This window comes from Capsicum annuum, chromosome 12, assembly GCF_002878395.1.
Source record: "Capsicum annuum cultivar UCD-10X-F1 chromosome 12, UCD10Xv1.1, whole genome shotgun sequence".
Classification (NCBI taxonomy): domain Eukaryota; kingdom Viridiplantae; phylum Streptophyta; class Magnoliopsida; order Solanales; family Solanaceae; genus Capsicum; species Capsicum annuum.
Window position 1 is genome coordinate 31938008 of NC_061122.1, and position 72089 is coordinate 32010096.

Below are 72089 nucleotides of genomic sequence, written 5' to 3' on the forward strand. Positions count from 1 at the left end.
AAATTCTTCATGAGGTAAGTTTCTTCCATCTTCTTCTTCATTATTCAATCCTTAAACATCCTTGAATCATTAGAGCAATATTTAATGGTGAAATTCTTGAAAATTGAACCCTAAGTTCATGATATTTAAAAAAACTCCGCGTTGGATTAATATCATCTAGAATCACTTCTGAATTGTTAATTAACAATTTCTAGTGTGAATTAGTGATTCTAAGATATGAAAATGGATAGTTGGGGGATCTTGAATTTAATAAATGTAAAACCTTTAGCCTAAAAACTTCATTAATGAAGTTGGGTTGAGCGTGAAGGAACTATTTTAATGCCTAATTAACCCTTGGGTAATGTTGTAGACCATAAATAAGGGTAGAATTAGTGGGTTTGAAGTCCCAAGGCGTTTATTTTAAGAATAGCTTATTAATCACACATATAGTTGTTATTATTATATGATTTAGCCTTTTAAAATATGAATAAGAAGGAAGATCATCCGTGACATAACTTACTTGTTGCAACAGCTTGACATCCAGGTAGATTATGATTTATGAGTAGTAGACTGTGGATAGTAATCACATTTATAATGTAGATTTGATTGGAGAAAACATGATTAGGCCTGCGGGCACGAAGTTTCAGGATATAAAACATGGAGTTAATGTAATAAAGGCTTAATTGTATATTATTAGTTGTGTATGAATCCTTTATGGGTGTTGTATGTTTGTATGACTCAATGATGGATTGTAATGTGAATTATGTGCATATAAATGATGATAAGGAGATCGCATGAGCTTATAATCTAGGGAAACCATAAAGAGGGTGAACTTGATATTATTTAGGTTGAATATGGAATAATCTTGCTTAAAGTTAGTGACGAGAACTGATTATAGCATGAGGAGGTTGTGACATAACTTAAGAGCCGAAACTCAAGTTGGGCTAAGGATTAGGAAGTAAAAGGTATAAAGGTGTATCACTAAAACTAGTTTGTAAGTCAAATAGAATTGAATGATTGGCTAAGGAAGTAGGTCTTGAACCTAGTAATTCCTTGAATGTAAAGGTTGATAGATAATATTGAAACGGTACGAATAAAAGGGGATTAGATTAATGAATGAATTACTAGATTTTAGACTCTATTTGGTTGAACGTGTGGTCCTAGAATAACTACTTGAATTTAATGAATATGGTTTGATGATTCTTATTTGAATAAGTTGGGGTGTGGTCTTCGTGCATGCTATAATTTATGAAACCAATTAGTCATATCTACTTATGATTTAGTGTGTTAAAGTATGATTATTGTTTACATGAATTAATTAACTCGAGTTGATCAAGTATATATTTGATGGTTGTCTATTATTACAATGAATACTTAAGGAATGTAATTGTTAAATTATATCCAAAGTGTTAATCACATATAATGAGGTTATATTAAAGTCTTGTTGACTATACAACTATGATTGCTTATTTGTATTGTAGTTGTAAGTGTTGTGATATCAGTTATTATTATGGAATGTACCGTTATTTAGAAATCTTCAAGGGATTGGTTGATATGATTCATTGGTTGGCTTGAGTACCATGCCAGTATAGTACATGGATAAGAGTTTGTCTCCTGCTGTTCATGACTAGTGGACAACCATAAAACCCTTAGCATGTATGTACAAGATATGTATGAGTGTGACGGTTCCTTAAGTGGATTGGATATATGATTATTGTTATTATTTGTTTATACTAATTTTATGAGTGGGTCAAGTTATATTGTGGTTGTTGTATTAGTTTCTTGAGTGAATTAGATTATGATGTTGCTTGATATATTTGAGATTTTTGTGTGATCTGATTACTTGTCATATACTTAGATTCTAGTCTTACATGTCATATATGTTGCTTGTTGCTAATGTCATATATTAATGAAAAGATAAGTTTAGAGCTTACCAAAAATGATGAAGAAAACCTTAAAATTTGTCCTTTCCTACGCTTTCAAGTCTAAAATGGAGGAAAATCATGAAAATAAAGTTTATATATTATTTTGTAAACAGTATCTCGCAATCGTAGATCAAACCTTGCGATCATGAGGTTCAACGCTAACTTGGAAAATAAGTTAGCCTTTGTTTTGGGTCAAACCTTCATATCTGCAAGGGATGGTAACCAGGACTCATCGCGTTCGCGACGGTCTAATCGCATTTACAATTAGGAAAGAAACCTGACCCAGACCGATAACCCTTTATGATTATGGTTACTACCCTTACGGTCGCATTGAAGAAAAATTTACTTCTATGCTTTCATGGCCAATGAGTCTATCATGACCCAAAAATAAAGGTCATGATGGCACTTGTCGCGGCGTACCTTGACAAGTAAGCCTATCACCCAAAATGATACAAAAAGAGAAAAAAAGACAAATATTCCAAGGTAAGGCTTCTAGAATAAAGCCGAACCATATAAGTAATCATAACAATGCGGAAAGAATTTATCCAAAATACCAATCATGCCTAAAACCAGGTGTCAATAGTGTAAGAACTACTAATATAATTCAGGAGTCAAATACATCAGAAAAATAACCACAAAGGAATAATATCTATCTCTGAATAATAATAAAGACATAACTACTATAGAAAGATAGAGGTGAACTCCGGACGCATGAATGTCCAACCTCTCCCTTGGAAGTTCCAACAATAGCCCGAGTCAAGTAAGCTGAGGTACACTCGGTCTAGGACTTGCACCGAAAGGGGGTAGTAGGCATGAGTATAGTCCACTTGTACTCAGTAGGTATGGTCCACTTGTACTCAGTAGGTATCATAGGCTGACCAAGAAAAGTAGTAAATAAAGCGTACAAAAATACACTCAGGGCATGTCACCTGCAATAAAAAAATATCCTATAACGGTAGCCCACATCACTTGCACTAACAGTTCTATAATATCCATATATAATACAACAACATACACTATAGGGATACAAATATACACATTATCACATACATGTAGAATCACAGAGGGACATGTATAATCAAGATCATCAAGTACAATTAAAGGAAGATAGAACAATTAGACATTAACAAGTCAAGATATAGAACAAATAGGTAGATGACAAGTCAATATGGCAATTCAAACACAACATAAACACAATGAAGCGGGTGCAATGTATATGATTATGATGATAATGATAATGCATGGTATTGGCACACAACCTCAAGATCACTAATATCCACAACTCTTCTTTGGCATGATCCTTTGAAAATGGTACATAAAATCCAATATCTGATACCAATATCCAGTATTCCAGTGTTTCCAGTATTTTCAAAACACATAAATAACATAAGATATAAATCAAGTACACATACATGACAACAAGTATATATAAAGCAGTAAAACGAACAAGTGAAATAATGTGTATGATGACATGAGAATGACGATGCAATGTTCACAACCATTCAAACTGAGTATTTCCACAACCAATCCACATGATATATTTTCACCCCCAATCCACATGATGTATTTCCACAACCAACCATAATGTTACTATTCCACAATCACGTGAGCCCATATCCACTCATTACTTCCATTTCATTTATGAATTTCCACATATCTCATATACCAATAAGTATGGATATATCATAATATACCAATGAAACCACATAAGGCATTTCAACTACACAATACAATTATTCACATGTATTCAAGGCTATCAACACCACATAGGACCCCACACAGTCATACATATCACATCATATCTCAATTTCAACAATTACATCACATATAGGTCCCCACACGGGCACAAAACATAGATAGCCATTTTTTTTATAATTAGTTCTCACCCTTAACATATATTTTGTACTATCATTTACTACCCAACCCAGTCTGAAAGAGTTAAGCTATAACCTACCTCGAATATTGAAATCATCTGCTACACTTTGAACCCATGATCGTACTTTTCACGAACTATCCCAAACTCCATTAAAAACATCAAATATGAAATCTACGCGTTAAAACAAAACCAGCAACACCATATTGACTACTTTTGGTTAAGAGTTAAAACAGACCCCCGAAATGGATTTTCGAAAAAGAAGGGCAAAATCAAAAATTTACTTCAAAAATATGTTTCTCATATTTTCAGGAATCTGCAGCTGAAAATCCAAGTCAAACAAGTCAAAAACGAGGTTCAAATAGAAGAAAAACTATTTTTGTGCTTTACTGGGTAAAATCTAATCTGAGTTAAAATAAAAAATCGAGGTTGTTTTGAAGGTTAGATTGATGAAAAACTAGTAATTATAAGATAAAACATTATTCAAGTAAAAAAAAGTGAAATTGAGATTTAAAATCAAACACTAAGATTTTTGAGATTTTAAGAAATTTATCAAGAAATTACTAAGAAAATGTGAATTCTTACCTTAAATCCATAAAAAAAAAATCAATAAAGATATGTTAATCTAGCACCCTAAGCTCCTAGAAACTTCACTTTTAAGCTCTCACACTATTTTAGGGTTTAACTCTCAAGAGACAAGATAAAAAATGGGTAAAATAGGCCCCAAAATTGGTATAATAGTGCAGATTTTTCTGCACAACTTTTGCAAAAAAAGATGTTTTTTAGTCTAATCCAGACTTCGATGGGGTGTTCGATACATACAAATGAACTATGCAACCATATTAAATTTGACGTTCCAGATACGATGGGGATATCAGATTTTCAAAAAAAATATCATTTTCACAAAGTTGACCCCTAAAATCCGAAATTATAATTTTCTAAATCAAGGGTCGAAATGAGATTTAAAAGCCATAAAATTACACCAGCTATGCTAACACCCTAAAATCAACATTTTGGATCTGCTGGTAAAGTCGTATTTTCCATCTGAGATTGTTCAATCAAATGTAGGTCCCACACCCATATTTCTAATTTTTTAATTTTTCGATCAATAGATCGAAATGAGCTTGGGTGCATCGGGACCCAAACCAAAGGTCTACCTAGTGTAAAATCGATATTTTGGAACTGCTGGCATATTCTGTTTGGTTATTCATTGCACGGATCAAAAGATATCCACATAAGTCCAAAATAAGGCTCTCGAAGCCATCAAAAATCACAATATCACATAAATGATACCAAAATGCATCGAAAATCATGTCAATCACTCTCACACTCCAGAAATACCATAATGCAACTACGGGGAGGGATAAAATAGTTAAATCACACAAAATCATAAATTTCACATATTTCATCAAATTTTTAGGTCATTACAGAGTCGCATTCATGAAGAAGTATCATGCACCAGAAAATTGTGCATTAGCTAAAAACTACAACCTCTAAGTCTTCGAACGGACCCTCGAGAGTCTTCGAACGGACCCTCGAGACTCGTTTGGGATCTGGCATAACTAAATTATATTTGTTGCTGGGCTATTTTCGATGTTTTGGACACAATGGCAACGTTTAATTTAAAAAAAAAAGATCGTTTACAATATTTTATCCCCCGAAACTTCTATATTCAACTATTTTTTGAAGTAAGGATCAAAATATAAAATAAAAGCTCTGGGTCCAAACTACTCATAACACTAACGCAAAATCAATATTTTGAATCTAATGAAACTGTTCAAATTTCTATTCAGCATTCGAAATTCAAAATATTGACCGAAGTCAAACTAATGACTTTTAAAGCCTCAAATAGTCTCAAATTTCCCCAAATCTATTTCGAATGCATCGGAGACCGTGTCAACCAGTTTTACATTTTATAAATAGCATGTAACAACTACAGAGAAGGAAAAAATAATCAAAACATATAAAAACAATTACAAGGTTTTTACAATTTTCCTCTTTGAGGAATTTGACTATAAAGTAATCATAGCCCATAGATCTATAGTACTATATGTTTAGTTAGTTTTCACACACTAATTATTTTTTATTTGAGGTATTAAGGGAGTAAACCTATGATTTATGAATTCTATTCTTTTCCTCGTCTATTAAGTGGACTGAGTTTTTTATCGGTAATGATAGAATAGGGTCTATACAATCAATGCACGTCATGTAAAGAGGCTTATCTAGGGAATTAGGAAAAGGGTGTGTGGGTGCAGCTTTAAATGGACTGGTCTAGAAAAAAGGGAATTTGGGGAAAGGATTGATGTTTGTTGTTGATTAAATCTACCTTATTTTTATTGATATTCATAGAACGGAGTCGATCTTGTAGAAGTAGTTGGGGTCAGCAGTGGGTTCAGTTATAGCTTTTTGTGAAAAGTTGAGAAAAATCAAACTGATAAATTAAAACGGGGGGAGTAAATAATAAGCTCACCCGCTTATGGTGTACTTTTCTGTAATAATATGTAAGGTAACTAATTGTCAATAATGTTTTTACTCATGATTAACATGTCATGCTACCAAGCATACGCTTAATAATATTTAAGTCAATAATGTCCTTACTTGTTATATATTAATAGCAAACCCATGTAACAACATTACTTGCTCAAATTTTATATAACATTATATTGTTTGCTTGTTTGTTTATTTTAATTTGTAAAGTAACTTAACAAGTTTACATACCTTTTATTCTTTTTCAGAAACCACAAATCCTTCAGATTGTTTCATATAAGTTTCTTTCTTCAAATCTCCATTTCATAAGGTTGTTTTTATAACATCCGTTTGATGAACCTAAAGATTGTACATGACAGACAAAACTATTGGCACATGAATGGATGTGATTCTCGTTATTGACATATATGTGTTAAAATAATCAAGGACTTTTCATTATCTAAATTCTTTGTCAACAAGTCTTGTGTTATATTTGTTAATAGTGTCATCAACTTTCATCATTATTTTAAAAATTTATCTGTAAGGATTTGTATTCTGAAGAAAGATCAACCAATTCCCAAATATGATTATTTAATATAAATCCTATTTCACTAATGACTAATTTATTTTTAATACTGTGCTTTCGAGGAAGATACTATATCCTTAAATATTTAAGGCTCTTTTTTCACCATGAATGTCAAAAGTTTGGGACTAAAGAAAATAAATGCCGTATGATGTTTGTTGTATTTTAGATTCTCCTAGTTAGGAGTATTTTTGTCTTGTATCTTCCTGAGATCTAGATCTTTTATTAAATGGCTTACATTTCTTTTTATACAGATAAATATTTTTAAAAAAGCTCAGCATCATCTTATTCAATTATATTTTAACAAAATTTTTAGAATTTTTCTAATTTGCGAATCATAAAATGATATGCTTTCTTAAGAAAAGCTAATCAATAGTTTTCATTCCTATTTTAACCATTTAGGATTTAAGAACTTGCTCTTAGCTAAACATTCCACACTTTGAAATGTTTTAAATTGGACTTTCTTCTTTTTCATTTTTCATATGGAATGAATTTTATTTTTTATGAGAAATTCTATTAAGTATTTTGTTAGTTGTATGAATAGTTGTCCCCACATATTCTAGAATAAAACAAAACTTATCAGAAAAGTATTCATCATGTTCTTTTCGCTTTCTATTCTTTCTTTCTATCATATCATTAGATTGTGTCAAATACAAGGTCGTTGTTTGATGAATTATGTCATATTTCAAAAATATTTCTTCACAACAAGATTCATATTCACCATCCCTATCACTTCTTATCATTTAAATATTTTTATTAGATTATGCTTCACTTCACTTTTGTATTGCTTGAATGCATACTTTGATTCATCTTTATTAAAAAGTAAGTAAACATATCAATGTCACACTATATCATTAGTAACTGTTATGAACTACTTCTTTCCATCCCGAGATGGTATTCACTTCATATTGTAAATATTTGTATGAATTAAGTCTAAAGAATTTGAATTTTTTTTGAACTGATTTATAAGAATATTTGTATGAATTAAGTCTAAAGAATTTAAAATTTTTTAAAAACTGACTTAAGGTAGTTGAGGTCAGTGAGGCCACTCGCAAGATGTGGAGGGGCAGGACGATGGGGACCGACGAGATACTGGTAGATTTTTGGAAATTCTCTGACGGGTCAGGGTTGAAGTGACTGACCAACTTATTTAACAATATTTTCAAGTCAGCAAAGATTCCTGAGGCGTGGAGATGGAGCACGATGATCCCTGTTTATAAGAACAAGGGTGACATTTACAGTTGCAACAACTATCGGGGTATTAAGTTGTTGAGTCACACAATAAAGATTTGGGAGAGGGTGATGGAGCGGGGGTTGAGAAAGATTGTGTCTATCTCAGAGAATCAGTTTGGTTTTATGCCTGGTCGCTCCATGACTGAGGCAATTCACCTTGTGCGGAGACTGATAGAGCAGTAAAGAAAGAGGAAGAGGAATTTTCACTTGGTGTTTATTGACTTAGAAAAGACGTATGACAAGGTCTCTAGGGAGGTTCTTTGGAGATGCATGGAGGCAAGAGGGGTCCGATGGCGTACATCAGAGCGATTAAGAACATGTATGAGGGGGCGAAGACTCGGGTAAGGACAGTGGGAGAAGATTTTGAGCATTTTCTGGTCTTGACAGGGTTGCACCAGGGAACAACTCTTAGTCCATTTTTATTCGCTTTGGTGATAGATGTGTTGACGCGAAAAATACAATGTGAGGTGCCTTGGTGTATGCTTTTTGCAGATGATATAGTTTTGATTAATGAGTCACGACAAGGGGTTAATGATAAACTGGAGGTTTGGAGGCAAGCCCTGGAGTCTAAAGGTTTCAGATTGAGTAGGACCAAGACGGAGTACTTGGAGTGCAAGTTTAGTGACTCGAGGCAAGAGTAGGAGGTGTTAGTGAAGTTGGATTCCCAAGCGGTTTGTAAGAGGGAGAGTTTTAAGTATCTCGGGTCTACGATTCAGAAAAATGGAGAGATAGATGAGGATGTCTCCCACCGTATTGGGGCTGGTTGGTTGAAATGGAGGCTCACTTCAGGAATACTATGCGATAAGAAGGTGCCCCTCAAGATTAAAGGCAAATTCTTTAGAGTTGCAGTCTGGCCTACTATGTTGTATGGAGCGGAGTGTTGGCCGGTTAAGAATTCTCATATCCAAAAGCTGAAGGTGGCGAAAATGAGAATGTTGTGTTGGATGTTTGGATTCACTAGGGCTGACAAGGTTAGGAATGATATTATTCGGAAGAAGGTGGGAGTGGTGTCAGTGGAGGAAAAGATGCGGAAAGTGAGGTTGAGATGGTTTGGTCATGTGATGAGGAGGGGCACGGATGCCCCAGTTCGTAGGTATGAGCTGTTGGCCTTGGATGGTTTTAGCGGGGTAGGGACAGGCCGAAGAAATACTAGAGAGAAGTGATTAAACGTGACATGGAGCAGTTACAGTTGACTGAGGACATGACTCTGGATAGGAAGATATGGAGGAATAGCATTAGGATAGAGGGTTAAGGGTGTGGTTGAGGCGTTGTCAGTATTTAGGTGGACTTTGGGGTCTTGTGTTTGGCAACGTACAATTTTCTGTGGATGTCGTACCGTTGTTATTTTATTGTGTTCTAGGATTTTCATTCTTTTGTATGCTGTCTTCTAACTTGAGCTGAGGGTCTATCGAAAACAGCCTCTCTACCTCTTTAGAGGTAGTGGTATGGACTGCTTACACTCTACCCTCCCCAGATCCCACTATGTGGGAATATACTGGGTATGTTGTTGTTGTTTACTTATAAGAATATTTAACATACTTTGATTCACAACATATTTGACATTTTAGACTGTTGCAATTCAAAACTTAGGCAATTCTTTCAGATTAATGATCATTTACACAAGATTTTGTAATTTACATGACCATAAAAGTGCAATAAAGTAACCTTTTTCTGCTTACATTTCGTTCTTATTAACCACAATGTTGTCTGAAAGTGAAAGCATATTTTAAGTCATTTTTAACTAGAAGCAGTACAAGGACCAACTTTTTTTTACATTTCAGAACATGAAGGACATTATCACAATCTTACAAGATGTCCATTTCAAAGATATCTTGCCCATTTCTTCAATTTTGGAGTAGCAAATAAAAATAGTCTCGTCGAGTCCAGCAAAGAAAACAAAAATTTATCCTAAACCCACAATTTGCTCATGTGTCCTTAAAAAAATTAATCTTCTCATTGTTATCCAAGGTATACATATTAGTTTCTCCTAGGATAGATGGGATGGATATAAAAGTGACTTCAATTTATAAAACTTTGTTGAATTCAAATGACAAAGCAAATTACACATTGGATACTGACATTCTCGTTTGAAAAAAGATGCAGAATGCAAAAGAGGGGGGAGAGTTTTAGATAATTTTTGGCGCATTAAGATTTAAGAGTACAGATGGGCGAAAGGAAAGACTTTCTTCTCAACTTTCCGAGGGTTGTTTGGTAGAGTGGATTGGAAAGTTAATGCATATATTAGTTTAATGAGTATTAGTAATACCTTATTTGGTATATTTTTTTATTCTATGCTTTATTGTGTAAGTGTGCGTTACTAATACATTAAAATCCATGGTATTAGCAATACAATGGATCCAATACATGCATTAACAAAAAAAAAAAAATTTGCATCTTTTCCAACATATATATGGTGGGTATTGTGTAAAATTTTCTTTTTTCTAGAAATTATATAATTCATGTTATTTTTAATACATCAAATCAAACACTTCATAAAAAAAATATAAATATAACTAATACAAATATCACTAATACAAGTATTAACAATACACCATATTTTTCATAATTTTTATCTACTCTACCAAACTACCCCGGGAGTTAGAAGAAGTGAGTCTATATATAGCCCTATAATCTACCTCTTCCTATCCAATGAAGTATAAAGTTCTTATTTCATTTCCCTCCATTCCCTTTTCCGTCGATTTCTCATTAATGCTTTTTAACTTTAAAAAATCCAACAGCACCTTCACATATATCAGCCATGGCATCTCAAGACCAACACCCTTAAACCAATCAACAATCTAGGGTGCGCCTCTGACACCATTGAGATGCGATTTCTATTAACTTTCATTGAAGAGGTGGAGGACGAGGAACCAACGATGTTGGTGAGGAAGGGTTTAATCTCCACGATGAGTCCTCATCCTTTTGAAAGGGAGTAAATCTGGATCATTTCACATTGTTCAGGGCCAAATTAGCCTTTTTCTCTTCTAAAAAGTACTCATGTAATGGAAAGCTTCTGCTGTTACTGAATAAGGGTATATTTGGATCAACATTAAAATGACGAGGGTATATTTGACCCTACATATTAATGGAAGACAGATTTAGCCCATTTTACAAAGTTCAGGTATAAATTTAAACTTTTTTCCTTCATTAGATATAAACTGAATCAAAGATATATAAGTATACCAAATTATATACTATTTGTTAGATGTAAGGCTAAAATCAAAGGTATTGATGTGGAGCTTTAGAGTAACTGATAAAGTTGTTGTCATATGATTAGAAGATCACAGTTTCAAGTCTTGATAACAATCCCTTGCAGAAATGTGTGTTGAAGCTGTGTACAATAGACTTTGCAGTCGGGCCCTTCCCCGACCTTGCGCATATAGTACTCCCTCTGTTTAAAAAGGAATAATATACTTTGACGACACAAAATTTAAGAAAATAAAGAAGACTTCTGAATCTTGTGGCCTTAAATTAAAGTTGTGTTAAATGTACCAAAATATCTTTTAATCTTGTAGTCCTAACATGTCATGTGGAAAATTGAAATTAAAATATTGCCAAAAGGAAAGGTTATTCTTTTTTAAACGAATTAAAAAGAAAAGTAGTCATTCTTTTTTAAACGGAGAAAGTAATAAATAGTATACTTGACAAAAGCTCGAAAATAATACCGCTTCGTGCACGGGCTGCCTCTTTTAAAATCAAAGGTATACTGATATACTAAGCATATATATACTGTACTTGACAAAAGCTCGAAAATAATAACTCAAAGTTAAGTTTAAAACAACCTTACACATGTTCAACAGACTTGGATTTAATTAATGTAGTGGAGAAACATACATAACAGAAGTGTAAAATTGGAGAACTCTATATAAGTATCTCACAAAATGTTACCTATGGACATATATCAAAGCTGAAAATATCATCAAATGACTAACAACAAGATTGATCACTGAGATGCATACTACTCATTAGAAACAAAGCCAAAATTGCTTATTATATACCAGAAAGGGATGATGTTATGGTTTTTTTAGTCTTTATGGTTGGTGGTGAAGGGTGGAAAAAGGGATCATCTGTCCAATTCTTTTCACCCCAATGCTTCAGCATACCCTTCCAATTGCATAACCTGTCTGTGCATCTCTTGAGTCGTCGATCATTAATCTTGATTTTCCAATGGCCATCAGGATAGTTTGCTTTCTTAGCTTCCCTTCTGTCCCATTCCAATTGTGCCTTTTGCTTTGATCTTAGCAGGCAAAAGTCTTGCAGCTGCTCAGGCATTGCGTCGTGCACTTTCCACCACTTGTGGTGTGCAACATCACTCGCGAATTCTTGTAAGATGTCTACGTTCCAATTGCAATCATAGTCCCGGAAACACAACCATGGCTTGTATCCTAGGTAGTGAAGGACATAAAGAATCGGAGGATCAGCCCCGAAAAGATGTGTTTTCTTTGCTTTCACCACTTCATCATCACCAATCCAGAAGTTCTTCAAGAAGTTCATATGCTTTGGTATCCGATGCCACCAAGTGAATATTTCGTTTAGGTAGCCTTGATCACCTCCATTATAGGACTCAATCTCATTTATGTGATCCATCAGGAGCTGGAACGTGCAATTTGATGGCTCGATCACCATGACACCGGAATTAAAGAGCGTGCCATTGTTTCCCGTAGCTGAAATCTGTGGCATCCTAAATAAGATGTCTATGTTCCTAAGTATAAGCAAATCGGCATCAATGAAAATGATCTTGTCATAATCGGTCAGCTGCCATAGCCTGAATTTGCTGTAGTTCCATTCATTGTAGGCATCTTTCTCTGCTTTAGGATTTCTTATTCTCTGTATTGTCCTAACTTGCCAGCCTGCTGCCTCAAGTCCACTCCTATGATACTCACCAATCGAATCATCAACGAGAATCACGAGGTCCCTCGTGGACCCTACCATTCTAATGCTTTGTGCTGCTGCTATGGCTCCACATACATATACATGAGCAGAATGCAAGATTGTTGCATATGCCTCACGCCTTTTGTTCCCCGTATGTACTTCCTCTGTTACCATAACATAGACACTATCAATATTTGATATCTTTGCAAAAGCATTCACATCGAAAGAAGGAAAAAACAATAAAGTATATGTTACCTGTTGTACCAAAGGGTAGTGCAAGTTCACATGATCCTACAGGAAGTTGAACTTTTTCTCTTAGAACACTCAGATCGGGCTTGTACAACCAGGCATTACCTTTTCTAGCAATGAGCTCTTTGCACCTATAAAGATTCGGTATAGGGAAGCATTTGGTTATGAAAAGCAAATGCACAGGATGTTTACCCTTAGCAGAGGAAGCTAAACCAGCTGCAGCAAGTTGCAAGTGCAATCGCGCAACATCTCTAGACCAATTCCCTTCATTTCTACAAGGTAACTTGACAGCTATGAGATCGATTCGTGTCCTAGGAACTTCAAGTTTTGGCAAAGTAGGACAACTTTGAACTTCATCTTCTTGTTCTTCATCAATCCACTCTGGATACAAGGTGTCCCAAGTCACATTTTTTCCGGCGTAGTCCAGGTACAGGACTGTTTTATTCGCATTAGGAACAACTTGTGTCCATTTATTGATTTCATCTTTGTTGAAATTTAGAAGGCCAATGTTCTCAACAACTTTGTTTTGGTCAGGCAATTGATCCAAAACTTGAGATACTTCCTCCCAACTGATGTCTATATCTGATATGTATCTAGGATCTGAAGCACCCCATATCCATCTGTTCACAAAATGTTGCCTGCATTACATAATTTCTTTCCATTAATAAACAACTAATTAGCTATGAGGCCCTCTATTTTGAATTTCAAGCCAATACTTTATAAGAACCCCTTGAATGATTCATTCACTTTTATTAGTTTCTATCCATCCATTGCACACACACATACCTAAAAGAATTTAATGGTGGAATTTTACTAAACGTGCAATGACTAGGACTTTTCAAAACCGAGCCGTAACTATTAATCCAACCGCAAAATTAGTTTATTGGCTAATTGGTAATGGGTTATCGGATTAATGGTTGGAGAACGGATCAAAATTTTATAATTCATGGCTTGTTGGTGCGGAGATGGATTACTCAATTTTTTTATCGGGTAAACCGTTAACCCATTAAGAATTATTATAATTATATTTTTACCCTTAGATATATAAGTATCTTTTATCAATCCAACATATAAAACTTCATTTATTATTCTCTTCACTTCTTAGTTTAGAAAATAACATGCCACTTCTTGTGACATCTAACCATAAAGTTCAGTCAGACTCTCTAAAATGTAAAGAAAATCTGAAATTAATTCTTAAACCAAAACATAAATTATTCTTGACAACACAAAGGACTGCAATAAAAATGAAACAACCCAAATGTGTCCTTCACAAAGCTTGATATAAAACATAAAAATTCAAATAATATTAAAGTTTTAATTTTTTTTCTGTCAATCCAATAATTAAAAATGTTTCTACATACATTTTAGGTCTAGAAGAAAAAACTTACTTGATTCGATGTTTTAACCTATTAATTAACTACACAAACAAAACTCAAGAAGCCTAAAAGATTGATAAATAGATCAATCATAGTATAAAAATAACTTAGTCGGCGAAGAAACGGAGGAACTACCAATAATCGCTCGATATTTCATTCTCTCTTAAATTTATCTGTTACACCATCCGATAACCGTCCGTTAATTGCTAATCCAATACCGAACCAACCGTTATCTTATTGGGTGGCTAGTGGATTAGTATATTTAAAAACCGATAACCTATAAGTCGAACCGCTAAGCATAATTATCCAACTGATCCAACCGATAAACAGCCCTAGCAATGACATCGACTTAGTTATTGTTGTTTATAAAAGGGACCAAGCAAATATAGTTGGTGAACATGACTTGAGCAGCTTATATATTGAATGTATTGGTGCAGACAGACAGTAGTGTAGTCCCTGTTGAAGACCTAATAAAACATGTTTCGGAGAGGCACATTAGATAATCTCTTTAACTCTAAGGCACCCTCCCCATTTGACTATCATTTGTGGGAGGATCAATGAGAGAGATGTAGTGAAATGTTCTACACTTATGGAACATGCTTCCACGTTAATGAACAAGACGACTTAATATATACACGTCTTAATCTTGTTTTTTTATGGTGTGCTTAATTTATGCAATGCTATTGGACTAATACAAATTAACTATGTAACATTTAACATATAGACATTGGCAATGTAAATATTGTTTTCACTACATTTGTAATTTAAACTGTAGCGGGCTACCATATTTATTTTATAGGTAACTAGTTCCACATCAAAATTATTTTACACTGTTAATGTATAGAATTCAAACTCATATATATAGAAGAATAGAAGAAGTAGAGCATACCTTGAAATAGTGTCAGCTTTGTTATGTTGACAAATAGAAGGGGAAGAGAGAATGATGTAAAAAGTGCCAATCACAATGAGAAATAGGACAAGCTTTAGAGGATGAAACTTGCAATTTGTACTCTTCTCTTGAAAAGGGTTTTGGAGGGGCTTTATGCTTCCCACATCCTTCACTTTTATCTTTTGTAACCTTCTTTTGCATGCATCTTCTCTGTAAAATGACGTACAAAAAATAGGTTTACGTATTGAATTAAGAAAAATTATTAGTAAGTAATTTGTGTTAATTAGAATGATGATATCCTTGACACCTCTTTACATTGGCGGTTTGAATAAGGTTGACGCAGAGTCTAAACAAGGAATTTAAATTTATGAATTCTGAACTTCTAGAAAATCTATTTTCTTCTTGTCAATGACGATTTCATTTTTTGGACTCAAATCCTAAACCTCTAATTGAAGGTGAAAGAGTACCTACTCCGATCACAACCTTTAGTATATACGTAGTTGCAGTTTATTAATTTAAGATATATGATACTGCTTAGCTACTTCAACAACTAACTAACTAATCTGCCCTTCTACAAATGAGATTAAAAGGTTGAACAAATGTTAGAAATATTATAATTTTTGAAACCTAGGTTGAACAGTTGCAATTCTTTACCTACCACATGTTGGACCACAATAAACTAGTTAATTTAATAAATCTGTAACTAAAAGGTTGCTTTGTCTAATTAAAGTAAGATTTTAAAACTAAGAGATACAACTACTATACCATCCCCCAAACCAATAAATTTCCCTCTCATATATAGTTCTTATTAACCTTGACTTTGTGCTAAAATATTTTAGAGAACAGCTACTTTCAATTTTGCAGTTGGAAAGTATTACATATAGGTTATTAATTTAGTTGAAAAATGAATAACAGAACTAATTAGTTTAACTTATAAGTATGATACGTTTTCTAGTAAAACATGCTTTCTAAGTTTTGGGGTTCTTTACTCGAAAGGAACCAACAAATAAGCCTAATCTTTGTAAGTATATTTTAGTGTTAACTATAAATACGAAGCTTCTAATTTCACTTTATACGAAAACGTAATTTCTAAGCTCTCAACCAAAATTGTTTTCCTTTTGAAAATGACATGGACCTACAATTTTCAATTTTAGCTCATGGTTGAGCGGCTAACGGAGTCTGCAATAAAATAAGTAGAGGATTGAAACTAGTTTAGTTTCTTCTAGTTTCATATACAGTAGTACTTACTTTTTATGAAATTAACAGTATTATTTTGCACTCCCCTTTTTATTTTTAGTTGTCCCCTGTATCAAATATATACTTTTATTTTCACTTACCACTTTTTGTATATTATAAGAAAAAATAACTCACATTGATCGTCTAGCCTCCATGAGACCTCCAGCCTATTGAAAAGATGAAAATTAACCACGTAAAATCTGCCAAAACATATGAAGAAAATACATACACATTAATCCAACAAGGTCAATAAGAAATATTGCTACAGGGAAATAGTAATTTGCATCATTGCCTAAATGCCTACGAAAAAGATAAGTCAAAAAAGAAGATGGATTTGCAAAGTACACAAACTAAAAGGAAACCAATGATTACTTCATATATAAATGCTCTGTGCTCGCCTATCCAATAGAAAAAAAAACATATCATTCCATATTCATTATGTTCAAAATAAATAAAATCTTCTTATGTATACATTCTAATTTTTGTTATAAAATTAAAATTACGACTCAGACCCCTAAATTTGTTTATTTTTATATTACCTAGTTCCAACAGTAAACAGTTGATTTAGTTGAACCCACAGACATGTCCTTGATCCACCACCACTTTCGTATACTAGAAAAAACGATGAAATTACATTAATATATTGGTTTCAAAGGAAGATGACAAAATACACACACATTTTTTTTTTGTTTTCCAACAACAAGAAGAATAAGATACCTAAAGTAATTCTGCGAGTGGTTCGATGGAGGGTGATGTATATGCGGCCTTATTCCTATCTTATGAATATAGAAAGGTTGTCTCGAATGGACCTCGACTCAACTAATGAATATAAAAAACAGTATAAAAAGGAGATTGAACAAGCAAGGTGAACAAGAATCATGGCACAAACATTCAAAGTTACCTTTGCAAATACTAGGCAATGAGAAATTAATTACCACATTGAAAATAGATATTCTTGTTTTCTTCTTCTTCTTTGTTCTTTTATCTTTGGTGAATAGAAGATTTAGGTATTGAAGGTTATAAGTTTTGTATGAGAAAAGAAGAGGAAGAAAGAAAGGACACTCAAAAAATAAGAAACAACTTTTTCTCTTAATGAATTCTCCAAGTTTTTTCTAGATATATATATTTTCTTGAAGCTAGAATAAAATATTATGCTCTTTGAGGTGTCCAACTATTTTTTTGGTGACTTTACCAAAAAAAATATTAAGAAAATAAAAACAAATAATATGTCTTTTCAAGTCAATTGCAAGAACCAGTTTTTTCACCAACTTCTTTGCTTTCGAATTGTCTCTTCTTACAAATAATAAATAAGGAATTCTGGAATAACATTTTTGTTAATGCTTCACTTTTCCTAATTTCACTTTTTAGATTCTTTATTATTACAATATCTAAGTGCTCATTCCATAAAAGAAATTATATTGTCTTGGAAAATTTATTTAATCCTTTTCCACATCTTTGGACCCTTTTACTTTCTTGGAATATAATTTCAAAAGGATAATGTTTGTTAGCAAGGAAATTATTTTTGGAAAATAAGTCATTTTCCAACAATCAAACATTAAAAATTATTTTTTATTAAAAGAGTCATTTTTTAATTATAGTTTTCTCCGATACTCATCTGAAATATTTTATAAATTTTAGAGTATTTTAATAGAAAGACGAAGTTTCTTCAGAAAAATATTTTGCCTCATAACAAATGCATATTTAAGTCATATACACTTATTAAAGAAATATTTCTATATCATTAGTGCATAAAAGTTAATCTATTCTTAAATATATTTCTTGCTTTCAGTAATATAATCATTATTTCTATATGTCTATGTTCACTTATCAACTGTTAGACTTGAAAAGCCTATGAAAAATCACTTCAACTATAAGAACTGTATATTTTTATAAAGTTTAAATCTAGTGAAAAAGAAATTACTAAATGATATTGTATCCCCTTTGTAAAGAAATAGGAAGTGGTTAAATTTCAACCAATAGTAAATTTAAAAAAGTCTTATCTATAATTTTTGGAAGGAAGAATATATTAAGGTTGTCTATGTACATGTGTAGAAGGTAGCATAAGTATATTTACTTAAAAGGGAATAGTACTAGTAGCTGGATTAGGTCAATGAAAACAATGTGTTTTGTTAATGATGTGGAGTTGGTGATTAGGAAGTCATATCTAATTAATTAATGACTTATACCAAAAATTAATCATTTCAATTAGGTGAATTTTGGAATATATCACAATAATAAGTCCGTAGAAGCTGGTAAGTTTAATGCCTTTTGTAGATCTCAATTTGGTTTCTATTTGAAGCCATAATTGCAACTAGTGATTAATTTGATCAGAGCTTTAGTAAGAGTAGGTTTTGCCTGATTTTTTTGAATTTTGTTATTATTGGTCCATATTAATCATATAGTGAATCATTTGGTTGTAGGTTAATGTCTACTCAATAAAATTGGTCAAAAGGTGATGGATCATTTTGTGACATTTTCTTTCCTTTCCTTTTTAGTGAAACGTTACATAGAAAAAATTCTCTTCCTTTTATTACTTTTTGCCATGATATTTTTTTGGGGGGGGGGGGAGGGGATGAGTGGTGAATGCATCTGCTTATATTACTGTCTTAACAAGTTCACTGAATAATTTCTAATGACAAAAGAATAGTAGTAATGTAGTAATTAAGATTCCCCCACATTTATTTCATTTCTATTTAATTGCATCATGGAAAGGGCAAAAGTTACACCCCTTAATTGGATGTCAATTAAAGTATTTCCTAAAGTTGCTAAAATGGAGCTATCTTAATATGTTATACAATCTCGAACAATTTATCATTTAATTAAGACTTTAAGTGATATGTACTGTATGATATTTTTACATCAAAAGGCCAAGTTAACATACATATAATAACATGTATTTCTTCGTAGCAATTGTTCGATATATACGAAAAAAGTAGAGTAAATTACGTGCTGCAACTAATTATATAACATTAATTTTTTTTAAAATATTGTCAGTGCATATAATTCAATATTTTTTGATTAATTGGGAATTATGATGATGATTATTAACCACAGAGATAAAATATATATTGAGTTGGAAAGCTTGAGCGATGAGCAAAGAAACAGCTAGTGAAAATGAGATATGTGCTAAAGTAAGGAGAAGAAGCAATCTACTTGGCACATTGGTAACTACAAATGTCTTTGTTTGATACATACAAATAATATTGGTGAGTGAAACCTTGCACCTATCGCTACGTATTGCTTCACTTACCCTACCATGCATGTACATTTGTGTATTTAACATATATATACTTAACTAACTTCTATGAATATACAATTCAAGTACACAGTAGTTAGTATGTAATGTTCAAGGTTTGTGGTTAAGTCGTTAATGAAGTCAGAGAAGAATAAAGACAAATTCAAGATTTGAACTTTATGGATTTTGAATTTTAGAAGAGTGATCAGTGTGATCTCAAGTGCTAGTCATGTTTTAAATTCAATTTTTAACACATATATAGAGTTTCGACCAAAGCTATGGGTTCTAAAGCTTACGTCGCTTGCCTTGAGAAGAATTATGAGGTCTCGAGTTCAAGTTCAACCGGATGAAAACATTTACTTGGAGATTTCTTTTAAATTGGACCTAGTTAGTATAACAAGTTGAACCTCAAGAATAGTTTAAAACTATACCATCAACATGTATAACTTAAATTCTAAATATTTAAAGCTCTTTAACTTTTTCACACAAAAAGATCAATTGCTTAAAATAGAGTCCAGAGCTAAAAGAGCACTTTTTCAAGTCTAGAAATTAAAATGGACTATCCTTATTTTTTTATTTATCAAAACGGACAGTTTGCCCAAAACAACTAACACCGTCTTGGATGCTAGGGGAGGAAAAAAATGTTAAGAAGGTTTGTCCAAAAATGGGCAAACTACATTTTTATAAATCTTTTTTTTAATAGTTTGCCCATTTGTTGGAAAACTATTTTTATTTGGACAAACTATGATTCTTTTACTGAGAGATTCGACTGATAACTGATTAAACATCACACTGTTAATATTCTTGAACATTTTATCACTTCAATTTTTGAGAAATGGTACAACTTTTTCACTTATAAAATATGTGTTGTTGTTCACTCAATTTTATCTCATTCATCACGAGCAACATTGTTTGAACACTATCTTTTTTCACAAATAGTTGTTCATTTAAATTTCTTATAAGGAAAAAAATAATGAGTGACATCGTTAGGTTAGTTTATTTTGGGGTGTAGAAATTTTATAGAAAGGTGGTTCGATTAAATATAGTCTTCCTGCAAAAACAGTTCAAGTGGTTTCAATGACACTCAAATATGATCGTCTTATATGTCTTTTTTGGAGTAAAATAAAGGTACATGATTCTAAATTTTCTATTCTTATCACTGATCGATATCCCATATGAATTATGGGTAATAGTCATATAATTTTTTAGGAGACTCGAATTTGGAATGATAACTCTTTATCAGCCTTTCTTTGTAGTCCTGAGATTTTTCGCAATCAAATGCGTTTAGCAACACTTGATATGTATGTTAAAACTCAAGGAGATATTTAGGATGAAGAATCATCTGATAATAAATTTGATATTTAAAATAGTACATGTTTTACTAGTTTCAATGTTGGTTGACCAAGCAATTCTATTCAACAACAAACACTAGTAGGATTTGATAGCCAAAATGACAATTTGCCTTCACTAAATCAACACACTGGACATTGGAGCTCTCAAAATTGTGAATTTGGAGAACCGAGCAATCAAGAACCCACTAATTTATACTGTCACACTCCAATTGAGTCAATGAATAAATAAAGACATTATATTTTTTTTTCTATTCTTTAAGGATCGTTATAACATATTTGAATAATAAAAATTATAATTCAATTATTTTTGAGATGTAACGTCTTTCCAAACAATCCTACATTGATTTAGTTCAGAGAAATTGTGAACAACAATGAGCTAGCTAATGACATAGTTGATTATGAGTGGGATAGCTAATGACGGTGTCACTCATTATTTTTTTCCTTATAATAAATTTAAATGAACAATATTTGTGAAAAATAAAGCATTCCATGAATAATGAATATTGCTCAAGATGAATGAGATAAAATGGAGTGAACAACAACACATATTTTATAAGTTAAAAAGTTGTATCATTTCTCAAAATTTGAAGTGACAAAACATTCAGGAATATTAACAGTTTGATGTTTAATCAATTATTAGTCGAATCTCTCAGTGGAAGAATCATAGTTTGCCCAAATAAAAGTAGTTTACCAACAAATGTGCAAAGTATTAGAAAAAGATTTATGAAAATGTGGTTTGCCCATTTTTGGGCAAATCCTATTAATATTTTTTTTCAACCCCAAACGTTTACAGACGGCGTTAATTGTAGTTTGCCCATTTTTGAATAAACTGTCCGTTCTGGTACATAAAAAAGGACTATCCATTTTGACTCCTAGACTTGATAAAGTGTCCCTTTTAGCTCTGAACTCCTTAAAATATGTAAGCTATGTATGTGCAAAAAATATTACTCCCTTCATTTAAAAAAGAATGACATGTTTTTTTTCTTCATATATTTCAAAAGAACGATCCCTTTTCTTTTATGGTAACACTTTAATTTGAGATTCTTTGTTAAATGTCATTTTCAAGTTGTCTTTTTAATTAAATAGACTACATTTTTGTTTTTGGGAAATGACCTATTTTTGTGTTGAGATTTACTTTTCTTCTATTTTATGATTTTCATAAATGATCGAATATTTTTATTTTCTCTTTTTTAGTCTAAGAATATTTTACATTATTTACTTCCTATAAAGTCTAGGGTTAATTAATTGCAAAATATTTAGTCTAATAGCTATAAGAAAAATATCATATTTTTCTTATTTATTTTATTTGGTTTCTTATCAATAAAGATGTATTCTTCCATTTAAATCAATGAAAATAATCAATATCAAGAGTTATCATTCAGTCTCTATTTAATTTTCTTTTTGTCTCTTTCATTCCATAATAGTGGTATCAAGAGTCTTCATCAATCCTCATGGATCTGTGAATTTATTGAAGAAAAAAAACTTTCAACCACTTTAATCCACACCTATTTTCAACCTACTTTTATTTTTACCATAGGACTATTTTTTACCCTTACATTTATTTTTAACATAGGGCTATTTTTAATTTATTTTTAATCTATATTATTTTAAATCTTATTTTTCAAACCATGACAAGCAATACTCTCTCTTTCAATGCCCCACAAATCTTCACTAGTGAAAATTATCAAATTTGGGCAGTTAAGATGCAATTTTTTCTTGAAGCTTATGATTTGTGAAAAGTTGTAAAGGTAGACAAACCTATACAACTACTTCCTGGAAATCCTTCTGCTGCCGAAATCAAACTTCACTCAGAAGAAAAATCGTAAAAATATAAAGCAAAAATTGTAATTCAAAATTCAGTTGCTGATTCAATTTTTTCTAAAATCATTGCATATGAAACAACAAAAGAAGTTTGGAAAAATCTTGAAAAGGAGTAGCAAGGAACTGAACGAGGCAGACAAAATCAAATTCTGAATTTGAAAAGAGATTTTGAATCTCTTAGGATGCAAGAAGGTGAGACAATTACTATGTATTATGACAGAATTTCTTTGATTGTCAATAAAATCAGGTTGCTCGGCGAAGATTTTAAAGATAATAGAATAGTTGAAAAATTTTTGGTGACTATTTCTGAGAGATTTGAGTCTAAAATCTCTGCTTTGAAAGAGTCTAAAGATCTATCTGTCATCTCTCTTGCTGAACTGATAAGCTCTCTTCAAGCACCAGAGCAAAGAAAAACTTACAGGGAAGAAAAAGTTGTTGAGGGTATTTTTTATGTGAACCATTAAAAAAGAAAAGTTGATTATCCACCTTACAAATATTGCAAAAAGAAAACTCACTAAGAATAGTTTTGCTGGTGGAGATCCAATGTATTATGTGGAAGTTGTAAACAAAAAGGGCATGCCACAAAAGTATGCAACTTCAAAGAAACTCAAGATAATTCAAAAGCACTACTTGTGGAAGAACATGAACACGAGGAAGATCAATTTTTTTAGATTATTGCAACAAAATAAGAAAAATGCATTTTTCAAGAATAATTAAGTGTTCAAACTCAAGTTGGATACACCAACTTGAGTTTGGTGGGGAATAGTGAGATTTACCTTCCTTCTATTTTATGATTTTTATTAATGCTATAATATTTTTATCTTCTCCTTTTTAGTTAAGAATATTTTACATTATTTACTTTCTTTTAAGTCTAGGGTTTATTAATTGCAGAATATTTAGTCTAATAACTATAAGGAAAAGATATTTTCCTTATTTATTTTATTTAGTTTCTTATAAATAAAGATATACTCTTCTATTTGAATAAATGAAAAGAATCAATATCTGTAATGCCTCGAGAGTACACCCTAGACGTTACACGGTGCTTACAACCTCGAAGGACCACAAGCTAACCCATGACTGATACCTGCTATGAGCACTGAATAATAATCAGGAAACGTATGCGGAAGTAAAGTTGAAAACTCCATAAGGTTCATAAAACTGAAATCAATACTGAGTACATCTGTGGAATAACTACTAACTAAAAGTGTCTGAAAACCTCTAAACATATGAAATAAAAGAGTTGATGGGACAGGCCCCAACTAACACCCAGTTGTTGTCTGAAAATAACTGAAATACTGAAAATACTGTTACAATGACTAAATAAATATCACATCCTCAATGGATGAGGACTTACTACTGTAAATAAGGCTGATAGATTGACCTGACTATGTACAGTCAGGAACCCGAGCGTCCGAACCTATGATATGAGACATCATAGTGCAAAGAAGAGTATGCATCAATACTTTGAATATACTGGTACATTGGGTAAGGTTAGGCTAATATGCATGGGTTCATGTGCATGTATAATAATAACTCAATACCATGAAGCAACTAGATGAGAGTATATGCAAGACTAGGACTACTGATAGTTCTGACATGCAATACCAAGCATATAACGTCTGTCTGAATTAGACTGAAACTAAAGTACTAAGTTTTTTGATAACTGAAAGTTTAGACTAAAACTGAAGTACTGAATTTCTGATAACTAGATAACTGATAATTGTAAGTCATGATCGTGTAGAACTAAATTAAGTTCTATACTGAATACTGAAACTGAGACTATGGGAGCTATCATCTAACCGACATGTCCCAATATGAATTAATTGGGTTCCAACCTGTAACCCCAGTTGGAAGGGTGTTAGTACCTACCACGGGTACTAACACTGGTTGTGAGTCACCCTAACTGGAAGAAGACTCATACGAGATATGTCCACCCTTATCTGGCAGGAAGATATCTCAACCTACACTGGCTACGTAGTTCTATAACTTAGGGATTTCTACTAAGGGTCACACCCTAAACTGGCAGAAATGCCCCCATCCCTGGGTTCGCTTAGTGCTGAATCATACTCCCAACTGAAAGACACCGATACTAAGTTAAACTAAGCTTAACTGAGCCAACAACTGAATATGATACTGATCACTTGACTAGTCTAAGTTGTACTGAACTCGCACTGACCATGTTAACTGACCGAGTATTACTGCTAATGATACAACTAGGGGGCCCTTCTGAAACTACTGAAAACTAAGTAAATAGCTAAATTTTGGGTATCACAACCCCCTAGACTTGATATCATTGACAATAGGACCATACCACAACTTTAAACACATAACAATAGAACACAATGACATTTTGTGCAATACCCCAAAAATCCAAACCAATGTTAGCGTCTTGTTTCAAGCTTATGCATAGTAACTTATAGATCCTTGGTAGTGTTATGAGTTAGTTTGGTGTATATTAAGGCCTCAAATAACTCCCAGCTATTAGACAAATCAAAATAATCCTTACCGATTGAATTTTTATTAAGAATATTGCTTTGGTCAACTTCAAATAAGCATATCTATTGCTCTATAGAGAATTTTATATCTCAAGACCCACCAAATTGTAGAAAATTGAATTATCTTTCCAATAATATAAATTTTGCCCAAATTTGATACTCAGGTGAGGAGTTATGGCATTTTAGTGCAAAATAATTGCCCAACGCGATAAGGCCGCGTCGCACCAAGGGGCATTTTTGCATTTGTCATTTTTCAGTGAGGCACCAGGATTAGTACCGCGTTACGCTAATGTGCTATTTTGCGTTCATCCATTTTCAGTGGATCATCGCAATAACGTTGCTCACACTAAGGGCCAAATTCGCATTCAGTGAGGTACCGTGATGGCGTCGCGTCACGCAAAGATTCCAGTTCGGGATGGCCCCTTTTCCAGTGGCCCAACGCGATTACACCGGGTGTCAAAATTAAAATTTCCAGTCTGCAACTTAATTTTCCAAGGACCATTTGGTCAATTCCCAAAGCATCAAATTCATCCAAAACACGTAATTAAAGCCCTAAAGAGGCAATATATTCCCCATTACTCACAAATCCTCTTCAAGTAACTATTCTCATATAGAGAACAAAAGCCTTAGCCTTCAAAATTCAAGATCAAATCTCAAGAATTCACCATCAATCCTCACGAATTCATTAACCCAGGTATGTTAAGTGTTAATCCATGGGTTCCTTTTACCCATGGAGTCCAAGTATCCAATTTTAAATTCAAGGATGCAATTATTACAAGTTATTATGATTTTGAATTGTGACTTTAACCATGAATCTCCATGAATCGTGATTTTATATCATGTTCACATGAAATTATTATTGTTATCAACCCCCACATGTTTTAATATTGTTATTTCTTGAATTAAATCATGATTAAGTGTTCTTGATTTTGAAATCATGCTATTACTCTAAGTTTTTATACTATTCCCATACTTATCTTAAACTATGCATTACAAGTGTTTGATGAAATGCCTACAAGAGGAAATTTTGAATAAATGCTTTCATATTTTGTCCCCAAAGTTTTAGTACTATTTTGCTAATAATGCTATCAAGTCCTGGGGGTTATGAATACCCGAAATCATAGATGTTTACATCATATCAATATCTTCAGAATAGTTCTAGAATATGTTATGAGCATTATCAGTTTAGTCAGTCATCAAAATCAGTTAAACTTAGTACAATTCAGTATTTTAAATCAGTTCAATTAGGAGTAGGATTTAGCACCGAGCGAGTTTAGGGATGATGGATTCCCCATCAGATAGGCAGAGTCGTTAATAGCAGTCCCTATACTCCAGAACTACGTAGCCAGCATAGTATATGAGGAGTCACCCGTCAGTTTAGGCTTGACTACCTCGCAAGGGTCACCCGTTAGTTTAAGCTTGATAACCTTAGTCCTTCGGGATAGCATATTAGTGGATATACACAGCCAGTGTTTGAATCTATGGAGTTATACTGACACTCTTCCGACTGGGGTTACAGATTGGACCCTAATTAGCTCAGATTGGGGTATGTCGGTTAGATGATAGCTCCCACAGTCTTAGTTCAGTCATCAGTTCAGTGATTCAATTTTAGATTTGCTTGACCATAGCATACAGATATCAGTTAATCAGTTATCAGTATTCAGTATTTCAGATTTTAAATTTATATTCAGAATATGTTTGTGCTTGGTCAAGCATCTTTAACACTTATAGTTTTCATGTATTTCATTCAGTATGTCATGCTATGTATATATTCAGACAATTATTACTCATGAACATAAAACTATGCATATCAGCCTACCTTATTTAGCATACCAGTACATTCAAAGTACTGATTGCATACTTATTTTTTGCGCTATGATGTATTATATCATAGGTTCAAACACTCAATTTCCGGATTATGCATAGACTTTCCTGATTATCAGCCGTAGTAGTGGTGAGTCCTTATATTTTGAGGACAGACTATGTTTATTTTCATACTTTCAGTTTAGTAGTTAGATTGAGTTAGTTGGGGCCTATCCCATCAACTCTTATTCAGTCAGTCAGTAGAGGCTTTTGCAGACTAGTACAGACAGCTAGCTAGTTTTTTGATTTTAGTTATCGTTGTCAGGCGTTTTTCTCAATATTATCAGTTCTGTATTACAGACTTTATCAGATACATGACTTAAAAACTTATGGAATTATACAGTTAATTTTGTATAGGATATTTTGCTATTAGTTTTATTCAGTGCTCACAGCTGGTACCAGCTCATGGGTTAGCTTGTGGTCCATCCGGACTGTAAGCACTATGTGGTGCCCAGGGTGTACTCTCGGGGTGTTACAAACTTGGTATCAGAGCCTAACATTTTAAAGTGTCCTAGGAAGTCTGAAAGCTGCATCGAGTAAAGTCTTGTGCATGTGTGTGATGCACGCCACACTTTTGGACAAACGGCTACCAAATGTTTAGGAAAAGTTTCCCTTCTTTCAGTGATCATATCATGTGAATGAGCAGAATATCAAGTTAAACTCTCTTTCTAATTCCACTTTTCCTTCTGTTTACAGAACAAGCCTCCCAAAAAGACAAACAAAAGAAGGAACGAAAACTAGCCATCACCTCCGCCTGTTCAAGAAGATCCCCTAAACGAGCATGTTTCTTATGTAGAGTTTAGAGCTTCATTCACTACTCTAGCTCACTCTGTAGTAGCTCAGAATATTTGACCATCTTCTATTTCAGCCAACCTAGTGGCCAATACTGTTGCAGCTAAGATTCCAGTTTTTACCCAAATAAACCCTCTTTTATTTTTGGGATCCAAATCTGAAGAGAACCCACAGGAATTATTAGACATAGTGCAGAAGGTAACAGATATTATGGGGGTAACTTCTAGTGAGAGTGCTATATTGGTTTCTTACTAGCTACAGGATGTAGCCCATACCTGGTTTAAGAAGTGGAAGGTAGATAGAGGCGCAGATATAGGGCCTATAGAATGGGAGAAGTTTGCTACAACCTTTTTAGATAGATTCTTTCCATTGGAGTTGAGAGAGGCCAAAGTGTTAAAGTTTATCAACTTGAGTCAGGGCAACATGAGTGTGAAAGAGTATTCGCTTAAGTTTACTTAGTTGTCTAGGTATGCTTCTCATATGGTAGCTGATAGTAGATCTAAGATGAGCAAGTTTGTGTCTGGTGTATCTGACAGTGTGGTCAAGGAGTGTAGGACTGCAATGCTGATTAAGGAGATGGACTTGTCTAGATCCATGCTCAATAGATTGAGGAGCAAAAGACTAAGCAGAAAGAGAGGGAGAGCAAGAGGGCTAGAACAGGTAGTTTAATTTCAATCAGTCAAGGTCAGAAGGTGGTAATCGTCCTCAGTTTTGTCAAAAATTTTTAGTCCTAGCTCCATCTTCAGCTAGTACCCCAGTACCCAAATTCAAAAATGATAATCGGGATAGGGTGCTAGGCTTTAAGTCCCAAGGCAGTGTTAACAGTGGTCGTACAAATCCTCTTTGCAAGAAATATAGTAGAAACCATCAGGAAAAGTGTAGAGCCGACAGTGATGTATACTTTAGGTATGGCAAGCCAGGCCATTGGATTCGGAAGTGTTGGGTAGTTTCTAAAAAAGGTAGGGATTTGCGCCAATAGGGCCAGTCCCATCAGTCATCAGTTCCAGTCGGCTGCTCGAATCAGCAAGGTGCCGCTTCCAGTGCTATCAGTGGTCAGTGTCTAAATAAATTGTATGCCCTTCAATACCGACAGGATCAGGAAAATTCTCCTGATGTGGTTACTGTACGTTACAAGTCTTTTATTTATACGTTTATGCTTTATTAGACCTTGGAGTTTCTCTTTCTTTTGTAACCCCTTATATAGCCTTCAATTTTAGAGTTAGTCTTAAAATCTTAGTAGATCCTTTTTCAGTGTCTACCTCAGTAGGTGTCTCTATTGTAGCCCGACGGGTATACAGGAACTGCTTGGTTACAATGCCTCAGAAAGTCACTTTAGTTGATCTTGTGGAGTTAAAAATGACAGATTTTGACTCATTCTCGGCATGAATTGGCCCCACACATGCTATGCTTCAGTTGATTATAGAAATAGAGTTGTTTATTTTTAAATTTTGAATGAACCAGTCCTTGAATGGAGGGGTATTATTATAGCGCTTAGGGGTTAGCTTATTTCGTATATAAGAGCGAGAAAGATAATATTCAAGGGGTGTATTTACCATCTTTTCTGAGTTAAAGACTCTAATTCTGAGACTCCCAACCTTGATTGAGTTTCAGTGGTGAGGGAATTTCCAGATGTGTTTCCTGAAGATCTTTCCAGATTTTCTCCTGAAAGGGAAATTGACTTCAGAATAGACCTTCTTCTAGATACTTAGTCTATCTCTATTTTACCATACAGAATGGCCTATCCAAACTAAAAGTATTGAAAGAACAGTTGAAAGATTTCCTAGATAAGGGATTCATCAAGCCTAGTGTTTCCCCATGGGGCGTACCCATCTTATTCGTGCGTAAGAAAGATGATTCTCTTAGAATGTGTATTGACTAGTCAGTTGAACAAAGTCACATTTAAAATAAGTACCCACTTCCCAGAATCGATGACTTGTTCAACCAACTTTAGGGTACCAGTTATTTTTCTAAGATAGACCTCAGATACGGCTATCATAACTCAGATTTAGAGAATGTGACATTTCAAAAATAGCTTTCAAAACTTAATATGGTCACTTCAAGTTTCTATTCATATCCTTTGGTCTCACTAATTCCCCAGCAGCCTTTATGAACTTGATGAACCGAGTGTTCAAGTATTACTTGGACATGTTCATTATAGTCTTCATTTATGACATCCTTGTCTACTCCCATGATAAAAATGATCATACAAACCACCTCAAAATAGTATTGGAGACTCTTAGAGCCTATCAGTTGTTCTCTAAATTCAGTAAGTGCAAATTTTGGCTAACATCAGTAGCTTTCCTTGTCCATATTATTTCCAGTGATGACATTAGAGTTGATCCTCAAAAGACCGAAGCAGTGAGAAACTGGCCCTGACCTATTTCTCTACCAGATATTAGGAGTTTCTTGGGTTTGGATGGCTATTACCCGTGGTTTGTTTAAGGAATTTTGTCTATTGTATCCCTCATGTCTAGATTGACTCAAAAGAAAGTTAAGTTTCAGTGGTTAGATTCTTGTGAGAAGAGTTTTCAGGAGTTGAAGAATCGACTCACTGCAGCCCAGTTTGACGTTGCTAGATGGTTCAAATGGCTTTTTTGTGTACTGTGATGCTTCCAGAGTTGGTTTGGGTGTGTTTAATTCAGAAGGGTAAAGTTGTGGCCTATGGCTTTATAAAACTTAAGCCCCATGAAAAGAATTATCCTACTTATGATCTTTAGTTAGCAGCTGATGTACTTGCCTTGAAAATTTGGAGGCACTATTTGTATGGGGTGCATGTTGATATGTTCGCAGATCACAAAACCCTGCAGTATGTGTTTTCATAGAAGGATTTAAGTCTGCCCCAGAGGAGATGGTTTGAATTGTTGAAAAATTATGATATGAGTGTTTTGTATCACCCGGGTAAGGCCAATGTAGCGGCAGATGCCCTAAGTAGATTGTCTATGGGTTGTGTTGCTCATGTTGACAGTGGTAAGAAGGATTTAGTTGGAGAAGTTCATCAGCTTGCCAGGTTAGGTGTTCGTTTGGTTGGTTCAACTGAGGGTAGCGTATAGGTTCAAAATGATTCAGAATTATCTTTTGTTGCCGAAATAAAATAAAAGCAGGATAGGGATCCTTGTTTAGTTAAATTAAAAGAGTCAGTCGGAGATCAGAAAGTACAGGTTTTCTCCTATAGGGGAGATGGCGCGTTGCGTTGCCAGGGTAGATTGTGTGTGCTATGTGTTGATGAGTTGAGATAGCGAATTCTTGCAGAAGCGCATGGTGTGCATTACTTGATTCATATAGGGGCCACAAAGATGTTCCGTGATCTACGAGAAATCTATTGACGGAGAAGGATGAAGAAGGATATTACAGAGTTTGTGGCTAAGTGCTCCACGTGTTAGCAGGTTAAGATTGAACATCAGAAGCCTAGTGGGTCTATGCAGGAGTTCAATATTCCCAATTGGAAGTGAGATAAAGTGAACATGGATTTTGTGACAGGTTTCCCTCGTACTCATCAGCAGCATAATTCTATTTGGATTATTATGGATAGGATGACCAAATCAGCCCATTTCTTTCCAGTCCATACTTCTTATTCAACCGAGGAATATGTCAATCTCTATCCCAGAGAGTTGGTTAGGTTGCACGGTGTTTCGTTGTCTATCATTTCATATCGAGGTACTCAGTTTACCTCTTATTTTTGGAAAGCTTTTTAGAAGGGTCTTGGTACTCAAGTTTACCTCAGTACAACCTTCCACCCTCAGAAAGATGGTCAGGAAGAAAGGACCATTCAGACCCTTGAGGATGACCACTTTCCTTTAATTGAATTCACGCATAATAACAACTATCATTCCAATATTCAGATGGCTCCATTTGAGGCTCTCTATGGTAGGAGATATAGATATCCGATTGATTTGTGTGAAGTAGGCAAGGCCACGGTGGTAGGGCCGAACTTGATGTTTTATGCCTTAGAGAAAGTTCAGTTGATCAGGGTGAGACTTAAAGCAGCCCAGAGCCGACAAAATATAAGGAGAAAAGATCTTGAGTTTGAGATTGGTGATTTAATATATCTGAAGATCTCTCTTATTAAGGGAGTGAAGAGGTTTGGTAAGAAGGGAAAGGTTAGTCCCCGATATGGTGGCCCTTTTAGGATTTTGAGCTGTTTCAAAAAAATGGCTTATAAGTTTGAGTTGCCTGCAGACTTAGCATCATTGCACCCAGTATTCCATATTGCGTCGTTGAAGAAGTGTATTGGTGACCCAGCTGTAGTTGTTCCCTTAGAAAACGTAGATGTTGACAACTCCTTTCTTACGAAGAAATTCTAGTCGAGATCCTTGATCGACAAATTCATAGACTAAGGAACAAAGAAATTTCCCTAGTCAAAGTTCTTTGACAAAATCAGTCCATTGATAGAGCCACTTGGAAAGTAAAAGAAAATATGCAGACCAAGTACCCTCATCTTTTCTCTGCAAACTCAGATTCAGCTTAAGGTAACAACCTTCTTAGAATTTTTATTTTCCATGCTCAATTTCAGTTGCATATCATCTTCATGTCAGTCATGCATTCACAGAAAAAGTTCAGTCATGAATTGTGTTTCAGAATCATTCATGTAATCGCGTATATTCAACATGTAATCTCAGTTCCTCAGTGCTTTCAGTCTAACCAGTCTCATTCGAGGACGAATGTTCCCAAGTGAGAGATATTATAATACCCCAAAAATCTAAACCAATGTTAGCGTCTTGTTTCAAGCTCATGCTATTACCTTATAGCTCTTTGGTAGTGTTATGAGTTAGTTTGATGTATATTAAGGCCTCAAATAACTCCCAGCTATTAGACGAATCAAAATAGCTGTTAAGAATTTTGCTTTAGTCAACTTCAAATAAGCATATATTTTTCTCTATTGAGAATTTTCCAGTTCAAGACCCACCAAAATGTAGGAACTTGAATTAGCTTTCCAACGATACTAATTTTATCCAAATTTCGATACTTGGGTGAGGAGTTATGACACTTTGAGGTCAAAACAGTATCCCAAAGTGATAAGGCCGCGTTGCACCAAGGGGCATTTTTGCATTTATCATTTTTCAGTGAGGTAAAGTGATTAGAACCGCGTCGTACTGATGCGCTATTTCGTGTTCATCATTTTCCAGTGGATAATCGTGATAGCGCCGCATCACGCCAAGGGCTAAATTCGGGTTTAGTGGGGTACCATAATTGCGCCATGTCGCGCAAAGATTCTAGTTCGAGATGGTCCCTTTTTCAATGGCCCAACGTGATTGGGCCGCGTCGTGCCTTATGTCAAAATTGAGATTTCCAATCTGCAACTTAATTTTCCAAGGACCGTTTGGTTAATTCCCAAAGCCCAAATTCGTCCAAAACACATAACTAAAACCCTAAAGAGGCAATATATGTCCCATTACTCACAAATCCTTTTCAAGCAACTAATCTTCTTTCAAGAACAAAAGTCCTAGCCTTCAAAATTCAAGATCAAATCTCAAGAATTCACCATCAATCCTCACGAATTCATTAACCCAGGTATGTTAAGTTTCCATCCATGGTTTTCTTTCCACCCATGGAGTCCAAGTATCCAATTTTAAATTCAAGGATGTGATTATTACAAGTTATTGTGATTTTGAATTGTGACTTTAACCATAAATCTCCATGAATCTTAATTTTATACCATGTTCACATGAAATTGTTGTTGCTATCAAACCCCACATATTTTAATGTTGTTATTCACTAAATTAAATCATGATTAAGTGTTCTTGATGTTGAAATTATTCTATTACTCATAGTTTTTATACTATTCCTATGCTTAGCTTAAACTATGCATTACAAGTGTGTGATGAAATGCCTACAAGAGGGAATTTTGAATAAATGCTTTCATATTTTATCCCCAAAGTTTTAGTGGTATTTTTCTAATAATGTTGTCGAGTCCTGGGGGTTATGAATACTCAAAACCATAGCTATTTACTTAGTCTCAGTATCTTCAGAATAATTCCAGAATATGTTATGAGCATTATCAGTTCAGCCAGTCATCAAAATCAGTTAAACTTAGAATAATTTAGTATTCTGAGTTAGTTTAGTTGGAAGTAGGATTTAGCACCAAGTGAGTGTAGAAATGACGGCTTCTCCGTCAAATAGGCAGAGTCATTAGTTGTAGTATCTGTACTCCAAAACTATATAGCAAATTTAAGATATGAGGAGTCACCCATCAGTTTAGGTTTGACTACCTAATAGGGGTCACCCACCAGTTTAGGCTTGACAACCTTAGTCCTTCGGAATAGCATATTAGTGTATCCACACAGCCAGTATCGTACCCATAGAATGGTACTAACACCCTTCCATCTGGGGTTACAGGTTGGACCCCAATTAGATTAGATTGGGGAATATCAGTTAGATGATAGCTCCCACAGTCTCAGTCCAATCATCAGTTCAATGATTCAGTTTCAAATTTGCTTGACCATAGCATACATATATCAGTTAATCAGTTATCAATATTCAGTATTTCAGCTTTCAAATTTATATTTAGGACATATTTTGTGCTTGGTCATGCATCTTCAACATTTACAGTTTTCATGCATTTCATTTAGTATATTATGCTATGTATATATTCAGATAGTTATTACTCATGCACATAAAACCATGTATATCATCCTACCTTATTTAGCATACTAGTGCATTCAAAGTACTAATCCCATACTTTTTTCTTGCACTATGATGTATCATATCATAGTTTCAAATGTTCAATTCCTGGATCACGCATAGATTTTCCAGATTATCAGCCACAACAGTGGTGAGTCCTCATATTTCAAGGACACATTATGTTTATTTTCATGCTTTCAGTTCAGTAGTTAGATTGAGTTAGTTGGGGCCTGTCCTATTAACTCTTATTTAGTTAGTCAGTAAAGGCTTTTGTAGAATATTACAGCCAGCTAGCCTATTTTCTGATTTCAGTTATCGTTGTCAGACCTTTTTATCAGTATTATTAGTTTTTACTTACATACTGTATTAAACGCATGACTTAAAACCTTATGGAATTCTACAGTTAATTCTACATAAGATATTTTTCTATCAGATTTATTTAGTGCTCACAGCTGGTACCTTCTCATGGGTTAACTTGTGGTCCCTCGAGACTGTAAGCACCGTGTGGTGCCCAGGGTGTATTTTCAGGGAATTTCAAATTTGGTATCAGAGCCTAAGGTTTTAAAGTGTCCTAGGAAGTCTGAAAGACGCATCAAGTAGAGGTTTGTGTATGGGTGTGAAGTTCACCACACTTATGGGCAAGAGGCTACAAAATATTTAGGAAAAGTTTCCCTTCTTTCAGTGTTCATATTATGCGAATGAGCAAAACCTCAAGTTAAGATCTCTATCTAATTCAACTTTTCCTTCCATTTACAGAACATGCCTCCCAGAAAGACAAACGAAAAAAGAAACGTAAACCAGCCAGTACCTCTACCATTTACAGAATATGCCTTCCTAATCTAGCTCACTCTGTAGCAGCTCACAATGTTCGACCAGTTATTGTTTTGTCTAGCCCAGTGGCCAATACTGCCATAGCTAGGATTCGATATTTTACCTGAATGAACCCTCATCTATTTTCAGTATCCAAATCTGAAGGTGACCCACAAGAATTTTTAGACATGGGGCAGAAGGTAACATATATTATGGGGTTGACTTCTAGTAAGAGTGTTGAATTGGTTGCTCACCATCTACAAGATGTATCCCATACCTGGTTTAAGTAGTAGAAGGTAGATAGAGGTGCAGATGCAGGACCTATAGAATGGGAGGAGTTTGCTATAACTTTTTTAGATAGATTATTTCTGTTGGAGTTGAGAGAGGCCAAAGTCTTAGAGTTTATCAACGTGAGACAGGGTAATATGAGTGTGAAAGAGTATTCCCTTAAGTTTACTCAGTTGGCTAGGTATGCTCCTCATATGGTAGCTAATAGCAGATCTAAGATGAGCAAGTTTGTGTCTAGTGTATGTGACAGTGTAGTCAAAGAGTGTAGGAATGCTATTCTAATTAAGGAGATGGACTTGTCTAGGTTGATGGTCTATGCCCAATAGATTGAGGAGTAGAATACTAAGGAGAAAGAGAGGGAGAGCAAGAGAGCTAGAATAGGTAGTTTTAATTTTAATCAGCCAAGGTCAAAATATGGTAATCGTCCTCAGTTCCATCTGAAATCTTTAGTCCCAGCTCTATCTTCATCTAGTGCCCTAGTACTCAAATTCAAAAATGATAATTAGGATAGGGCGTCAGGCTTTAAGTCTCAAGGCAGTGTTAACACTGGTCGTACAAATCCATTTTGCCAGAAATATGGTAGAAACCATCAGGGTGAGTGTAGAGCTGGCAGTGATGTATTCTTTAGGTGTGGTAAGCCAGGCCATCAGATTCAAGAGTGTTAGGTAGTTGCTCAGAATGGTAGGGATTTGCGCCAATAGGGCCAGTCCTATCAGTCATCAGTTCCAGCCGGCCACCCGACTCAGCAGGGTGCCGCTTCTAGTACTTAACGTCCAAATAGATTGTATGCCCTTCAGTCCTGATAGAATTAGAAAAATTCTCCTAATGTGTTTACTGGTACGTTGCAAGTCTTTTATTTACATATTTATGCTTTATTAGAGGTTGGAGTTTCTCTTTCTTTTGTAACCCCTTTTATAGCCGTCAATTTTGGAGTGAGTCCCAAAATCTTAGAATATTATTTTTTAGTATCTACCCTAGTGGGTGTCTCTATTGTAGCCCGAAGGGTATACAGAAACTGCCCGATTACAGTGTCTTAGAAATTCACTTCAGTTAATCTTGTGGAGTTAGAGATGACGAATTTTGATGTAATTCTTGACATGAATTGACTCCACTCATGCTATGCTTCAATTGATTATAGAAACAGAGTTGTTCATTTTTTGTTTTTGAATGAACCAGTCCTTGAATGGAGGGGTAGTACTACAACGCTTAGGGGTCATCTTGTTTCGTATAATAGAGAGAGAAAGAAGATATCCAAAGGGTGTATTTACCATCTTGTCAGAGTCAAACACTCTAATTCTGAGACTCCTAACCTTGTGTCAGTTTCAGTGGTGAGGGAACTTCCAAATGTATTCCCTGAAGATTTTCCCAGAGTTCACTCCGAAAGGGAAATCAACTTCAGAATAAACCTTCTTCTAGATACTTAGCCTATCTCTATTTTGCCATATAGAATGGCTCCAGCCAAACTCAAAGTGTTTAAAAAACAATTGAAAGATCTCCCAGAAAAGGGATTCATCAGTCCCAGTATTTTCCCATGGGGTGCACCCATCCTATTCGTGCGTAAGAAAGACGATTCTCTTAGAATGAGTATTGACTACCGTTAGTTGAATAAAGTCACAATAAAAAATAAGTACCCACTTTCCAGAATCGATGACTTGTTAGACCAAATTTAGGGTGGAAGTTATTTTTCTAAGATAGACCTCAAATCTGGCTATCATCAACTTAGAGTCAGCAAATGTGACATTCCAAAAATAACTTTTAGAACTTGATATGGCCAATTTGAGTTTTTAGTCATGTTCTTTGATCTCACCAATGCCCCAGTAGCCTTTATGGACTTGATAAACCGAGTGTTCAAAAAGTACTTGGACATGTTCATCATAGTTTTCATTGATACATCTTTGTCTACTCCCATAATAAAAATGATCACGCAAACCACCTCTGAATAGAATTGCAGACTCTTAAAGCCCATCAATTGTTCGCTAAATTCAGTAAGTTAGAATTTCTAGTAAGATCAATACCTTTTCTTGGCCATATTATTTCAGGTGATTGCATTAGAGTTGATTCTCAAAAGATCAAAGCGGTGAGAAACTAGCCCAAACCCATTACTCTGCCAGATATCAGGAGTTTCTTAGGTTTGGCAGGCTATTATCGACGGTTTGTTGAAGGATTTTCATCTATTGCGTCCCCCATGTCCAGATTAACTTAGAAGAAATTTAAGTTTCAGTGTTCAGATTCATACGAGAAGAGTTTTTCAGGAGTTAAAGACAACTCACTATAGTCCCAGTTTTGACATTGCCAAATGGTTCAGATGGGTTTGTTGTGTACTAATACTTCCAGAGTTGGTTTGGGGTGTGTTTTGATGCAGAAGGGTAAGGTTGTGGCCTATGCCTTTAGAAACTTAAGCCCAATAAAAAGAATTACCCTACCCATGAACTTGAGTTAGCAGTTGTTGTGTTTGCCTTAAAGATTTGGAGGAACTATTTGTGTGGGGTTCATGTTGATGTACTCACAGATCACAAAAGGTTGCAATATGTGTTTTCGCTGAAGGATTTGAATCAGGGCCAGATAAGATGGTTAGAATTGTTGAAAAATTATGATATGAGTATTTTGTATCACCTGGATAAGGCCAATGCAGTGAAAGATGCCCTTAGTAGATTGTCTATGGGTAGTGTTGCTCATGTTGAGGGTGGTAAGAATGAGTTAGTTAGAGAAGTTCATCAGCTTGCCAGGTTAGGTGTTTATTTGTTAGGTTCAACTGAGGGTAGTGTATAGGTTCAGAATGGTTTGGAATCTTCTTTGGTTGCTGAAGTAATATAAAAGTAGGACAAGGATCCTAGTTTAGTTAGATTGAAGGAGTCGGTCAGAGATTAGAAAGTAGAGGTTTTCTCCCAAAGGGAAGATGGCATGTTGCATTGCCAGAGTAGATTGTGTGTGCCGTGTATTGATGAGTTGAGACAATGAATTCTTGCAAAAGCATATGGTGCGCGTTACTCGATTCATTAGAGCCCATGAAGTTGTATCATAATCTGTGGGAAATCTATTGGTGGAGTGGGATGAAAAGGGATATTGCAGAGTTTGTGGCTAAGTGCTCCACGTGTCAGCAAGTTAAGATTAAACATCAGAAGCCTAGTGGGTCCATGCAAGAATTCAGTATTCCCACTTAGAAGTGGGAGGAAGTGAACAAGGATTTTGTGATAGGTTTGCCTCGTACTTGCTAGTAGCCTGATTCTATTTAGGTCATTGTGGATAGGATGACCAAATCAACCTATTTCTTGTCAGTCCATACTTTCTATTCAGCCGAGGACTATGCGAAGCTCTATCTCAGAGAGTTGTTAGGATGCGTGGTGTTCTATTGTCTATCATTTCAGATAGAGGTACTCAATTTACCTCTTACTTTTGGAGAGATTTTCAGAAAGGTCTTGGTACTGAAGTTCACCTCAGTACAGCTTTCTATCTTCAGACAGATGGTCAGGCAGAGAAGACCATTCAGATCCTTGAGGATATGTTGAGAGCGTGTGTAATTGACTTTAAGGCAGATGGTATGACCACTTTACTTTGATTGAATTCGCTTATAATAACAACTATCATTCCATTATTCAGATGGCTCTGTTTGAGGCTCTCTATGGTAGGACATTTAGATCTACGATTGGATGGTTTGAAGTAGGTGAGGCCGTGGTGGTAGGTCTTGACTTTTTGTTTGATGCCTTAGAGAAAGTTCAATTGATTAGGGAGAGGCTTAAAGCAACACAAAGACAACAAAAATTATATGCAGATATGAGGAGGAAAGATCTTGAGTTTGAGATTTGTGATTTCATGTATCTGAAGATCTCACCCATGAAGAGGGTAAAGAGGTTTGGTAAGAAGGGGAAGCTTAGTCCCCAATATATTGGCCCTTTCGGGATTTTGAGTCATTTTGGAAAAGTGGCATATGAGCTTGAGTTGCCTACTGACTTAGCATCAGTGCACCCAGTATTCCATATCTCATTGTTGAAGAAGTGTATTAGTGACCCAACTGTAGTTGTTCCCTTAGAAAGTGTAGATGTTCAGAACAACCTTTCTTACGAAGAAATTCCAATCGATATCCTTGATTGATAAATTCGTAGACTAAGCAACAAAGAAGTTCCCCTAGCCAAAGTTCTTTGGCAGAATCATTCTGTTGAGGGAGCCACTTGGGAAGTAGAAGTAGATATATGGACCAAGTACCATCGTCTTTCTCTGCAAACTCTGATTTAGCTTAAGGTAATAATCTTCTTAGAATTTCTCTTTTCCATGCTCAATTTCAGTTCCATATCATCTTCATGTCAATCATGCATTCACAGAACCAGTTCAGTCATGAATTATGTTTTAGACTTAGTCATGTAATTGTGTATATTCAGCCTGTAATCTCAGTTCCTTAGTGCTTTCAGTCTAACCTGTCTCATTAGAGGACGAATGTTCCTAAGGGGGAGATATTGTAATACCTTGAAAATCCTAACCAATGTTAGCTTTTGTTTCAAGTTCATGCATAGTACCTTATAACTCCTTTTTAGTGTTATGAGTTAGTTTGATATATATTAAGGGCTCAAATAACACCCAGCTATTAGATGAATCAAAAAAATCCTTACCGATTGAATTTTTGTTGAGAATGTTGCTTTAGTCAACTTCAAATGAGCATATCATTTGATCTATAGAGAATTTTCCATCTCAAGACCCATCATATTTTAGAAAATTGAATTATCTTTCCAACGATACCAATTTGCTCAAATTCGATACGCAGGTGAGGAGTTATTGCACTTTTAGTGCACAATAGTACCCTAATGTGATAAGGCCGCATCGCGCCAAGGGGCATTTTAGCATTTGTCATTTTCCAGTGAGGCACCGCGTTGCGCTGGTGTGCTATTTCATGTTCATCCTTTTCCAGTAGATCATCACGATAGCACCGTGTCGCGCCAAGGGCCAAATTCACGTTCAGTGGGTACCGTGATAGCACCGTGTCGCGCTAAGATTCCAGTTCAGGATGGTCCCTTTTCAATGGCCCAACGCGATTGTGTCGCGTCGTGCATTGTGTCAAAATTGGGATTTCCAATCTGTGACTTAATTTTCCAAGGACCGTTTGGTTAATCCCCAAAGCCCAAATTCATCCAAAACACCTAATTAAAACCCTAAAGAAGCAATATATGCCCCATTACTCTCAAATCCTTTTCAAGCAACTAATCTCCTTTCAAGAACAAAAAATCCTAGCCTTCAAAATTCAAGATCAAATCTCAAGAATTCACCATTAATTCTCACAAATTCATTAATCCAGGCATGTTAACTGTTCATCCATGGGTTGTTTTCACCCATGGAGTCCAAGTATCCAATTTTAAATTCAAGGATATGATTATTATAAGTTATTGTGATTTTTAATTGTGACTTTAACCATAAATCTCCATGAATATTGATTTTATACCATGTTCACACGAAATTGTTGTTGTTATCAATTCCCACATATTTTAATGTTGTTATTCGCTAAATTAAACCATTATTAAGTGTTGTTGATGTTGAAATTATGCTATTACTCATAGTTTTTACACTATTCCCATGCTTAGCTCAAACTATGCATTACAAGTGTTTTATGAAATGCCTACAAGAGGGAATTTTGAATAAATGCTTTCATATTTTGTCCCCAAAGTTTTAGTACTATTTTTCTAATAATGCTATCGAGTCCTGGCGGTTATGAATACCAGAAACCATAGCCATTTACTTAGTCTTAGTATCTTCAGAATAATTTCAGAATATTTTATGAGCATTATCAGTTCAGTCAGTCATCAAAATCAGTTAAACTTAGAATAATTCAGTATTCCAAGTCAGTTCAGTTAGGAGTAGGCTTTAGCACCGAGCGAAGGTAAGAATGACGTCCCCATCTGATAGGCAGAGTCATTAGTAGTTTTTCTTGTACTCCAGAACTATGTAGCCAGCGTAGGATATGAGGAGCCACCCTTCAGTTTAGGCTTGAGTACCTCGCAAGGGTTATCCGTCATTTTAGGCTTGACACCCTTAGTCCTTTGGGACAGCATATTAGTGGATCCACATAACAAGTGTTTGTGCCCGTGGCACGGTACTAACACCCTTCAAACTGGGGCTACAGACTGGACTGTGATTAGTTCAGATTGGGGCATATCAGTTAGATGATAGCTCTCACAATCTCAGTCCAGTCATCAGTTCAATGATTCAGTTTCAAATTTGCTTGACCATAGCATACAGATATCAGTTAATCAGTTATTAGTATTCAGTATTTCAGCTTTCAGATTTATATTCAGAACATATTTTCTTCTTGGTCATGCATCTTTAGCACTTACAGTTTTTATGTATTTCATTCAGTATGTCATGTTATGTATATATTCAGACAGTTATTACTCATGCACATAAAACTATGCATATCAGCCTACCTCATTTAGCATACCAGTATATTCAAAGTACTGATCGCATACTTTTTTCTTTCGATATGATGTATCATATCTTAGGTTTAGACGCTCAGTTCCCAGATCACGCATACACTTTCAGATTATCAGTCATAGCAGTGGTGAGTTCTCATATTTTGAGGACAGACTATGCTTATTTTTATGCTTTCAGTTCAGTAGTTAGATTGAGTTAGCTGGGGCTTATCCCATCAACTTTTATTCAGTCACTCAGCAGAGGCTTTTCAGACTAGTGCAGACAGTTAGCTAGTTTTCTGATTTTAGTTATCATTGTTAGACGTTTTTCTTAGTATTATCACTTTTTTCTTACAAACTTTATCAGATACATGACTTAAAACCTTATGGTATTCTACAGTTAATTTTGCATATGATATTTTGCTATCAATTTTATTCAGTGCTCACAGCAGGTACCAGCTCATGGGCTAGCTTGTGGTCCCTTGGGACTGTAAGCACTGTGTGGTTCCCAGGGTGTACTCTCGGGGCGTTACATTTTTTCAAATACTTAGGAGGCATAATCTTGTACATGGGAATAAACAACATGTTAATGTATCATAACTTCAATAATCAATTCACAATTCGAGGGTTTGACATGAGATCTACCTCAACCAATATACCCTTTTGTTTACTTTACATGAAACTTCTATTTTCTTTACTTAAAACTTAAACAACAAAACATACATGGACAAAAATTCAATATAAATCATGTGAAGATCATAACTTGAATTTAAAAGCGGTTCTTGGACTCCAAGGGAAGAAGGGATCCAAGGATGAACATCTATCATACCTGAGTAGTTGAATTCGTGAGAATTGTTGGTGAATTCTTGAGACTTAGACTTGAGTTGATGAACCTAGGGTTTTTTTCTTGAGTAGTTGTGTGAAGAGTGAATGTGTTTTTCCCTTTCCCATCCTTAATTTTGTGTTTTTGATTGAATAAAAGCAAGGAAAATGACTTAACTACCCCTCTGGACTTGGAATTAATTACACAAAATATGCCCAGCGACGCTGTAGATGACGCATCGTGTTGATGGTGTCGACGCGATTGTTGACGTACTACATCGATGGTGATGACGCGATGGCCAACGCGATGCATCCTGATTGCCTTGGCTCACTTTTTTAGTCATCTAAACATGTCTCAAACGATGTTCAAAAATTTTAAAACTCACCTGAGATGACCTATAGGTTACCCTGATCATGACTCAACTTAAAAATCAGCATTCTAAGATCGAAAAGGTTGAAATAAAATTCATCGAAGTTAAGGGGCCAAAATAAGGCTAAGTCTTTAACACTTAACTAAATTTTCTAAGTCTTGAACCCCTTTAGTATGCAGCATAAGACTGAAATAAGCTAAGATTCTTGTGGGGTCTTGCAATATCAAAAGTTATCATTCAGCATCTGTTTAATTTTCTTTCTTGTCTCTTTCATTTCTTAATATTTTGACAGAGATCTATTATCTATCCGATCAATATATAGATAGATCGATTATTGATCCGACAAATCGATTATCGATCCGACCTATATATGGATAGATCGATAATCAATTCCACAGATCGATTATAGATACGACCTATATATGGACAGATCGATTATCGATACGACCTATATATTGATAGATTGATTATCAATCTGATAGATGAGAAAATAGAAGTAGGTCATTTTGCTAATTGAAAACTTGAAGAGGCTTAATAGCCAAATTTTGTCAGTAGGCCACTTTGCTAATTGGAAATCCGAAAAGGCTTAATAGCCAAATTTTCTCCTTTAATTTCAACTTTCCAAATGTCACATTTAAGAACACAAGATTAAAGGGCATTTTTGTGCATTTGTCATATCTTTAATTTAGAACACAAGATTCAAAAGTCTTTTTTATTTTTTTAAACTTCGTATCAAATCAAAATAGGTCATTCTTTTTAAAATGGAGGAAATAGTTCCATTAAAAAAATTAAAGAAATATCATGGCTTGAGAGGATTTAACCATTCGTACGAGTAGGGTCAAACCGAAGTGTTTGGTACTATATAGTACAAGGAGCAATTTTTTATATTGTCAACTCATCGAGTATGTATGAGCAAGCTTTTTTAAAATGTTGAATTTTTAGTAGCCGTTTGGCCATAAAAATTATTTTATTTTGAAAAATTATTTCACTTTAGTGAAAAAGTAAAAACAAGATGCGTTTGATCATGAAAATTTTAAATACAATTTTGGAATTGTATTTGAAAAAGTGAAAAGAAGATTTACTTGTTTTCACTTTTTTCAATCATACTTCTCTCATAAAATTTCAAAAAAAACTTTAATTGATATTCATGGACAAACACAACTCCAACTCCAACTCCAACTCCGAAAAATTATTATTTTCATGGCCAAACGGAGACTAATCTAAAAAAAATAGGATATCTTATATGCTGCTACTGATAAAGGTGATATGTGGTCTAAAATTCCTTAAACAAAGGTTCAACTCAATCGAGAAAGTCGCGATTAAATAAATGAAATTTACATGCAAGCACACTCGGTTCCTTCGAGTATAGATATGTGCATGGGTGTATTTATTCTTGAAATAATTAATCCTAATCATCCAACCTTTTGATCAATTATCTAACTAATCGTAATTATCCAACCATTATCTAATTAATCCTAATCATCCAACATTGTACTTTGGTATACTCGAAAATGAGTGTTGATTGATTCATATGTAACAAGATAAAAAAATTATAATTCAATTACTCTGAATTATATACCATGGCGTTGAACAATGCAGTATGATCGAGTGTGTATACTTTTGACTCATAACGCTTTTAACTACTTTCATGTGATCTTCTTATGTGCTTTTAATTTGTATAGCTTCTTTAATTATCAACGTTATTGTAAACCTTAGTAGTAGTCCCCCCGCCCCACTATTTGTAGTCTAAGTTTTTGGATAGTGGTGTTATGGTAATTTTTGAATGGTGAGATGAGTGTACTAGGTGTCTTTTGATGGTAGAAAGGAGTTGTATATCTATGTATAAATATCTTTATGTTTGTATATATTTTTCATGTATATTCTTATATCTATTGTATATACATATATATATATATATATGCATTCTGTATATCTATGTATAAATATCTTTATGTTTGTATATATTTTTCATGTATAGTCTTATATCTATTGTATATGAATATATTTATATATACATACACATATATGTATGTGTGACTAAGTGAGTTGCACGATATATGCACATGATATACAATGTCAAGATAACATTTTCTAGGTTGATTTCAGCTCTAAATTTGTACTCTAAATTGCCTCAATGTGGGGAATGTTGAGGTAATCCAGAAAAGTTTGGGTAGAGCTGACTCTTTCCGACCACATTCACTAAAAGAACTACTAATAATGTAACTGAAATTCCAAATAAGTATGTAGTGATGGATGGAGAAGATGATGGCGTTGATGAGAGAAAAAGAGGAGGATGGTGTTCCAAAAGTATGGAGGAGGAAATCATCAATTCCACTGTGATTTTTACTTGATACTTGTTCCTTCGTTTCATTTTACTTAACCTTCTTTCTAACTATGTTTATTTCAAATTAATTATTCATTTTCACAAATTAAGAGTGTTTTATTACTTTTTTTCATATTATCCCTATTATTAAATAACTAAGAAAATAATAATAGTTAGATTTAGAGTTTTAAGACATCATTAATAGGGTTAAAGTTAAAATGTATATTGTAGCATTAGTTTTTTGATGCAGTAAAATAGTTTTTCACTACTTTACTGTTTTAGCTACTCTACGTGATTAGTTAGTGAGTAGTTACATAAGTTGTTAGGAGTAGTTATTAGAAGGTTCTAGAAGATCATGTGTGACTCATGTGAGTCTATAAATACCAAGTTTGGTAGTCATATTGTGTAACCTTTTTTAGCTTATCAATGAAGCTAACTTCTTCACAATAACTATAATACAGTTTTTCCTTCTTCTTAATCATAGTCAGTTTCTGTCCCTGTTGATTCGACTCAAATAATTTTAACATGATATCAGAGTTATCAATCGATGGATGTAGAAGAGACATTGATAGAGTTTAGCTCTCTATTGTGGAGAGATTCTCAATCTATGTTACTAGCAGTTTTTTGAGTAGTTGCAGAGAAAGTTTTGATCTTTGTTTTCAGTTGTTTCTAGCAATTTGGTGTGTATTATTGTTGGAAAATCCAATTTCAATTCTAGTGGAACATGATTTCTACCTTAAAAGTTTTTCTAAATCAGAAATGGCTCCCAAAATTGATCCAAGTGATCTTTTATTTATAGGAACATCAGATGTGTTCAGAGCTACTTTGATTTCAATTAAGCTTGTTGGATCAGAGAATTATGGAGTATGGAGCTGATCGATGAGGATTTCATTAATGGAAAAAAGAAAATCCGGTTTTATGACAGGTGTTTATAGTAGAAATGTATACAGAGAAGAATTACATGAGCAATGAAAAACTTGCAACGCAATAGTATTGTCTTGGTTAATGAGCTCCGTTAGTGCAGAATTGTTAAGTGGTATTGTATATGCAACAAGTGCATTTGTAGTTTAGGAAGATCTAAGAGAGAGGTTTGACAAGGTAAATCGCATGAGGCTTTATCAGTTAAATAGAAAAATTAACTCACTATCCCAGAGAACTGATTTGGTAGTAACTTATTTCACAAAATTAAAGAGCTTATGGAGTGAATATGATACAGTAGTTCCTGCACCATCATGTTCTTGTCCAAGGTCCAAAGACTATTCCAATCACCTATCTGAATTGAGATTAATACAGTTTTTAGAAGGCTTGAATGATTTTTATGATCAGGCTAGAAGACAAACTCTGTTAAAGAGAGTTACACCTACACTTAGTCAAGCCTATGCCATGATTGTAGAAGATGAAATTAATCATTTGGCTTATGCAACTACCACAAATGAAAAGACAGCTCTAATTACAATGTATGTGAGTAGAAGCTCAGAAAGCAGTTATGGATCCAAAAATCACAAAGGGAAGAAATGTGACTATTACCATTTCACTGGCCATCCTAAAGAAACTTGCTACAAATTAATAGGCTATCCTAATGATTGGAAGCAGAAAAATGGGAGGTTACAATGGTAATTCAAGAGGATATGGAGGAAATAACAATTATGCTTATGGAAGGTCTAGTGCATATGGAGCTCAAGGACATCAGTTTTCTGGTCAAGCTAATAATTAGTTCACTGGACATAATTTCACTGGACATCAGTCAACTAATAATGCAGGACAATCAACTCCATCTAGTAGTCAAGCAAACAAAGGCATCAATAATACTATTTTGGATAAGGGGCAAAGCTTTTCAGATGAAGAGTATAAGCAGATTGTGGCCCTGTTGAACAAAGATAAGAACAATTTCAAACAAGTTAACATGTCAGGTATAGCTAATTGCTCGGTATCTCATGTTATTTCACATGACTGGATAATAGATTCTGGTTCCACACATTATGTTACAGCGTATAGAGATTATTTTTCTCAATTTCATTACATAGATACTAATAATCAAGATAAAGTATGTCATGACCTAAAAAAGAGGGTCATGATGGCACTTGTCGCAGCATACCATGACAAGTAAGCCTATCACCCAAACTGATACGAAAAGTGAAAAAGGAAGAAATATCCCACGGCAAGGCTTCTAGAATGAAGTCGAACCATATAAGTAATCATAACAATGCGTAAAGAACTTATCTAAAATACCAATCATGTCGAAAACCAGGTGTCAATAGTGTAAGAACTACTAATACAATCCAAGAGTCAAATGCATCAAAAAAATAACCACAAATGAATAATATCTATCTCCGAATACTAATAAAGACACAACTACTGTGGAAAGATAGAGGTGAAATTTGGACACATGAATGTCCAACCGTTACCTTGAAAGCTCCAACAATCGCCAGAGTCAAGTAAGCTGAGGCGCACTCGAGCTAGGACCTACACCAAAAGGGCGCTGTAGGCATGAGTACGGTCCACTTGTACTCAGTAGGTATCATAGGCTGACAAAGTAAAGTAATAAATAAAGCATATAAAATATACACTTAGGGCACGTCACCTGCAATCAAAAAATATCTCACAATGGTAGCCCATACCAATTGTACTAACAGTTTTAATATATCTCACATATATTGAAATATCACACCAAGATAGAACAAAAGTACGTGTTATATCACATATAAAAAGAATAAGGGGAATATGCATATACAAAATCATCAAATACAAATAAAAGAAGATATGATAAATACATAGATGACAAGTCAATATGCCGATACAGTACAGCATAACACAATAAAGTAAGTGCAATGTATATGATGATGATGATGATGTACGAGGCCGTTGTACAACCTTCGAGATCGTCGCACAATCCCCGTATACACCTAGGAGGCAACCCTCCCAACGCAGGACCCATGGGAAGTTTGTCAACCCATATACAATCCGTATATCTCATATCTCCTTTCTAGTAGATCCTTTGGAAAGGGTTTTATAAGGTGTTACAATATCTTATAAAAAAGTATTGCCAGTGTTTCTCAGATGTTGCCACAGTGGTACCAATGTTTCATGAATGAGTATGATATGAAGATGTAATGCTCACAACCAATCACAATGAGTATTTTAAAAAATAACCATATGATATATTTTCACAACCAACCACAATGATACATTCCACAACCACATGCGTCAATATCCATTCATTATTTTCGTATCATCCATGAATTTTCACATGCCTCATTTACCAATAAAGTATGAATATAATTACAATACACCAATGGTAATACACTAGCATTTTAACAACACAATATAATTATTCATATGTATTCAAGGCTATCAATATCATATAGGACCCCACACGATCACACATATCACATAATATCTCAATTTCGATAATTACATCATATATAAGCCCCACACAGGCACAACACATAGATAGCCACTTTTTTCATGATTATTTCTCACCCTTAACATGTGTTTTGTACCATCATTTACTACCCAACCCAGTCTAAAAGAGTTAAGCCATAACCTACCTTAAAAGCCGAAATCGGTCCGCTACACTTGAACCCACGACCTTACTTTTCACGAACAATCCTGAACTCTACTAATAATATCAAATATGAAATCCATGCGTCAAGACAAAACCAACGACACCCATATTGATTACTTTTGGTTCAGGGTCAAAACGGACCCCCAAAATGGGTTTTCGAAAAAGAAGGGCAAAATCAAAATTTTGCTTCAAAAATATGTTCCCCATAATTTTAGGAAACTACAGTTAAAAACTCAAGTTAAATAGAATAAAAAATAGGGTTCAAAATGAAGAAAAACCATTTTTGAGCTTTACTAGATAAAATCTTTAAAATTCGGGTTAAAATAAAAAATCAGAGTTGTTTTGAAGGTTAAATTGATGAAAACTAGTAATTATTAGATAAAAATATTACTAAGAAAGGGGTGGATTCTTACCTTTAATTAATAATAAAACCAAGAAAAAAAGATTTTAATCTAGCTTTCCAAGCTCTCACAAACTTTACTTTTAAGCTTCCACACTATTTTAGAGTTTAACTCCCAAGAGCCAAGATGAAAAATGAGCAAAATAGGTCAAAAAAAGTTATTTATCAGTGCAGATTTTTTCTGCACAGCTGTTGTAAAAAAGCTATTTTTTTAAACTCAATTCGGACTTCAACGGGGTGTTTGAGATTCATTCGGAGTCTAATACATGCAAACGAACTATTCAACCATACTAAATTCGACTTTTCAGACGCGTTGGCGATATCAGATTTTCAAAAAATATCATTTTTACAAAGTTAAACCTCGAAATCTGAAATTATAATTTTTCAAACTGAGGGTCGAAATGAGATTTAAAAGCCGTAAAATCATATCAAATATGCTAACACCCTAAAGTCAATATTTTGGATCTTCTGACGACGTCGGATTTTCCATCCAAGGTTATTTCGATCAAATGTGGGTCCCACACCCATATTTCCAATTTTTCAACTTTCCGACCAACAGGTCGAAATTAGCTCGGGTGCACCGAAACCCAAACCAAAGGTTTACCTAGCCTAAAATTGATATTACAAAGTTGCTGGTGCAGTTCATTTGGTAATCCATCGTACGAATCAAAAGATATCCACATAAGTCCAAAATAAGGCTCCCAAAACCATCAAAAACTACAATATTGCATAAATGATACCAAAATGCATCAAAAATCATGCCAATAACTTTCACACCCTAGAAATATCATAACATAACTACGGAGAGGGAAAAAATAGTTAAATCACATAAAATTACAAATTTCACATATTCCATCAAATATTTAGATCATTACAAAGTAAATCTTCCAAATGGTGCTAAAACAATCAATAAACATGTTAGAGATGCACTAGTTCTCAAAGGTGAAATTGTAGGGGATGTATTGTTTGGGTCTGAATTTAAGCTAAACTTGCTGTCAGTATCCAAAATAACCAAACAGTTTTCATGCTTTGTATCATTCTATCCTGATTTATGTAAATTTTAGGACCATCACAGTGAGAAGGCGAGGGGGATTTGTAAGGAAAGAGGAGGTCTTTATATGCTTAAGAATATCTGTAAAGTAGATGAGATGCACAGAGATGGTAAAAAATTGGCTACAGAAGTAAGTATACAAGATTGTATTCTATGGCATAGGAAGCCTGGGCATCCCTTTACTCAAGCTCTGAAGTCACTAAACTTGTTGCGATACACAGAAGACATATAGTCTTTAAATAATTTTCATGTTTGTCCATTAGCTAAACAAACTAGAATGATGTTTCCTACAAGTAGTTCTAGAACTGAAAAATGTTTTGATATTGAGCATATAGATCTTTAGGGGCCTTATAAAACTTCAACTTTTGATGAGAAACATTATTTCTAAACTGTTATGGATAATTACAGTAGGTATACTTAGCTTTATTTGTTACAACTAAAATCTGAATGTATTGTAGCTGTTAAGAATTTTTTTTAGTATGATTCATAATCAGTTTGATGCTAAGATAAAGGTTATTAGATCTGATAATGGGACAGAATTCTTCAACTCTTAGTGCAGAGAGTTATTTCAATCATTGGCATAATACATCAAAGCAGTTGTCCATATACACCACAGCAGAATGGTGTAGTTGAAAGAAAACACAGATAGATATTGAACGTTGCTACATCTATTAGATTCCAAACTCAAATGCCAATCAGATTCTGGGGTCTAATTGTAAAGCTATAGTTTATATTATTAACAGACTACCATCTTTATCTATTGGTTGTAAGTGTTATATTTCAATAGTACCTAAAGCTGACAAGTTTTCCAAAAAAGCAAAGTCTGCAGTATTGATGGGTTATTCTGCTACTCAAAAGGGTTATTTTCTAATGGATTTGGTCACTACCAAGTTGTTTGTTACTATAGATGTTGTGTTCCGAGAAAATGAGTTTCCATTTGCAGACACAACAACTTCAGAATCATTAGAATACTTTCTTAAGATTGATGCAAGTATAGTAAATCATGGAATTGATGATCTTTATGCAGCTTTCCCTGAGATATCAGATTCTCAGTTTCAGGTTCCTGAGGTTCTTGAGTCATCAGAAGAAGATTTACATCAGTTACATATTCCAAAAAACACATTAATTAATGTATCTTCTAGTTCAACAGATGTAGATGCATCAATATTATGGTCACCTACAACTGATGCTCCAAGAAGATCAGTTAGAATAACTAAGCAACCTGCTTGGTTAATGGATTATACTTCACCAGGGAAGAAGAAAGGAACCAGATATCCCTTAACCAGTTATCTATTCTATGTTAATACTACTGCTGGTTACTAGTGTTTTGTCTCCAATATGTCAGCACTGGTTGAACCCCAAACATACAGCAAGCTATTAAGGATGAAAAGTGGATTGAAGCAATGCAATTAGAGATCAAAGTACTTGAAGATAATCATACCTAAGAGGTAGTTGATATGCCTCAAGATAAAAACATCATAGGATCAAAATGGGTGTATAAATTTAAATATAAATCTAATGGAGAAGTGGAGAGATTTAAAGCAAAATTAGTAGCCAAGGGCTACAGCCAACAAGAAGAGATGTATTATCATTATACTTTTTATCCTGTGGCTAAGATGGTTACTGCCAGGTGTATCATTGCATTGGCAGTATCCAAAGGATGGTGTATATACCAGATAGATGTCTACAATACATTTCTTCAAGGTGACCTTGATGAAGAAGTTTATATGGAAATACCGAAAGAATTTAAAACAGACAGAGAAAAAGAGTTTGCAGATTGATCAAGTCCTTATATGGACTTAAGCAGGTTTCAACATAGTGGAACATCAAGCTCACTAGAGCCTTGCTTCATGCAGGATTTATTCATAGTACATATGACTGTTGCTTTTTTACATTAAAGAAGGAAGAAGACATGGTTGTAATCCTAGTGTATATGGATGATCTTCTTATTAATTACTGGTGATAATATTACTATGATAAATAAAGCAAAATCAACCCTGCATCAATATTTTAAGCTCAAAAATTTGGGAGAGCTCAAGTATTTCTTAGGAATAGAAGTGTTAAGATCTATAGCTAGGGTCATATTAAATCAGAGAGAGTATATTTTGGAGCTCATTTCATAGACTGGACTAGCTGGAGCTAAAACTGCACCTACCCCATTAGAAGCTAATGTCAAGATGACCTTAGTTGAGGTTGATTAAGCAACAACTACCACAGGTGATGCTGTTCTCAAGGACATTACTCCTTATCTAAGACTGGTTGGAAAGTTGATGTATGAAACCATAACCAGACCTAACATTAGCTATGTTGTGCAGACCTTAAGTCAGTTTATACAACAACCTAAAAGGTCACATTTGGAAGATGCTAATAGGTAATCAAATACTTAAAGGAAACAGTAGGCCAGGGTATTTGGCTTAAGGCTTAGTCTACTGCAGATCTTGTGTGCTGGTGTGACTCAGATTGGGCAGCATATCCAAACACAAGGAGATCTATCACAGGATATGTGGTGCATATTGGTGAATCCTTGATATCTTGGAAGTCCAAGAAGTAGCAAACTGTATCTAGAAGCTTAGATAAAGTAGAATATAGAAGCATGGATTTAGCTCAAGAAAAACTCACATGGTTGACAGGATTATTTGTAGAATTAAATGTACCTGTCAATAAGCCTATCACACTCTTCAGGAATAGTAAGTCAGTAATCCAACTAGCAGCCAACCCTGTCTTTCATGAAAGGACAAAACATATTGAGATTGATCACTACTTCTTAAGAGACAAGATTAAGAAAGGTCTTGTGCAGACTGTGTATGTTCCCACAACTCATCCATTTTTTTATATACTTACCAAAAGCCTGACTCAAGACCAACATTTGCATATTCTAGGAAATCTTAGAGTGCTTAACATTTTGCACCCTTTATCTTGAGGGAGAGTGTTAAAATGTGTATTGTAGAATTGGTTTCCTGATGCAGTAAAACAGTTTTTCACTGCTTTACTGTTTTTGCTACTCTAGGTGATTAGTTAGTGAGTAGTTACTCAAGTTGTTAGGAGCAGTCATTAGAAGATTCTAGAAGATCATGTGTGACTCAGTTGAGTATAAATAGCAAGCTTGGTAGTCACATTGTGTAACCTTTTTTAGCTTATCAATGAAGCTAACTTCTTCACAATAACCAAAATACAGTTTTTCCTTCTTCTTAATCGTAGTCAGTTTCTGTCCCTGTCGAGTCGACTCAGATGATTTTAACAGTTAATCTTATAAAAATATAATACTTTTTAATGGGCGTGCTAAGTCAAAAGAGGCCACATAAAATGAAACAGAGGGAGTACATCTATGCCATTTTTTCCCCAGATTGTCAACCATCACAATAACAACAACAAATTATATATATATTATCTTGCGAAGATAAATATATTATATTAGACGACTTTCTCCGGGGTTCCTGTTTACTACTATTATTTATGTTCGATCATAATATTATTATTTTGTAATGAAAATTGTCACCATATCACGTACAATGTAATAGATTGACTTGAATATTTCGAGAAGGAAAATAAATTATTAACTTAAAATCAATTTTCAAATTATGGCATGTGTACTTAATTATTATGAAAAAGAACAATTTTCTCACTAGAGTTCCTCTATGTGGATAAGATACGGAAAAGAAAGTGTAAAGACAAGAAGTAATGTAATGTTAGTTTGTCGTGGAAGAAAAGCAAACTTTCCCAACGCATGCCATATTTTTTCTTTAATTTCCTTGGCATTGTCTTAAAAGGATGAATCTTACAAGCCAAACTTAGCTTTCTCCTTTATAAGTTTAACCGGTTTAAGATAATATTGATTGTCAAATATCTTAAATTTGTTGTCATATGCTATTTTGTTTTAGTAAAAAAGAATCATTCTATTAACAATAACCTAACCATTACAAAGCTTCGTTGTCTTACACATATAATCATGTGCATTTTTTAACGGAAGTTGATATAGTAAAAGAAGGTGCTAATTTAAGCTCCAAAATACGGAAAGAAACTTATCTAAAGAGGGGGAAATTAGTTGATCTCTCTCTTCTTTGATTTTTTTGTTTTGTTTTCCTTCAATGGTTTGGTACCCACATTGGAATCCAACTAAAATAAATTCGCGTCGGAAAGCCCCACATTAAGGGATAAAGTACTCTTTAACAAAGGTGACTCTATACCCAAAGAGACTCGAACCTTATACATTTGGTTAAGAATGAAGGAGTCTTTACTACTCCATCACAACCCTTGTTGGTCGCTTTAATTTTTGACACAGACTTGCATTCAATTAAATCCAGTCTTATTTTTCACATATGTTTTTTTTTCATTTTCACTTTGTTTGTTACACTTAGATTGGGTTTGGTATGGAGGAAAATATTTTATTTTTTTCATGTTTGATTGGTCAATATAATTTAAAAAATATTTACTTTAAAAAAGAAGTTCATTAAAAGTGAAAAAAATGACTTACACAATGAAAGTATAAAAATTAAGTTTGCATCCTTAACATTTCTAGTTGATTGTCTCCTTCTCACCCACGCAACACCTCCAACTCTCACCCCTTGCCCATTCTCCCTCCCTCTGACCTCTGCCCCATCACACAATATTGTTTTGCTAGACTATCTATATAAATATTTTTGAGATAAATTTTCTTCTTACTAATCAAACAGTAGAAAATAAATAAGAAACTACTAAAAAAAATATCTTCCTTCTTACCAAACACACTCTTATTATTGATATGGGCCTTCGTTCCAATATAGGACCTTTATCTTTAAATTTTGGAGAAAAAAATAAAAAAAATTCATAAAACCACAACTTAAGATATCTTAATTACTAAAAATTCCTTCATTTAATAAAAGTTATAAATATCTTTTATTTACATGCCCTCTCTTTAAATCTTCTGATACATAACTTTTACTCTAAAAATTATGATATATTTATTGCCCTCCTAAATGATGTCAAAATTAAAAAAGAAAAATGAAAAAAAAAAGTAAAAAAGGCATTTACCTTTTTAAAAACACAACACAATGGTAGACAACAAAATCCTTTGCCCCCCTTTCTCTTCTTCAACCCCTTTCGGCTGCACCATAAACCGCTTTCCCTTCTTCAATCCTTTTTTGGGTGCTTGAATTCAAACTACTATAAGAAAATTGAGTAAATTCATACATTAACATAGCATTTTAAAGAATGTTATAAAAAACACAGCCTCCATGGCATGGAGGTTATTGCGAAGACTAATCTCCGTGACATGATGTGTATCGCAGAGGCTAACCTCCATTACACGCTGTGTATCACAGAGGTCCAACCTCCGTGACACTTCCAAATCGTGGAGGCATTCGGCCTCCATGCTTCAAAAATATCTCGAACCTCTTTCAAAAATTTCAAAACTCTCTTGGATGATCCTTCTATCATCCCTAAACATAATTGAACTTATAAATAAATGTTTCAAACTTAGGAAGACCAAAATAAAATTCTCAAATTCTTGGAGTCTTAAAATGGCTAAATCTTTTGTATTTTGTGTAAAATAATGTCTTTGGACCCCTTTAAATATAAGACTAATAACTGAAACATGTCTAGGATCGTGTCGGGTATTACATTTTAAGATTGTTTTCCTCATTTTACTGAATAATATGGTAGCACTACTTTCTTACAAGCAAAATGTTCATCGATTTACTGAGAGTTGCTTTAGTTATTACAATGTCAAAAATTATCTGATTTTGTTATTATAAAAAGCGACCATCAACAACTAAAAAATTATAATACGATCAGAGAATCATAAAATAACTAATAAATTATTGAAAAATTATCAAAACATTTCGTCCATAGTAAAAGTCAATGTTGAAAATACAAAAGGTGACATTCCAAATGATCTGACTCGTGTTATTTTCTCTTTCTTATGGTTTTTTTTCTCTTACTGTTGGAGAGTTGAACACTGAGATCTTCGTCAACGTCTACCACAGATGATTCACTCTCGGATCTATTTCTCTTTGCAGGGGTATTTGAAGCAGAGTTCACTTCATTCTCAATTACAGAATTTTAAAAATTAGTCAAAAAAAGATTATCAAAATCAGGTATCTTTATCAACTTTATCAAATGATCTATATATCTATATAAAGTGTGTGTTGTGATCACCATTAAATCATTGTCTCTAGGTGTGAGTTGTTCATGATTAAACTCTGGATACCGTGAAAGAAAAATAATAATATCAACGATAATTTATATTCTAAGTTAATTTATTTTAACATAAATCAGAAAATTCAATTTGTTTGAAAGTAATGTGAACATACGGTACATGTTTCTTCAATCAGAGAGGAAAGATATTTTTTGATGATATCCTTATCATCTGTAAATTTAGGAACAGTGTAAATGTCACGACTCGAGGTTGCCCCCTAGTCGTAAAATGGTTCTTCGAACCACAAGTGATCCAAAGCTAACCCATGTACTGACATACTACTTGAGCAACTAGTTTATAATGTAAGTAAAAGCTAAATTTATTGAGTGGAAGCATAGTCATGAGAAAATCTAAATAAATAAGATACTGTAATAGTTTACATCATGATAAATCTAAAGAAAGAACTTGAATTACATGAATGGCTCTAACTGATTATCTATGAAGCCTCTACTATACTAACTATAGATAGTTGGGACATGCCTCCAACTACCACTAATCAATACATTTGGATAATCAAAATACAACACATGAACTGTAATGGACTGGAGTCCCTGAAATAAAACAACTTATCACCTGCTGGTTGAATACTGAGAACTTTCTGACCCTAGTATGTGTACTATATTTTGTACCTATAATATGAAGAAATGTTTCCACAAATGCATACATATGGTCAGTACTTTTGTAAAACCCTGTATCTGGAGGTTTTTGTACAATATATGACTTTCTTCTTGAGTCGTACCCTATCATACGAGTGGTATGTTGTACTCGTATTCAAAACAGTGTGGTAGGATAAAATTTCTATTATAGATATGACTTAACCCCGTTGAACTCATCAAGGAGGGTACGATTCAATTGATGTTAGGTCGTAATTTCTTTAGTGAGGTCTTTCTAAGCTTCTATCCATGGTAGAGTATAGGGTCAAGGGTCGTTCGAAGAGGATATGAGTTATATGAGGGACTCGTATATTGACCAGTGTGTGTACCCCTTTGAGTTTGTTCTTCTTATGAGTGGAGTAGCTAGGTCGTACCCTATCATATGAGTCGTATGGAAGACTTATAAAGATTGGTGAACTTTTTCTATAATGTTTAGCAAAGAGCTTATTTTGTCTTTTCCTCCCTTATAACTTCCCATCCATGACCTATAACCCTCAAATAGGCATTATTTACCCACTCATTGTAATAAATAACAATGCTTACTGATGTGTGAGCAAATGCTAACACATTTGAGGCTTTTAACTGAGAATATTTGTAAAGTCTTAAGCAACTTTTGTCATTTTTGATTGTTTTTTCTTTGATATTACAGTAAAAGTCAAGATACAAGAGAACTAGTAATAATGGAAGTAAAAGAGTTGATTTCTGAGCAAGTAGAGAGGGAAGTATAGCTGATGACTTGTCTGATAAGTCGTCAGCCTTGTGATAAGCTATCAGAGTTGCCGTTAGCCTTAGACAGAGGATCAATTTCTGATTACATCTTTTGTATGTTTAATCACTTTGAATTATGAATTCAGTTATTGTTATCACTTTCTTTTTCATGTGGAACTAAAATCCATAACTAGGGTTTTGGGATCTATGAATATTCCTTCATGAATTTAATAGTTGGTTAGGGTTTGAGTGATTGTGGGAACATCTTGATAATTCCTTTGTAATGATTGTTTTTTGTTGGTTGCAAGTAATAGATCTAGCCTTATGTTTGTTTGTTTAAACTGAAATAAACTAAAGGTAGCAAATTATCAACGAGGATTTGGGAAGGTTAAGATCTCATCTAATGATTACTGCTGTAACAAGATTGATCGACTCGAGATAAAATCAAAATGAATAGAATATTTTCCTAAGTTCGAGTGAATTAGGGAGTTCAACATCTAGGTAAGTTGAGAAACACTTAGATGGATTGTCGAAATTGATAATTTGGTGTTTCCCACAAGTCATGAGAATCCAGTACTACAACTATCATTCAATGAGGGGTTAATAATCATAGTGATCACAACTCTAGTTTCTCTATAGTTTCTCTATATAATTTATTTAAAATATTGCAGTTTAAGCTTTGAGTTCTAAGGCGGATTGAAGTGTTAATAACTTTTGTTCAATCATTAAAAATCCCTATTTTATCTTTTTGTATCATTTGTTTGAATTTAACTTGTAGCTATAGTTTCAAATTAGTTTAAATGTCACTCACATTATTCCTTGTGGATTCGACCCCGACTCCAAAGTTGGGTAAATATATTGACGACGACCGCCTTACACTAAATTAACGTGTAAGTTGAATGTTATTACTTATATCCTCTCATCTCAGGTAATCATCAAGACTAGGATTTCTTTCTCAAGTGCATCCTTCAAGTCAAAAGATTCAAGTTTCCTTCATAAGCCAAGAACTTTAAGGTATGTGGAGTTTATGAACAAGGTTATTCTTTCATCCTCATGCCCAAAATACATGGTTTTTATGAATGAGTTTCTTTATTTTGAATAAGGATTCATACCCAAATAGCCATATTCTTGAATTATGATATTTCCTTGAGATTAAAGTCTTTAAGATCATCAAGGTTTACTTAGATACATGTTTCAATTTATAAGATTCATATTATGATTTGAATTTCCTTATTTTGACTAGAATTGTTAAAGTATTTTAATATGATTATTAAGTATGAAGTTTTATTATGAATTACTATGAATTTAATCATGTATTATAAGTCTTAAGTAAAACTATTGTGTTTACAAGAAGATTATTCTCTTAAGTTCTATTGATAAGTTTATACTATGATTTAAAGCAAAGATTGATCTTTTGATAGTAAGATAAGATATGGAACCCACATTTGTTCATCTTGATTATGATTTAAAGTAAGGAGAAGCATAACTGGTTTTCACTCTACAAACCCTTATGCTAATTTAAGGTGGATTTCCGAAAGCATGAGCATATAAGTATTCTGGGAGTAGTATTTAACACTAAGAAGGAAATGCGGATGAGCATATCTGTAATTTCTAGAAACTACGAGACACCGTAGGTTAAGCTTTTTCCTAATATGGATGAAGTAAAGTGATCACTTAATGTTAAGGTTCTATTTTGATGGCAAGGGTAGAGAAACTCACCCTAACATAGGTAAGACATTGGACTCTATGATAACTCATATGGTTTATGTCGGTTAGAAGAATCTCCCATAACCAAGACTAAAAGCAAAGATTTTAAGAAACTAAGCATTATGGCTCACTAAGTTTTTCATATGCTTCATTATGTAAGATTTATTATCTTGCCGTCCTGAGTTTTAATTAACTCCAAAGTGAGTCATTTACGTTTATCTTGCATCATTTGAAATTTTGTAAACTTATTCAGTTATTGTTTTATTTATCTATTCACTCCCACATGCATAGTACATTCCAAAAGTACTGATCCACATATACGTTTGTGTGATACATTATTTCATAATGTAGGTTCTAGTGCCCGTTTCCAGCCTCATGAGTGATTTTAGCATCATTATCTACATCCCATCATTTGGTGAGTCCTCATAGTTCGAGGACCTAGTATTTTAGATTTGTGTTTCCTTGGTTGAAGTAATTTATACCTTGATTTCAGTTTTATGTTTGGGTCAGCTAGGGTATGTCCCAGTGGCTCTCGTTATTAGTACAGTCTTGTCTGACAGTGAATGTTTATGTTTAAGTTCAAGAAGTTTATGCATTGATCTCCAGATTAAAGATTCACCTTAAGTTATGATATTGTTTATCTTTAGTTCTCTTCATATGATAGCCACCATTATTATGTGAGTTCTGAACTAAAAAGATATCACGGGTTAGCTTAGGGCTATACGTAAACTTGAGCACTATGAGACGTCTAGGGGGTGTTATCGGGGCATTACAAACTTGGTATCAGAGCCTAAAATCTTAAAGAGTCCTAGGGAGTTAGACAAGCCATCTCATATAGAGTCTTGATTATGACCAGACAAGCCTTGATAACATAGAGTCAGACAAGTCTTGATTAGACAAGTACGCCATATTTATAAGCAAGAGGCTATGGAACGAGTTAGGAATCATCAATTTTTTCATGATCCGTCATGCTTGTAGTTGTTTATATCTGCCTTAACTCATACTTTTATGTGACAAAATATACCTTCTCATCGAGCCAACAAACACAAAAACGATGATCAACCACCCCTACAAGCTGACCCTTTGAATGAGAATATGTCACATGCTGAGTTTAGGGCTGCTTTTAAAGTATTGGCATTTGTTGTGATCACCAATATTTAGGGGAACCAGTAGGTAGAGGTTCTACTTCAAGAGATTGGAAATTTAGTTGCAACCCTGATTGGGAATTTATAAGGATGAATCTGCTTGAGTTTTATAGGTCAAAAGTGGATGAAGACCAACAACTCTTTATTGATGAGGTAAGAAAGATAACTCAGGTTATGCATGTTACTGAAGAGGAAAGTGTAGAGTTGGTATATAATACCTCATATATTCTCTAGTCTCTGGATGATATACTACTCAGCCCATGAGTCGTAAGGCAGCATACGAGTCGTAAATTGGACTCATACCCAAATCAGTGTAGCATGGTGAACATTCTGTAACAAGTATGACTTGACCCCTATGAGTCATCAAGAGGGGTACTAGTCGTACAAATACAGTCATAAGGACATTAGTGTTGAACCCTTGAGGTTCTATCCAGGATACAAGGGGGGGTAACTAGTCGTATAAAAAGGTACGACTCGTATGGAGAAAAGTCGTATCAATAATAGTGTTGGTTCCCCATGTTATCCGTTTATCCTAACAATAACTTTATCAATTGCATAGGAATCTTAATATTTGTGAGTATGACTCATATCCAGACTAGTATATGTTTTTTGGAATCTGCCAAGCTTACGAGTCAGCAGTCTAGTCGTACCCTAACATATAAGTCGTAAGGTCGACTTGTACCAACTGGGAACACAATTTTCTACATTTTTTTTCCAGGGGATTTTATGTCTTTCTCCACTCCCTTAAAAGCCAAACCCATTTTGTTTTGGATTCACAAGAGGTGGTATAAAAGGGACCAAATCCCCAATCCACAACATAAAATATCAATTCATTAGAAATAAACCAAAAGGGCAATTTTTTCCTCTCCCCCAAGCAATTAGGGTTTGCTCAAGAACAAGAACAACTTCAAGAAATTTCCCCAAGGCTTATACTTTAGGTATGTGGGGGTATTTATCAATAGGTCCCTTTCACCCATTGAGCCTAAAAACCCTAATTTTGATTAAAAGCATGATTGTATTTCTACTTTAAGAAATCCTCCATGAAACTGAAGAAATAATCCATAAACTTCCTATTAGTTCAAATACAAGCCATGTCTACATGTGTTTCCATATGATTAAATTTATCTCATGTTTTAAAATTTCAATCCCTATGTCATGATCAATTGATTTCATGTTAAACTCTTAAGATATGACTTAAATCACGTAAAGATGTTATTTTCTCATGATTAACGCATTCCCATGTTCAAGTTTATGCTTCTCACTTATTTAGTGGAATATTTATTTTTTAGGTCTTTGAACCATGATTCCATACTACAATTTAAGTCTTTTTTATTGTATTTTATCGTCATTCAGTGCTAGACGGTTATGAACACCCGATACCTATGTGTTTTACATGATTTCAGATTTTCAAGTAATGATTTAGTTAAACCATGAATATTATTATTTACTCAGTTGATATAATCATGATAAGTACTTTCATAAATAATGTTCAGTTAAACTTAGTTCAGTTCAGTGCCAATTTCAGTTTAGTTGGGAGTAGAATTTAGCACCGAGCTAAACCAGGGATAGGGGCTCACATGCCAGTAGAGGGTGTGACCTTTATTAGCAGTCCTTAAGTTTTAGAACTACGTAGTCAGCATAGGCTTGAGATGTCTTCCTGACAGTTGAGGGTTGACACATATCTCATAAGAGCACCTTCCAGTAGAGGATGACTCCTTAGTCTTTTAGGACACCAGTTTAGAGGATCCACACGGCCAGTGTTAGTACTCGTGGCACGGTACTGACACCCTTCCAACTGAGGTTAAATATTAGACCCCGATTAGCTCATATTGGGGCATGTTGGTTACATGATACATCCCACAGTCTCAGTACAGTATTCAGTGTATTTTTAGTTCAAGTTTGCTTGACCAAGTGTACAGATCCTTAGTAATTCAGTTATACAGATTTTAGTCTTTTAGCTTATAGATGATTTCAGAAATATGTTTATACTTGGTCATGCATTCTCAGATATCATAATTTTCATGCATTTATGCTCAATTATTTTATGTTTTTCAGTTAGTCCTTATCTCATATACACAGTACCCCATACATTTCAGCCAATCCTCATGTCATATACCAGTACATTCAAAGTACTGATTGCATACTCTTCTTTGTGCTATGATGTCTTATATCATAGGTTCGGATGCTTAGTTTCCTGACTGTACGTAAAAAGCCTAGCATTATCTCTTATCTAGTTATTTCAGTATTTTCTTATGTTTTGTCATTCAGAGTTAGTTGGGTACCTGTCCCATCAACTCCTCGATCAGTTTTGAGGCTTTCAGATATTCAGATAATTAGTTAAACAGTCAGTTAAATCTTTCAGTATTATCAGTTGTTCATTCAGATAGTTTAATTTCTAATGTTTTTATCAAACATATTCTTATTTCATATTTCAGTATCCAATTTTACATTTTCTTTCCAGTTTATCTTCCACATACGGATTGTATTACTATTTTATTCAGTGCTCACAATAATTTCCAGCTCATACGTTGGCTTGTGGTCACTTATGGTAGTAAGCACCATTATCGTGACTAGGCAATAGTCTCAGGTCATGAAAAAACTCGGTATCATAGCCAAGTTTAAAGTGTCCTAGGGAGTCTAAAAGCTGCGCCGAGTAAATTCTTGTGCATGGGTGTAAAGCACACCACACTTATGGATGGGAGGCTACGAGACGTTTTAGGAAAAGTTTTTCTTTTTTTAGTATTCATATCGTGCGAAAGAGTATGTTTCTTATGCCGAGTTCAGGGCCACTTTCAGGACCTTGGCCTATTCAGTAGTTGTTTAGAACAACCAGCATGTTGTTTCCCCATCCAATCAAGTGGCAAATACAGCTGCAATTAGGATTCAAGATTTCATCCAAATGAATTTCTTATTATTTTCGGGATCCAATTCTGAGAAGGATCCGCAGGAGTTTTTTTGATATGGTTCAGAAAGTGATAGGTATTATAGGTGTCACTTTAAGCGAGAGTGAAGAGTTGGCTATATATCAGTTATAGGGTGTATCTCACACCTGGTATAAGTAGTGAAAGGAGGATATAGGTGTTGAGACAAGGCTGCAGGGTGGGAGGATTTTGCCATAGTTTTCTTAGACAGGTTATTTCCATTAGAGTTGAGGAAAGCTAAGGTACAGAAGTTCATTAATTTGAAAAAAGGTAGTATGAGTGTGAAGGATTACTCACTTAAGTTCACTCAGTTGGCGAGGTATACTCCTACTATGGCGGTAGACATTAGGTCTAGAATTTGTAAGTTTATTTCTGATGTATCTGATAGTATGGTCAAGGAGTGTCAGATGCCATGTTGATTAAGGAGAAGGACTTATCTAGACTTATGGTTTATTCTTAGAAGATTGAGGAGGAGAAGCGTAAGGAGAAAGATAGAAAGAATAAGAGGGCCAGAACTGGTAGTTTAAACTTTCCTCAGCCAAGGTCAGAGGTTGGTAACTATTTTTAGTCCCATCAAAAATATTCAGCCCCAACTCCATCTTCAGCTAGTGCGCCAATGCCTGTGTTCAAGCAAGATGGTCGGGATAGGGCACTAGGCTCTAAGTCCCAAGGTAGTGTGAATAATGTTTATACTAATCCTCTTTGCGGGAAATATGGCAGGCATTATGAGGGTGTGTATAGACCTGGCAGTGATGTATGCTTTCGATGTGTCAAGCCAGGCCATAGATTTAGAGATTACCCAAAGGTTGGTTAGTTCAACCATCCTCCTATTACAGCCGATCGCCCGACTTAGCAAGGTGCTGCTTCCAGTGCAACCAGTGGGCAGCATCAAAATAGGTTGTATGCCCTCTAGACCTGGCATAATCAGGAAAGTTCTGCTGATGTAGTTACGGGTATGTTATAAGTATTTCATCTTCATGTTTATGCTTTATTAGACCCTAGAGCTTCACTTTCTTTTGTGACTCCTTATATAGTTGTTAACTTTGGTGTTAGTCTTGATATATTAGCAGAGCCTTTCTCAATGCCTACCCTAGTGGGCAAATCTATTATAGCCAGACGGGAATACAGAAATTGACCGATCACAATATCTCAAAAAGTTTCCTCAGTTGATCTTGTAAAGTTAGAGATGACTGATTTTGATGTCATTCTCAACATAGATTGGCTCCACTTAGTTATGCCTTAGTTGACTACAGAAATAGATTCATTCAGTTTTAGTTTCCCAATGAACCAGTTATTGAATGGAGGGGTGGTACTTCAATGATTAGGGGTTAGATTATTTCTTATCTTAAAGTAAGAAAAATAATATCTAACGGGTTTGTGTACCATCTTATTCGAGTCAAAGACTCTAGTTCTTAGACTCCAAGTCTTGAGTCAGTTTCAGTAGTAAGGGAATTTCCAAATATGTTCCTTGAAGAACTTCCCAAAGTTCCTCTCGAAATGGAAATTGACTTTAGAATAGATCTCCTTCCAGATACCCAGCCTATCTCTATTCCACCCTATAGAATGGCTCCAGCTGAGCTTAAGGAGTTGAAGAAACAATTGAAAGATCTCTTAGATAAGGGATTCATAAGGTATAGTATTTCTCCTTGGGGAGCTCCAGTCTTATTCTTGTACAAGAAAGACGGTTCTCTCAAAATATGCATTGATTCCCGTCAGTTGAACAAAGTCACAATCAAGAATAAGTATCCACTCCCCAGGATTGATGACTTGTTCAACCAACTTCAGGGTGCCAGTAATTTCTCTAAGATAGACCTCAGATCCGGCTATCATCAAATTAGAGTCAGAGAATGTGACATTTTGAAGACAACTTTTATAACTCGGTATGGTCACTTTGAATTCCTAGATATGCCTTTTGGACTAATGAATTCTCCTGTAGCCTTCATGGACTTGATGAATAGGGTGTTCAAGCAGTACTTGTACACGTTTGTCATAGTCTTCATTAATGATATCATTGTCTATTCTCGTAGTAAGAATGATCATGCAGACCATTTGAGAATTGTGTTGCAGACATTTAGAGGTCATCAGTTGTTCACTAAATTTAGTAAGTGTGAATTTTGGCTAAGATTAGTAGCTTTCCTTAGCGATATTATTTTCAGCTATGGCATTAGAGTTGACCCTCAGAAGACCAAAGCAGTAAAAAACTGGCCTAAACCCATCTCTCCATCAGATATTAGGAGTTTTTACGGTTTAGTTGGCTATTACAGATGGTTTCTTGATGGGTTTTCTTCTATTGCATCATCCATGTCTTGATTGACTCAGAAAAATTTCAAATTTCAGTAGTCAAATTCATGCAAAAAGAGTTTTTAGGAGTTAAAGGCTCGACTCACCTCAACTCCAATCTTGACATTGCCAAATAGTTCAGATAGGTTTGTAGTTTGTTATGATGCTTCCAGAGTTGGTCTTTGTTGTGTTTTAATTCAGAGTGGTAAGGTTATAGCCTATGCCTCTAGACAGCTTAAACACCATGAGAAGAATTATCCAACCCGTGATCTTGAGTTGGCAGCTATTGTTTCTTCCTTGAAAATTTGGAGACACTATATTTATAGGGTTCATGTTGATGTGTTCACTAATCACAAGAGTTTACAGTATGTGTTGTCATAGAAAGATCTGAATTTTTATCATAGAAGGTAGTTTGAGGTGTTAAAAGATTATGATATGAGTGTGTTGTATCACCCGGGCAAGGACAATATAGTGGCAGATGCCCTTAGCAGATTGTCTATGGGTAGTGTTGCCCATATCAAAAGTGATAAGAAGGAGTAAGTCCATGAGGTTCATCAGTTTGGTAGATTAGGTGTTCGATTGGTTGATTTAATAGATGGTAGTATATGGGTTTAAAATGGTTTGAAATCTTCATTGGTTACCGAAGTGAAAGAAAAGCAAGATAGGGTTCCCAATTTTGTTAAGTTAAAGGAGGCAGTTAGAGACTAGAAGGTGGAGGTTTTCTCCCAATGGGGGAGATGGTGTGCTTCGTTGTTAGGGAAGGTTATTTTTTCGTGTGTTGATGGATTGAGACAATGAATAGTTGCAAAAATGCATAGTACATGGTATTCTATTCACCTAGGAGACACTAAGATGTACCGTGATCTACGGGGAATCTATTGGTGGAATGGAATGAAGAGGGATATTACAGAGTTCATGGCTAAGTGTTCAAATTATCAGCAGGTCAAAGTTGAGCACCAATGTCCTAGTGGTACATTTTAGGAGTTTAGGATCCCCACGTACAAGTGGGAAGTGGTGAACATGGATTTTGTGATAGGATTACCTCGTATGCATCGTCAACATTATTCGATATGGGTCATTATGGATAGGATGACCAAATCAACCCATTTTTTGTTAGTTCATACTTCGTATTCAGTTGAGGATTATGCCAGGCTTTATCTTAAGGAGTTGGTTAAGTTTCATGGGATTCCATTGTCTATCATTTTAGATAGAGGAACCTAGTTTACCTCTCACTTTTGAAAGGTTTTTCAAAAGGGTCTTGGTACCCAAGTTTATTTCAGTATAGCTTTTCACTTTCAGATAGATAGTCAGGCAGAGAGGACCATTCAGACCCTAGAAGATATGTTGAGGACATGTGTTATTGACTTTAGAGGTATATGGTATGACCACTTACCTTTGATTGAGTTTTTCTATAATAATAGTTATCACTCCAGTATTCAGATGGCTCTATTTGAGGTTCTCTATGAAAGGAGATATAGATCTCCTATTGGTTGATTTGAAGAAGGTAAAGCTACTTTGATAGGGCCAGATTCAGTGTTTGAGGTGATGGAAAAAGTTCAGTTGATTTGGGAGAGGCTGAAAATATCCCAAACCTATCAGAAATCTTATGCAGATGTGAGGAAAAGAGATCTTGAGTTTGAGGTTGGTGATTTGGTGTATTTGAAGATTTCACCCATGAAGAGAGTAAAGAGATTTGGTAAAAAGGGGAAACTCAGTCCTTGCTATTTTAGCCCTTACAGAATCTTGAATCATTTTGGAAAGGTAGCCTATGATCTTGAGTTACTTGCAAATTTAGAATAAGTGCATCCAGTGTTCCATGTCTCTTTATTAAAGAAATGTATTGGTAATTCAGCGATTGTTGTTTTTCTAGAAAGTATGAACGTGTAGGATAGCCTTTCCTTCAAAGAAGTCCAAGTTAAGACTCTTGATCATCAAATTCGTTGACTAAGGAACAAAGAAGTTCCCTTAGTTGTAGTTCTATGGTGAAATCAGTCTATTGAGGGAGCTACTTGGGAAGCAGAAGTAGATATATGAGCCAAGTATCCTCATTTTTTCTCCACAAATTCAGACTCAGCTTGAGGTAACGATATTTCTTAGGATGACTCGTTTCTTTTCTCTATTTTAGTTAAATAACCATTCTTATGTCATTTCATGCATTCAAGAAATCATTTTAGTTCATGTATTATGCATTAGACTTAGTTATTTAATCATGTTCCAATTCATGCGTGCTCAATACATAATCTCAGCTAAAGTAGTATTCTCAGTCTAACCAGTCTCATTCGAGGATGAATGTTCCCAAGGGGGAGATATTGTAATATCTTGTATCTTCTCTAGTCTCTAGACTACATATGACTCAACCACTAGTTTTAATCCACCATACAAGTTGTAATTTGGACTCGTACCCAAACAAGTGTAGCATGGAGAATGTTTTATAACAATTACGACTTGACCTTATGAGTCATCAAGCGGGGTACGAATCATATAAATACAGTCATAAGGACATTAGTGTTGACCCCTTGAGGTTTTGTCTAGGATATAAGGGAGCATTTAGTCATATACAAAGGTACGACTCATATAGAGAGAAGTCATATCAATAACAGTGTTGGTTCCCCAAGTTGTCCGTTCATCCTATGAGTGACTTTACCAGATCATATAGGCATCTTATGAGTTATAAGTATGACTCGTATCCGGACCAGTACATGTTCTTTGGAATCTTCCAAGCTTACGAGTCAGTAGTCCAATCATACCCTAACATACGAGTCATAAGTTTGACTCATGCCGATTGGGAGCACAATTTTCTACATATTTTTCTAGGGGCTTTTATGTCATTCCCCACTCTCTTAAAATCCAAACCCAAGTCATGTTCAGTTAAACTTAGTTTAGTTAAGTACCAATGTTAGTTCAGTTGGGAGTAGGATTTGGCACCGAGCAAAATTTGCCAGTAGAGGGTGTAACCTTTAGTAGCAGTTCTTGAGTTCCAAAATTATGTAGCCAGCGTAGGTTTTAGATATCTTCCTGGTAGTTAAGGGTTGACACATATATCATGAGAGCACCTGCCAGTTGAAGGTGACTCCTTATTCCTCTAAGACACCAGTTTAGTGGATTCACCCAGCCAGTGTTAATATCCATGGCATAGTACTGACACCCTTCCAACTGGGGTTTTAGGTCGGACACCGATTAGCTCCTATTGGGGCATGTCGGTTACATGATACCTCTCATAGTCTCAGTATAGTATTCAGTGTATTTTTAGTTTAGGTTTGCTTGACGAAGTGTACAAATCCTCAGTTATTCTGTTATACAAATTTCAATCTTTTGGTTTATAGATGATTACAGAAATATATTTACACTTGGTATTGCATTCTCAGATATCACAGTTTTCATGCATCTATGCTCAGTATTTCATGCTGTTTAGTTAGTCATTATCTCATATGCACAGTACCCCATGCATTTCAGCCAGTCTTCATCTCATATTCTAGTATATTCAAAGTACTGATCGCATACTCTTCTTTATGCTATGATATCTTATATCATAGGTTTGAATGCTCAGTTTCCCAACCGTACTTAGACATCCCAACATTACAGTGGCAGAAGTAGTGGTGAATCCTTATCCCTCAAGGACATATTATCTCTCATTTAGTTATTTTAGTATTTCATTATTTTCTATCAGTTGGATTTAGTTAGGAGCCTATCCCATCAACTCCTCAGTCAGTTTAGAGGCTTTTAGACGCTCAGACAAGCAGTTAAATAGTCAATCAGTTCTTTCAGTATTATCAATTATTCAGTCAGATAGTTTAATTTCCAGTGTTTTTATCAGATATCTTCTTATTTTGTACTTTACTATCCTGTTTTACAATTTTTTTCTAGTTTATCTTCCGTATATGGATGGTATTACTATTTAATTCAGTGCTCACAGTAGGTACTAGCTCATGGGTTAGCTCATGGTCACTTGTGGCTATAAGCACTATTGTTGTGACTAGGGGGTAATATCAAGTTGTGACATGGAATTTTATAAGTTGAAGGATGTTGCTTATAATTGGGTCACAATATGAAAGGATTGTAAAGGAGAGAATGCAGCTCTAATAAGTTGGCAAGTGTTCCAGAATACTTTTTTGGATAGGTTCTTTCCACGTGAGATGAGGGAGGCTAAAGTGGAGGAATTCATAAACCTATGGCACGGCTCTAAGATAGTGAAGGAGTACCGTCTTAAGTTCACTCATTTGTCTAAGTATGCTCCTAAGTTTTTAGCTGATTTTAGAGCTTATATGAGCAAGTTTATCACTGGAATATCTAATTTGATGGTCAAAAAGTATAGGACTTCCATGCTGATTAGTGATATAGATACTGCTAGGTTGATGACCCATGCTTAACAAATTGAGGCAGAAAGGTTAAAGGAAGAAGAGAAGAGGAATAAGAGAGTTAGGACTGGACAGTGGAAATTTAGTCAGCCACAGTCAGGAGGGGGAAACAGTTTGCAGTTTTAGGGTCATTCATCAGTGCCTGCGCCATTTTCAACTAGTGGACCCCGCACTCAAAACTAGGTAGGAGTTATAGGGCAGGACTTCAAATTCCAAATCTCCAAACTGTGTAGTTGGGAGGCCTAATTTCCCAACATATGGAGTGTTGCATAACCCATCTTAGTCAATGTTTGATGGGAAAAAGGGTTTTTTATGGTTGTGGTAAAATGGACTACAGGATCAAGGAGTGCTTGTATGATAAGCAAGGAAGCAGAGATATTCATCCCCGAACTCAGGCTACAAGTGCAGCACCTCATCCAGGATGCCTAGTTCCTCTCCCAAGTGCATCTTCCAGTACCGGTAACGTTCAGTGCCTGAATTGGTTTGTGCATTACCATCCTATTAGGAGAAGGATATTTCACCAGATATTATCACTGGTATGCTTTGTGCCTTCCATTTTGAGGTTTATATGTTATTAGAACTGAGATTGAATTTATCTTATGTAACTTCTTTGGTTGCTGTAAATTTTGGGGTAGTTCCTGAAAATCTCTCTAAGACCATCTTAGTTTCCACCCAAGTGGGTGACTCAGTTGTTACCAGACGAGTCTATAGGGAGTGTCTTATTGCTGTCCACCATAAGATCACACTAGCAGACTTATTCTTTTGGAAATCTATCATTTTCAAAAAAAATTCATTGTCTTTAGTACGATCTGGCTTCACACCTCTCTCCTATCAGAACACCAACCCAATCATCGAAAGATGAAGTGGGTTTGGAGTGTATTAATGTACGTGTGTTAATGTGTGTGTTGTGTAGTGGAGGTAATGGAGAAGTTTAGGGGAGTGTTTTAAGGGGAAAAGGGAGACATGAGGAGGAAGGGTTGGTGAGGAAAGTAGGAATTGGGTAGTTTTAGGTCTCTTTTTTAATTATTATTATTATTATTATTATTATTATTTAATAAATAAATAGTAAAATAAAAGCTTATTTAAAACGTGCCTCTATTTTGTAGTTTTCAAACTTTTAAATAAACTTGGTAAAATAGGATAAAATCAAAATATCTAATTTAGACCTAAAAATAAAATATGTGTGTTAAACATTATTATGGCTTAAAAGATTCGATTTGGTAAAAAATTAGGTGTTTACAGAATGTCCCTCTTTGCTTGAAAATATGGTGA

The 72089-nt window shown here is 34.6% G+C and overlaps 1 protein-coding gene and 1 long non-coding RNA gene across 6 annotated transcripts; one reads left to right on the plus strand and one right to left on the minus strand.

The window, feature by feature from the left end:
• Nucleotides 1–10493: 10493 nt before the first annotated feature.
• On the plus strand, nt 10494–13893 carry LOC124889503. Its single transcript, XR_007048547.1, has 2 exons — nt 10494–11180; nt 12305–13893. It is a non-coding gene; the product is annotated as an uncharacterized LOC124889503 (long non-coding RNA).
• On the minus strand, nt 11850–17785 carry LOC107851439 (UDP-glucuronate:xylan alpha-glucuronosyltransferase 1). 5 transcript variants are annotated; one of them, XM_016696450.2, is made up of 7 exons: nt 17583–17785; nt 17399–17500; nt 17221–17293; nt 16817–16881; nt 15446–15655; nt 13187–13818; nt 11850–13095 (listed from the first exon to the last, which is right to left on the minus strand). In XM_016696450.2, the coding sequence occupies exons 4-7, from the start codon at nt 16834–16836 to the stop codon at nt 12050–12052; spliced, it is 1908 nt and encodes a 635-aa protein (XP_016551936.1). In that variant the 5' UTR covers nt 16837–16881; nt 17221–17293; nt 17399–17500; nt 17583–17785; the 3' UTR covers nt 11850–12049. The 5 variants fall into 5 exon arrangements, with proteins under 5 accessions (XP_016551936.1, XP_016551938.1, XP_016551937.1 ...); XM_016696452.2 differs by lacking the exon at nt 17399–17500 and having other exon boundaries at nt 17617–17785; XM_016696451.2 differs by lacking the exon at nt 17399–17500.
• Nucleotides 17786–72089: the final 54304 nt, after the last annotated feature.

Excerpts from the sequence above, each read along its gene's own strand:
- LOC107851439 (XM_016696453.2), bottom strand. The coding sequence starts at position 16,836 with ATGGAGGCTAGACGATCAAT. Across the intron at positions 15,656-16,816 it reads ATGGAGGCTAGACGATCAAT|AGAAGATGCATGCAAAAGAA; the intron begins GTGAGTTATTTT and ends GTCATTTTACAG. Across the intron at positions 13,819-15,445 it reads AAAGCTGACACTATTTCAAG|GCAACATTTTGTGAACAGAT; the intron begins GTATGCTCTACT and ends TATGTAATGCAG.